Here is a 72,089-nt window from a genome sequence, read left to right as displayed (position 1 = left end):
TTGTTAGAGTAGCTACGCTATGCTAAGAGAATTCTTCCCGGAAAATACATCACTTTTCAAATGCATTTCTTTATCGATTGCCATTTGAAAATGGTACAGCGGGTGGACACACGCACACACCCACATTTGCTGCACGACAATCGAACACGGCACAGTTATCGTAGCCCGCCGGCATTGATCATACCAATGATCTACGATTTGCATTGTTGCTGTGGAGTTTGAAGAAGATGGTTGATTTTTGTCCTCCAGTGTCCGAGATAGTGTACAGTTATCGGTCCTTCATACCTGTGCCGGGTATGGGTTTGTTTTGTTATCGTTCACTACACATCCATCCAATCAAGTGGAATGTGTTTTTCATAGAATTGATGGTTTTGATTTCCGGTGTGGTTCCATGGAAAAAAAACATCAATGTACACTCTATTAAATCCTATTAGGAAAATACGAACATGACGTTTCTATTATCAGAATTGAGCATCGAATTGAGGTTAATTAAATTCTTTAGGCGATAAAAGGTCATGATATATCCAATTATAAAAGACTACAAAAGCAGTAGCAAAAGAAGAGGAAAACATAATGCAACTTCCGTCTCTTAATACTAAATATTGATCAATGTAAGCTGTATGTTTAATATAAAAAATCTATATTTTCCTATTTCCATGCCGAGTGTGATTGAAATGTTTTTGTCGGCACTTATTCGGTTATATTATTACTGAAAAAACGACCCTAAGAAAAGTAGAAATAATGTCAGCATTAAAAACTAAACAAAGATTATTTAATTCTCTAAACATATCCGCATTTTATTACAGCAGCCCATTATTTCTGGAACAGATGTAGTAGATTTTGTCATAACATTAGCCTAGAACGTCAAATGCTGGTGGATGACATCATACTTACGTTTCAAAATAAAAACGAAACGTGGTGCTATACATGTGAAATAACTGCAACTAATCACTGCTCCACCATGCCTAGCAACTTGCAATTGCATTTTTGTAATCGCTTTTGATCTTTGAATCACTCACATGTATTTTGTTTCAAGCTTCGCATAATTAGACTCAACCCCCTTTGTTGATCAACCAGCTGCTTATATTCCAGTGCCTACTAGTCAAACTGAGCTTTATCGCTGATATTCTCCGAAAATGTTTTTATATTGCATACACCCAGGCGTTAAACATCCCTCCATCAACCTAACAGGCGAATCAATGCACTTCACAATAGCATTTCAACCAGCATTTCTTCGTTTTTTATTAGCAAAATTCAATGTAACCACCCTTCAAAACCAATCAGCATTCATTACCCTACAAAAACGCCCATCTAAATTGCAATAATTGTAACGCAATTTATATTTTTGCCTCCCCGCACAATCACTGCGGTGCTTTTTTCCGAAACAGCATTCTGTGTTTTTTGCTGTATTATTTCTATTTTACAACCACTCTCATTAATTACGACCCACAACCGGGCACGGTGTAACCAGACTGCTGCTGCTGCTGCTCAGCCGGCAAACAGCAGGCGAAACCGGCGTGGGTAAAGCGCAAAGTAACTTTGAACACAGAAACTTTTGCTCATCGATTTCAGATCCAGATCCCACAAAACCGGACAGTTCTTGAGCAGTGGGTTCCTGTTTTTGCTAAATGACAAAACTATAGCCTCATTAATTACGTGCAAAAACAGCCGTGCCCGGCGGAGAGAAAACTATTCACCTAACTCAATGCCATTGCCATCTGCCGGCAGTAAGCTATTTTTTTCTTTTTCCGTTTTTCGTCCTCTTTCTCTCTTTTTCTCATTGACGTCGCCGGTGCTACGCAACACAAAACGTCTCCTAATGGGTCAGCCGGATGGAAACGATGGGAAAAGAAAAGAAAAGCTCAATCCATGTCCACGGACACGCATTTGGAACGGGGAAAACCCCTGGTCAGTGGGCTTTGCAATGGGTGACGATGCAAACTTTTCCCATTAGAAAAGGCTTCAAATGGTGGTGGCAGTTTGACTAGCTTCGTTTGTTTTAAATCTGCTCTCGGAACCACACGGGAGGCAGTGTGAAGCGACAGCTGAGCGGTGAAACTACCGGGGAAAGCTTGAAGATAGTTTATCACTTTCTCGGTTTCGTCTATCGCTAGCCATTTTACAAGATGTGACCGATTGAGGTGTGCGTCCGTAGCATTTGTTTGCGTGGGACCGAAGGTTGTGCTTTGTTCTGCTGCGCGCCACAGCCCTCGCTGCTACATTATGCTGTAAATTGCTGGGGGAATTCTTGCAATATTTTTTCATAATTTTTATTACTTTCCATTAGGTGCAATTAATTTGAGAACGGGAAAAATAAAAACCAACCCAGCTTAGCCACGTTCCCGTGTGCACGGGATGAAAGTAACTGCAAAGTTCTAATAAACGAAAGTTATTTTCGCCAACTGCCAGGCTACAAGCGAATGGTAAAGCGAACGAATGGAAAGGCAAAACACCAAAAAATAAACGCAACGAGAACACACTTCACTGCACATGGCCAAAGTCACATTCCCCGGTCCCTGATCATGACTAAATTTCACAGTCTGGAAAACTGCAATGGCGCACCGTCGCTCATGCTTTCCTTCATTTTCCGTTCCGTGCTGCAACAAACTGAAACCGATGGAAACAAGTTTAAAAATTTAATTCGAACTTGTTTCCTTTCTCGCGCACGATAGGCAAAACTACGGACCGGAGACATCCGTCCCGAGTGGTCCGACACACACAAAAAGAAAACCTCCACTGGGGAGCGAAAGTGGAAACGACAGGCGACACAGTAAAGAAAATAGAAAGTTAACTATCTTACCACCATTGGCACGGAGCGAAGGGTAGGAAAAAAAAGTTTTCCGTACCGTACACGCCCCTAGGACGACGGGGTTTTCTCTTATCTGGGTAACAACACCGGGAAACACCGGGGCAAAGATAATGCAGTTAACACCGTACCACCGTATCCACCACCACACCAACAAACCCGCCCAGATTGTTTGTTGTTCGCATGGGATGGAGAGAAACAAAAAACCGGCACCGGCTGCATTCATTTTGGCCGCTGCACACGGGTGCAACTTGTAACGCGGTTGCGGTGGATTTGCCAAAACTCGCAAAACAGAAATTAGGGAAACGGGAAGTTTTGTTAACGCTTCCGAGAAATGAGCTTTTTTTTTTGCGCGTCTTGTTGTATCCCGTTACTACATCGAAGGGCAGTACGGAAACAGATTTTATTTTTTTAATTTTGTATGTTTTTTTTTTTGCTTCAGGGAGTTACTTTAGAATTTTGAGATCATAAAGAACATTACAAGATGTGCAATGTGGAGAAAATTCAGGTAAAATACGAACAAAGTTTGCGAAAGCTGCGAACATGATGTTTCGAGACTATCGAAAACGGAGTCTACGGTGGCTTCCACCAGTTTTAGACGTCTTGAGGTTAAAACTCTTCTTCGGAGCTTCTATACTTACTGGCAGATCAAATTAGCCAAAGGATTAAACGAAGATCAAATTAAAAGAATTATTTTAATGTTTTGACAAGCTTCGTTCATCGCTCATTTTTTAATGAAATTATCTCCACACTATTTTTATGAAATTATTTTATTTTGTTATGATTTAAAAAAAATTAAGCTTATTTTGAATCGTTGAATCGAGATCGTTTGATATATTAGCAGAGCAGAAAAAAACATGTTCCCTAAAGAATATTTTATTAGGATGATACGTTTCGATTTCATCCCAGTGTTCATTATCAGGTTTTGTATCATTTTATAACTTATTTTTGTAACCAAGTTAATTAAAAACTAGGCCCTATTACGATCACTGACGGTACCGGTTGATGTAACTCCTACTAGATTAACACGACGCGACGCGTACTGTTGCTAAGCTACATTGTACGCGCACATGTAGCGTGTATAACTTATTACAATCATCCTTTCGCACACAAAGTGAATTACCAATTAATACTGTGCTTCTGAAAGCAACAATAAACACGCTGTATCTATGCACCATTGTTTAAGCCACTCAATGTACATGCAAACACCATGCCACTCACTCGAAAACTTGCCTAAAAGCTCTACCAAAGCTCATGTGGTTTTATCCAGCAACCGCAACTTACTGATCTCGTTGATTACTTTTAACTTTTTAAGACCCACAAACTTCGGAACCGTGGCAGTACGAACCGAGCGCAGGCAGATTATCCTTGCTCCCCTCACCAGCCAGCGAATGGTTGACGGTTGGCTGGATGCACACCGAACTTGATGATTGTGAAAGCACGGGCACGGGCACATATTGCGAATATGTTTTTCGACAACCCGTTTCTCACTTTCGAAGTCGCACAACCGCAACCGATGGAGATGCATAATAGTTGCCGCCTCCCCCGTTTTACTTCCTCCGCGACTGGCAAACTATCACATGCGATGCTGCACAGCACTGCTGCCACCTACCGCTGCAGTAAAAGATGGTTCAATTTTCGCGCAAACATATTCGCTCAAAGGATTCACGCTTTGCCACACTGCGCCGCTCGCACCGGTCGCAAAACAATCTGCAGCGACTGTGCAAGTGCAACACTATAATGTGCTAAAGTGGCGCGCCGGGGTGAAATTTGGGTTTTTCCAACCCAAAACCCCATGTGCTGCAGGCCGCGGTGCGTCCTGCCAGACAGGAAAACTACTAGATTGCAACTTTGCCATCAAAAACCGCAGTAGCAACGGAGCCACCAGCAGGAAACGCGCGCGGTCTACTAGATGCATTATCGTGCGCCGCCTGCCTGGTTTCGGTGGCGAAGCAATGCCGCGATTGCCGCGTGTGTCTTCCCGAGGGATGCAGAGAGTGGGAAGTTTCTCGTCAAAACTCGTCTTTGGAAAAGAAAAAGCACATAGTGCAAGTTCTTTCCCAGCCACTTGCACTATGTGTGTGTGTTTGTATGTGTGTGTATATGTATAAATATCAACTGGCACCGGATGCGACCCTAAAACTCGAGTCTAATGTGGTTGTGCACCAGCTGCAAACTAAGCTACAACGAGCGCTCGCAAAAGTTAAGATTATTGTTTTCAAAATATGAAACGCGCCTAACTTGCTCCTATGCTCCGATGCATCCCAACATTGTCGTTCGGATGATTCTTACTTATATTTTTCTCGTTTCTTCTCTACCTTTGGCTTCAATCACGATCACAATCGCGTTTTCTCGGTGGGTGGCAAAAGGTATGCAACAAGATTGCTATCACACGTGTTCACACGTGAGTTCATCTTTTTTCCATAGCAATCACAAACAGGCACTGGAGTGAGCATAAGCTTTTACCATAACGCGGTAGTGAAACTAATGATACTCCTACTGAATTCTTCCTGCATCTTCAAACAGTCTTCACCTTATGGGCGTATAAGTGTAATGAGTTAAACTGTTTAACTTGTTTAATAGTAGTTAAATCATTTTAAATCTTTTGTAATTAGTTCCATAATTAGACGACTTATAAAAAGTGTTTGGATCTTTCTCTTTAGCTTTAAAAATGCGTGTGCACTCGGTGAAGGTTAACTTAAACCTAGAATTACTCATTACTTTCAAGTATTTCTTACAATTCACTCTACAAAGCTTCGCGCATTGCCTACCCGTTAGGCGCAAATATAAAAAAATTGCAAATGGCAGGCTAACAATGGTTGCAACAATGGTGCAAGGTGTAGAGTGTAGTTACAAACAGTTTTCCATTCTACTGATCCGACTGATTTCAATAAAACTTCATTCCACGCTTCTAGCTGTAACAAATATAAGTTCCGATTCGTTAACTGTTTTCGATGGATAGTAAATAAATTGGACATTGTCGCTCGACACATGCCCCACAGCCGTGGTGTGGATAAAGACCGTTTAGCAGACGGAAACCCCCCATTTAACAAAAACCCAACTAAATATTCAACTTTATCCATACCGTTGGATTGCAGCAAAAAAACAATTCAACAAGTTCCGTTACCAAATCCACCGGTGCGATTTGCTGATACAGAAACAACTAAAGCCATTCGCGCGTATCGACAGCACCATCAAACTTTCAAATTCAATCGAACAGTTTTGTCGTCGGTGTTCGGGTTTTTCCCGAGCTTTCTTGTTTTTATTCCGCTGTCCCACTTAACCATTTCATTCTCATTTGCTACCACTGCTCTGCTATTCCGCTAGCGAAAAAGAAGCCTTTCAGAATCGCAGAGAATTCGTTCGGATTTCGTTCGATGCGTTCTGCATTTAGCAATCACCTTCGCTTTCTGCTTCACTTGATGTCTTTATCGCCGTACTTTGTAGTTGCTTGTTTCGCTGGAGCGTTATTTTGTGATGACTTCTTCGTCGTACCGTTTTGCCGCGTATGCGTGCGCTATCTATCAGTCGTAAATATATCCCCCGATGGTTCACTCTTTTCGTTTGCCTCGTTGCCGTTCCTGCTACAAAGCAAATGCAAAGGAACTTCAGCAAGTGTTCTTGCTTGCTCGAAATAAATGCGGTTAAGCTTCATCTGCAGCGACTCCGACACACATAACAGTCTAACGGCGCGCGCGGTTAGATGCGGGCGAGATTGAATCCGAGCAAAATTATGTTAAAACTTCTTATAGAAAAATTCAATTTAACTTTACGAAAATAACATGTTCCTCATCGTCATCGTCGTCGGAAACGGTGCCGGCGGCATCATCTGCGCCCGGGTGCCTGTGACTGCGGGTGTTATAGCAGCTTACCCAACCATTACCATTTCTCACCGCGTGCGAGAAAACGTGGCAAGACGCGTGGAACGGGCGAAGCGTGCTGAGTAAATAACCCAAGACATCAAGCTGTGGTCTTTCGAGCAGCATCAAGTTCGAGTGCTTTGGATCTGGGATATTTGGATGATTTGGACAGTTTTTTCTTCTTTTTGCATCCCTCCATTATCCATCTCGCACTTCACATCCTACAGGGAAGGTGCTGGGATACAAAGTAAGCTCACCGAAAACGCAAACGGTCATCACAATACAACGGCAAATCGTATGAAAATTCAACGTATTCCATGCATGCTCTGACACACACCTACGATGCCGGGGATTGGAATTGGCCCACCACTATAAGTGTACGTATATGGGAGTTAACTCAATCAGTGGCCTAACTCTTCGAAATCTAAAATAGTCGGCTCCGTTCCGCAGGAAGCAAGAAAACAAAAATGAAATAAAAACCACTGCATCAAACTTGTCACCGCTCGGGAAAATAAAAACAAGCGTAAACTCTTTTCCTTTCCTTCAAATTGTTTGGCGCATCAAATTTAGCCAAAAACTGTTGATTGTGTTCTGCCACAACCCGAACCCGATGGTACGTTTCAATTACACGGCGCTAGAGAGCTTGTGGGGTTTGATTTTATTCCTAACCGAACCGAACCGGTGTGCCGGAGCGGAGAGATCTTGTGTGGATGAAGTTGTATGCAAATCAGAACACACATCAGAACCGAAATCCGATAATCAATGATTTCTACCACTGTAATCTTGGGCAAGTTCGGTTGCCAAGAAAGTGTACCGCTGTGTGTGAAGGCGTTCGATAAGAGGGCGATCTAATCCTATCCGATGGAATTGCACAGTGGCGTTCTTTGTATGGTTTTTTTTCTGTATCCCCATCTTGTTGCCTTCCAGCAACTAGACGTACGCTTATTTCCAGCACAGTGTCCAAGAACTTATGAATAAAATGCATAAATTTTGTATGACGTTGGTTTCTGGAAGCAAAAATGTTTTTCAGCTCGATTCAACACAGATTGAGAGAGTTTATGCCCCTGCGTAAATCAAAATCATGTTTGGATGTGATTATTTTGATGAAATAAAGTATTCTTAGAAATAAATCCAGCAATATAAAGTTTACAATATGTAAGAGAAAAGAAATTTAATTAAAATGCAGCAAAACTTCATGCAAGTTCAATCAATTTCAAGTTTGGAATATAAACCTGAAACACAATGCAGATCATCAGGTATTTATGAGAGATGTCTAATAAGGCTTTGGAGGTGTTGTAGCAACGCGATGAAATTTAATTGTTAATCTTCTTCAATCAACCGCATCAATAACCGTTTCGATACATTAAACATAGCATAAACATAGAGAATGGCTTAATGAATCGCAACACTGGTCGGCTAATTGTTGGTTCAATTATCTCAATAGTATTCGCAACAATAGCACGAACAATAATGACACCCAGCAGCTTTGTTCGGTTTATTAGGGCATAGGCCACATATTAGCTATCAAATCACAGGGATGAATTGTCCGATTTATCCTACGGCAGCTTTCTTCTTGTAACAAAAGCAAGTCAATTGTGTCATGTTACCACAACATATCAATAAATACCTTGGTATTGTGTGGTACCAGGAAATGACTGTATTATAACATCTCAGTTTGTTTCCGTAATATTTGGAACAATTCCTCAAGTTGTTCTAAAATAATAATATGTTAATAAGTAATAAGTTATAATAATAAGTTGTAATAAAATAAAACAAAACATTTAAATTAAGTTACATTTAAAAAGTTTAACGGAATACTTGTATAAATATACAATAACAGAGCAATAACAGCTTGGAAACCTGTACTAAAAAATATCATAATCAAAGAAGTAGATCAAACTAAAAAAAAACCCATTAAACGATTAATGACACAACTGAAACGGTAAGAACTAAAAAAAATGATAAAACAAAATCTCTTCCTTCGATATAATCAAGCGCAGTAAATTACTCCAGCTGACCATGGCGAAAAGGAACACATGTGATCTTCCATTATGCCATGTTTATGGCTGTTATTACTATCCTATTTTTTACTACCAAACCAAAAGTTCAATCCCAAGAATTGGTACCATCAGCACTAACCATCCACTACCTTTTTTTCCAGCTCCCCAACCCCCGTCGTTCAAGCATTGATTCGCATCATAAGCTTCAGTAACGATTACCTCGAGCGTTCTTCTATCGTGTTGTTCGAAACAAAAAGCAAACGCAAAAAAAACCCGCCGTCCAACGTTTGCCATTATTCGAAATAATGGAAGCCAGTAAACATTCTGACACGCAGCAATGCACACTTCGCACACTGTACTACACGCTTGCACACCAGCACGCAAACACGAACACGAACACAAACCAGCGATTGGGGTGAAATGGTAACTGCAATCCCCATCAAGCATGATCCTTACGTTCTACAGCTACCGCGTTTGTTTTTTTCCTTTCTAAAGATGCACGCAAGAGCCAAAAGCGTCAGATAAACATCACCACTTGACGCAGGACCACGGCGTAACACGGCGCCAGGTTTTGTTCGAGCACTTTGCACTGCATTTCTCGCTTCTCGTGCTCGAGTTGTAACACGAGCTGAACGATCAAATGGATGGTGCTGCTCTGGTGTGTGTGTGTGTGTGGAGTGCTTAGAAGAAATGTACCGACCACACGACACAGCCCGCACAGGGGACCATAGGGGGGGTAGAAAGCGTCCCAAGAGTTCAATCATGTGTTTGAGAAAAGGCACCAGTAACTAAACAATATAAAAATCCAATGCATAAAGGAATGACGGCAAACGTCTCACTTGAAGAAAGTGCCACAGCAAGAAAGGTGCTACTGCTGCCGAGTGCTGGACGGATAAATGGTGCGAGTGTACGGATAAATACAGCGAAGGTTCACGTATGCGTTTGATTCATTCCCTGCCTCTATCGGGGAAGGTACAGCGCTCCCCGTGCAGGGTTGTGATATCTTGCAAGGATTTTGCTGTGTTTTCATGCCCTTTCCATCTACCGAGCCTGCCAACCCTACTGCCGCACGAAATGGATTTCTTTTCTCGAGTGTGTTTTTGTTTGTATGACCCAGCTTCAAGCATGGATCAACACCACGCGCACTCTATTATAGCCATCGGCACGGAAATAGATATTTATATACCAAAACACACACACACAGACCAAAAAAGATAAAACTCTCACTGCGGCAAAGAATTCGTTCCATTTTCAATCAAAACCAAGTTTTTTCCCACCCCGCATCCACACTCATATCGTGTCGATCGCTTCTTAACCGATAAGATTGCTTTTCCCCTACTTTCGATACAACCAACCAAACCAACTGATGAAACTCTGATTGTGTATGATTTCCTTCTTTTTTCTTTCGTGGAACATGGCCCGAAAAACACACGAAACATCGAATGATGAATGTTCCGAAGGGAAATGCTACCACCTGGGTGATTTGCGGTACGATTGAATGGTAAGTTTCCTTCTTTATTGCTTGCGTCAATCCAAACACCTCAGAATTTTTCATCGGAACTGTCTGATTGAAAAGGTGTTTGCCCTCCGTTTTTCCTTTTTTGTGGAATTCATGTATGCTTTACTTGTTTGGTTCTTTTTTTGTTTTAAATGTAATTTTTAATACTCCTCCCGTACGTTGCAAAAACATTACAGTGCGGTGCTCAATTGTTTCATTTGATTTTGGACATGCACAGCGCAAGTACCATGTGTATCACGTAAGGCGGAGCATTCCCGCATCTAAAAATTAATAAAAAACACAAGAGATTTATGTACTGAGTTTGTTAACCAGCACTAATTAAATCGCTTCCTCTTTTCTAACGTAAATCCCATGACATCATTATCGTGTTCGTTAGCGTGCTGTATGTTTCCAGCGGGAAACCCTTTAAACATGGGGAAATATAATTGCTCAACGAACGTATTTATAATTATGCCTTAATAATTTGTGGTGACTGAAGAAAAAAACAGATTCATCTCATAATCTCTTACCACAGAAGTAACAACCATACTTACAACCAAACAACTACCTCGTGACATTCATAACAAATTCAAATACAAAACCCAGCACTGTAAACGTCAAGATGTTTTGCCAAAAGGGAAAAACGACCATCAAAGCCAAAGCCGCCACCCGTTCCGTGCGCTGAATGTCACATCTGCATTCCAACTGCAATCACTGCTGCTTTTCCAGAGCTTGTTTTGCCGCTTGTACCAAAACTTCCATCACACACACAAACACACCCGTGCACCCCCTTCACCGGCGTTTGACGGTTTGACGGATGCAATAAACTTGCCTTCCGGATCAGCGATTGCTTTGATGTTGGGATAAAAATTGAATTTTCGATTGGCAACACACAAACACGCGCACAAAAAAAAATCAAAAACTACAACCACACTCGTACGAACCCCCGGCAATACAGGGAAGGGCACCGTCAGTGACATTATCGTGGCTTGCTGAACTGTTATCTTCCCACATAAACCCACGGCAGCCATTTTACCCCCTGCAGCCAATGGGAGCGCAAAGGGGTGAATGGACGCTAGCTGAAGCTGATTCCGCTGCGGGTAAACTCGGGCAAACTGGAGCAATAACTAAAGTTGCGAATAATGTGCATGCTGTACGGCATGCATGGTGGTACAAATATTGAAACATTTTGTTCCATACCCATTTGTTTCGCCCAGATGAACATACTACCGATGCAAATGATTGCGTCAAAACCCTATACCGAAACATGACATTTTGCATGAGAAGATATTTTTAAGCGTTGTTAAACTTTTCTCTGCAACATGTATTCCATTTTTATCTTGCGTGAAATAAACAGCCAAAAGAAATAAAGCATTAGGAAACGAAGGCGAACAACACAGCATGACTAGCCTACTGCGGCATGGATGCAGGGAAAGAACAGAACAAAGACTCGCTTGCTCTACCACACACCCGAGTTAGCAGCATCCGCACCGCACGGAAGCGGAAATTGAAATTGATTTGAATATTTTATTCAAATATTTATCAGCTAAACGCGAAACGATTTTCCGCACCCAGCTCTTCTCCGGGTGTGCGCGTGTGTGATTATCAAGTACGAATTTTCGGAGTGCTGATCGGTGTACGGAACGAAGACAGACAGCAAGCACCACAACGCAACTAACAAATAACATGGCAAAAAAGCTCGATATTCTCGACAGCACGATAGGTGGCGGTGCGTTACAATGAAGTGCGGCCAACATTTCCGCCACACGCTGGGTATTGCGTGTGGTAAAAAGTAAAAAATTCTACGTTTACTTTATTTTACAGTTTTTTCTTGAAACTTCCAACTGTGTATTATAAGATTTGAATAAACCTTACACGACAAATATGTATAAAAAGGAAAATCGTCGCTGCCTTTGCAACATTTTTTTTTGTCATGCGTTGCATTTTTTACCAAACACCAGGCGTCTCCATTCATTGCGTCCGCGATGTACCAGGCGTCTCCATTCGTTGCGTCCACGATGTACCAGGCGTCTCCATTCGTTACGTCCGCGATGTGCCAGGCGTCTCCATTCATTGCGTACACGAAGTACCAGGCGTCTCCATACATTGCGTGCATGATGTACCAGGCGTCTCCATTCGTTAAGAATTTGCATTGTTTAATCGTCTTGTTGTCATTGATACTTTAAAATTACCTGTGGATTGCAAACTCTTTTACATCGTTAAAGGAAAGTTTAAACAGAATTCTTCAAATAGTATAATTTACCCCAATATTTGCTCAACACGTCTCAATGTGCATAATATTCACACCAGTAACGACGTACAAGAATTTTGCACAATCCGCGCGATATCAAACCGTATCATCATTGCAGAAAAAAACCCAGTGAGAAGATCCAAAATGCTCGTCTTTATATAGCTTCACGAAAGAGACACCATCCGGGTGAGACATCCTCATCTAGCAAACCAACGAACGCCAGCATCCTCAACCGGTATAGTTTGCAGGATAGTCATATTGTGTCACGCCACGGTGTCGATTCGGCAACTTATCCAACATAACATGACACACTCGGTACCCGTTATTCTATTCCAAAACAAAAAATCTTCCTAAAAAGGCTGACGGTGTGGCAAAAATCAATCATGAGAAGCCCAGCTATCATGCAACGGCACCCGGATAATGCCCGGAAGATGATGGTGTCATGGTTCGGTGACGTGAGAAACTTTCAATATGATGGTATTGCTGCCTTTCCGCATAGAACCGTTCAAAATTCTCGCCCACACACACACACAAATCCTCCGAAAGTCAATCTACTAAAGACACGCAGTGCATGCAGCGTATACACCTTATCTAATCGAATTTCACCACCCAAAGTTCTACCATTTAGCTAGCAGATGACGTGCGGTGGATTGTAAAAAGGATTCCACAAATAGAAACAATATTGAGCTTATCGTTATAATTGCCACGTTCGGTTCGGCACGTTCTCGTGCTGAAACCCGTACCCCTTTACAGGGGGGCACGTAAAACATGATACACTTTGGGGAATCTTTTCAATTTTACATATTACATAACTCCCAACCGGACTCATCCCACCTCAAAATATCACCAAACTCCTCCCGAACACTGTTGCAAAACTTCTGACCACTCATTTAGGTGTGTTTCTGCTAGCGGAAACTCTCCGTTTACCAAAACGAAAAAAAAAAACAGGGAAAGGTTATTTTTGAAATCTTAAGATGTCCCGAAATGCTGATGCTACCCCAGCATCGATACAATGTATTCAAACAGGGATGGAAAAAATATCCCTTTTCAACCGAAACGAAGCACAAACGGCACAGACAACAAAACTCTAGAAGCCCCGATTAAGTGTAGCACGGAAAGGATGAAGTAGTGGCATGTGGCCCAAAAACTTCTCCAACAAATACGGGATCCCTAAGCGGCATCGATGAGAGCGTGTTTTCTGTCCCGCTCCAAAACCGCCCAAACACACAGCGTTGTCCGGCAGTAATTGTTTCGTCGAATTTGTTCCACTTCCTTTTGCATCCCTTTTTCAATTTCGTACCAAAGGTGGCAAACGGCAAAGCGACGAGAGAAACGCACAGCGGCACGCGGGGTTTTTTTGGGGCTAAAAGTTGCTGCCCGAAAAGTTTAGTATTTTTGGAGATTGCTCCGGAGATCCCCCTCCACCTTGCCACAAACTCAACAGGCCGTCAGCTCGGTGCCGGTTGGCGAGCGACCATATCTCGTCGTTTGTCTTTTCGTCCCGTTCCCGCTGGAACTCTATGACCACCAGCAGCAGCAATGGTGGCAGCAGTAGCTTTGATTACAGCATAAAAAGTTTGCCAAATTAAATAGATAAAATCCGCTCCGTTCCGCTTCGTTTACTCCTTAGAGAGTTGAAACTCCCCTTTCCATCTTGTTCTGTGTTTCCTGGGCTTGCTCCTGGGATGCTGACCGGTGGTAAGAAGCTTTTCTTCCGTGCCCTTTTTTTCTTTCTCGCTACAGCTGCCCCGATGTCCATCGTACCGGGAATAACTCTTCAGGTCGGGCACGACGAATCGGCCATGTGAGATGTTTCCATCCAATTAACTACTAACATGCGGCAGATTGTTTTAAAACTAGTTGCCAAACCGTTGCCAGCTTTGCTACGTGATAGAGCACGGATGGACACACGATAGGAAACTTTTTTTTTTGCAAGGGAATGGATGAGAAGTAGTCATTGATTTACAATAATGTCCATTTCATGGCACTTTCCACAACATAGTCTCACATAAAGTATAACAAACGTGATGGACATTTTAATCATACTAAAAGATATTATGCTAGATCCAAGATGGCATGGAACTTCACTGGGTAGTACGATGCATTTGATTAAAACAAATCGTTGACAATGGCACACTAGATGTAACGAGAAACAAGAATGCCAAAAATGCGATATTACATCATAAATAACTAAAGAAATGATTATTATTTTTTTTTAAATAGCTGAAACAGAACAAAGACACGAATACTGACATACAAAACTCAAAAAAAGCATAGCAGGGGTTATTAAGACTGATGCAAATAGTAAACATGAGGATGATGTATTCAAAAATAAATTATTATTGATAGATATGAATTAAAATATATTTTAAAACCATTCGCCTTTAAGATACTGACGCTTTAGATTCTATTATAACTGACGGCTGTGACTTATTTATTTATTTATCAAACTTGTCCGCCATTCATTAGTTTAACAAGTAAAGTGTACTTATGAATTAACGTCACATTGGACCTACACAACGATAACGTAATCGCTCCCTGAAGGCCGAGATTGGTTAATTAAAGTCAAAGATATTGTATACGCCGTTAAATTCTCTTGACACAGCTTCTATAGGATCATATGCACCGTGTATCGCGTGGTTTTAAAACCTAGCCTTACAGGATTTTATTTTATTAGGACGTGTCCTGGAAGCTCCTCTGGGAATACATATTGATAGCTAAGCCTAATATGTTAGGAGCTTTAATGGTTCCTCTACTGATTCGTATTCTAAAATCGATTTAACTATCACAAAGAACAAAGCTTTAATACATGTTTGGTCGTCAAAGCCTCTGGTGCTTTAACAAAGCATGCTTAATATTCTATAAGCTCGTGAAAGAATGATATTTTTGATATAGCTTATTTTCCAATATAAAGAACTCAGCCATACTTTAACAGCGACAATCAACTGCAGAACCAAATACACTGTCCAATAAGTCAAGATAAACGACAGCAATCATCGCCATTTCAAACACACCTTTACATCCCCGAAAGTCACTGACTAAACAACTTAAGCTTCAGCAGAAAAAAAAACTACAACGAAAATCCTCTGCATTGAAAAGCTCACTGTGGCAAAGACCCTGTGGACTGAAATCGATCACTGGCCCGCCTAAACGATCCACCGTACACACACGCGCACCAAACATTTATCGACTATCGATGTGAAAACTTATTAGCTCGTACAAAAAACCGCGAAAGTCACCGAGCGACCATTTCCAACCCCAAATCCTATGAGTGGATTTCAAATGCAATCACGATGTGCGCACGCTAGGGCAATGTGCGGAGACGTAGCCACCACCGTAATCACCAATGAAAATTTATGTCCGCTCCAGCAGCGAGCATAATTTCCAGCTCCCAAAGTCCGGCCTGACTTCGATTCGATAGGACCGCCCGCCGTACCGGCAGCACTGCGTGAAGGCGACGACACCCTTCCTCTATCTTTCTGTCTCTCGCTCTCTCTGTATTCGAGTGCCAGTTTAGAAGCACACACTCAATCTCGGTGGCCACTCTCGGCTTCAGGGCTGTAATTTCTATTCATGCACTAAATAAATCCTGACACTAGACGACACCCGCCTTTACTCGTGCCGCTACGCACTGGATTTGAGAGTGAAGGAAGGAACCGGTGGGGCGGGGGAGTGTCCTTTCGACATTTGGGTCAGTACGTTTTGGTCGAGCAGTTTACGAAGCACCAGCAACGCTCGTACCAGTGGTGTAAAGGGTTAGGGCCAGTTTTAGGGTACGGTTCGGATGAGTATTTTTTAACTTGCCTTTGTGGACAACGGCATAAGTGCTTTTGGGAAAGTGCGAAAGGATTCATCCAGATACATACAAATACACATTGGACGAATAGTGAAAGGCGAATGGTCGAGCCGAGGATTTGGAAAGCCACCCGGAAACCGGACACCAGACACATTCACACACACTCACACACACACAGATACACACGCGGGCTTCTATTTATGGTCGATAAATTTTCCCTCATTGTTGGGCAGTGTGCTTAAAATTTAATTAAAATTTAATTTAAACAATAAAACCAATCAACCTTTGCCCTGCTCGCTGCTACCATGCACCGTACCATCCCTTACGCCATCGTGATGACCGGGATGCAGATTCTAGCAGCACCAACCGTACCGGGCACGGTAACGGCTTCATTTCATTTATTCGATCGTCCACAGCTCGATCACCACCTCCGTAATTGTGACCATGTCCCGGTACGGTCTCGGCCCAGGCCCGCACCGCGTGTGCGTCCGATCGAAATAGAAGTACGTTAATGCCAACCAACGCACCGAAAGCCCAATGTAAATCAATACCTGTAGGCTCCGGGACGGTTTCGTACGCCAGCGTACATCGGAAGCCCTTGCGGAAGCGCGCGAAATGGCTGAAAATTTAAGTGAGTTCGTGTCATTACCACCTCCCCCCGGGGGCGTTCTGCCGTCTGACGGCTCACCCAACGGGAGACTCGAGTTTGATCATCACACCACACGCTCGGCCTGGAAGTGAGTGTTGACAATCGATTCCATCGATTGTCCATGTTTGGCAAACCGTTCGTTTCCGTGCCCAACACCTGAAGCCCGCCTGGGAGCTGGGCCGATGAGAGGCAGAAATTTGCAACGCGCTTGATATTTGATTGCACTTCAGCGCAGAACGGGACTAGTTTTGGGGCATTCGTGTCACTCTTGCCACGTTCGGGGGAAGGGAAATATGCAACCGTACCATTATTCGTCCAATTGAATTAGCAATCGCACGAAACTAACGCGCTTCGCTCACAGTTGCCTGGCGCAAATCAACGCACCAAACGGAAAGAGTCATTGAACTGGAAGCAAAAACTTATTGAGAGCCAGGACAGCGAATAAAGGGAAATTGGGTGGTAGTGATTGAATTCTAGGTACCATTAGTGTTTTTCGGTAAGGATTCTTTTGCAAAGATGCGCAAAAAAGCATTAAAATTGCATAGTTTTAGGCGTTCTGTCTGTACACTGTAGAATGTTCTAGCATAGTACTGGAACATCGTACGTAAAATCACAATGATATAAGCATTACTCATTGCACAAAAAAGCATTACTAAATAATTCGTACACAATTCAATAAGTCATATAAATATTTCCAAAAAATGTAATTAAAAAAAATTAATCAACATACAATTGCATACTTTTAGGCGATCACGGTTTTGAAGGAAAAGTGATTGGATTGTTTTTTTTTTTCTAAAATATTTTCCAATTTTTGTACAATCGAGGGCAAATAGTCGGCCTAGTTGGCCTTCGCATGGGCTATGTAAGTGATGCAATCTCCTGAAAGTATGCAATCCATTTATCAAATGCCACTTTTCATGTGAATACAAGGTTGTGAACAAGTGAACAACTTTGGCAATCATCCAAACAAATGCTACAAATAAAAAATAAGTAACCCTAAAACTACTAATTGCTTACAGACATGTGCGCCAATACTCTGAGGACCACCCGAAAAGAAATTAGGCGTTGTTGCACATTTATGCCCGACATGCACGCGTACACCGTTAAATAAACACGATTCATTTTCATTACGCCAACAAAACAAAAAAAGCAGCGGGAGCAACAAATTAGAAAACAATTTCCCCGCCGTAACGCAAATCAGTAAAAATGAACTACCCGAAATAAATCATAAATAACCATTTTCCATTACCATTCCGTGTGGGATTGATGCGAATCAAAACAAAGCCAACACAACAGCAACAACCCCAGAACTTTTCATTCCCAATGCCGTGCAATAAAATCATCACCCGGCTGTGCAAACAACCGGTACCAACCAATGTGCCGTAACGAGCTTTCCGTGACGGGGAAAAAAACAGGACCATGAAAACCGGTTGCTGCACCGCTCGCTTCACGCGGTTGTGTCTGGGTTGGTTGCCCGGTTTTAAATGTGTGCACGGGTGCTTTTATTCGTCCCCGGCACGGCACACGGCTAATGGTACCCGGGGTTGGGGGGAGAAAACAGCAACAATTGACGACGGCCTGTGTTGACGACACGGTGATGAGAAGGAGGGAAAATCATTAACACAACACACACTGGCATTGCGGGTCTCTGGGTGTGATGAGGTGATGAACGATTTTCGGGTGTCGTGTCGTTGTCTCTCGCACTCTGTCTCTGCCTCTTCCCGCTTTCGGTCAATGTGGATGCAGCAAACGAGACTCGACTGGACTGGGCCCCCGATCCGGGCGTGTGTATGAGAGTGGTGGCAGTGATGCGACTGCGGTATAAATGCATGATTGCATCCGCTGCTTAATCATCTATGAAACCACTAGCAAATCAATTGACAAAACAATAATCGAATGTTGTGTACACGGTTCCATATCCCTTTGACGGTTCCCTGTTCCCAAAAATGGGAACCACACAAAATGCATTCCCTCCGCACGCGCATTACCGGTCGGTACTCAGGTGGAGTGGGCTTGAAGCAGTGTGATTGTTTTTGGCATATTGCCTATACAGTGCTGTGTACCGCTGTTCCAGACCCTGCCGCGTAGTACCCCAAACGTACGACTTGTTTGATGAATGGATTTGGAAAATGCAGCAATCTGTTCCGTCCATCGCCGTTCCATCTGCTCCGTTCAACGCACTGCAACACAATTAGTTTCGGAACCGGGCTAAACAACGCCACGGACGCGTGATGAATACAATTCACGGCATAACACTCCACGTTCTCAAGTGTTTATGAGCTCACACCGAACCCGGCGGTTGCATTCTGTTGTTTAACGGCCATCCTGACGGCACGGCTGACCATCAGGAACAATATGCTGTGTGTGTGTGTGTGTGGGTGGGTTGAAGCGCACAGGAAGAGTTAATAACTTGCCCACCCGTACCTGGAGCGGCTGTAAATCCGACGTAACCTTCAGGACCAATAATTGAAACGGAGCACCGTCGGATACGTCAAGGTCTCGGTTTTCAAAGCGGCTTTCGAAACAAAAGGAATGGCTGCTCCTGACAACAGGAGGTCCCCTTTTCATGGAACGTAGCTCACCTGAAGTGGCTTTAGACGGTACATCGTAGCGACCCTATAGTGCCTGGTCAGCTTTTCAGATCACATTACAAATCACTTGACGTGATGTCACTTCCCAGCACAGCACGGTGATTGAAACAACAGAGCAGAGTTTGAAAAAATTAAATGGCTCCATTCAGTTGTCAAGACAACTACCTGTAATCGAACAAAATCGATATAAAATGGACGCCGAATTATCTACTGCAAGCGTACCACCGAGGCGAACAGTTTATTAAGTGAGTCCAATTATTCATAATGAGCTGGAAGTGAGTGATACGTTGCGAATGTGATTGGCTTGGAGCATGAACAGATACGTTTGAATCGTTTAATTACATTCATTATACCAATTGCATGTATATTAACTGCATGAAACAAGTGACAGCATGTGGTACATTAAACATATTATTGGGATTTTTCTCTTTAGCTTTACAAATGCGTATGCACTCAAGAAATGTTCGATTGTGAGAGGGATTTATTATTCCTAGTTTCACATGAGACGTTAAACCTAGAGTTCATTACTTTCTTTTACTTCTTCTTACAATTCACTCGACAAAGCTTCGCGCATTGCCTACCCGTTAGGCGTCAACACATATGACATTCCGCGGAGGGAAGTTAAATGAGACTGTAACCAATAAGAGACTTTTAAACCAGAAATTTTACAGTTCCTTTCTGGAACATTATTCATCAACTTGAAAGATTATTTAAACAGCAATTGAAAGGTTCTTTAAGGTGGTCAATATTCAATAAAAATTCAAAAGACTTAAAAGATTCATAAAATTCAGGCATTTAAAAGCCTTTATGAATCATGAGTTATTTTGACATTCATGCATCTTCAGAGACTTAAACATCTTCATAGAATCAAAACTCCTAGGAGCATCAGGCATATTAATTATGTTTCTCAACGGAGAATTCGAGTCAATCAGAGGATGGAAATACCTCTAATATTACTTTATGCCTCTACCTTACCTATATGGGCTAATATTACCTTCATCATGGTTAAAAACATCCACCTAGAAGAAATTAACTCTAGACTATAAACTCTTGTCATATTTGCAAAAAAACGACATTGATTACTCTCATTTTAAAGGTGAAAAAGAAACTATTCAAGAAACCTCATCAAGAATATTATTTAAGTTAACTCAACCTCAAAACCAAAGTTTATATAGAATATAGGTTGATGCATAACCCAGATCTAGTTTGCCATTTTGAGCTTGATTTTGACATTTAAATGAAAAAGTGTTTACAAAAACTAACTAACAAAATACGCACAATGTGTAGCAACTGTGGCGGATTAAACTAGTTGAAGGCTATCAGCGGCCAGACAGAGACCCCTTTTCTGTCCTACCTCACACGAGCAGAACTGAATACAAACACTTTTCACCCTCTAGCTTTCTTCGGAGTCTCCTTTGACGACGGGGCCTTAAGCAGTCTTACATCGAAATCCGTAGGATACGGCCAATGGTTGTTAGTGCGCTCTTCGGAAGATCCACCTCGACATAGCAACACTTTTGTATGGACAAAAAACGTCAACAATTTTCCATCTAACTGTCAAAAAAGTTCCCACGGCTACTTGTCATTTGTGGCTACTCTGTATGCACCGATCTGTATAATACACTGACTTTGCTCAAAACTTTAAAACTACAAGCAATGGAGACATCAAAATCGAATAATTCAATCATGCGTGTAATGCTGCATACGTCCGACGAACGGCACGTTTTGATAAAAAAGACAAATTTCGTGCAAATGCATTACCAGACCGTCCGTCTTAACGAGAACCAATCGACAACAGACCCTGACCGGTTCCAGTCCGAACGAGCCACGTGATTATGAGCCACGGCCAGTGCTCCAGGATATGATGAAGTGCAATACTGCTGGCTTCAGATGCGCATGCAGGCAAGATAACAAATGCTGACAGCATTTGCTGCTAGAAATTGTTCCAAACAAGCAGCAGCAGCAACAGCAGAGAAAAACGAAAGAAACACAATGGTCCATTCCAAGTTCTCGGTCCGAGTGCCATCTTCGAAACGTATCAGCCGTACCGAACCCCCGATGTTCCGTTGCTTTGTTCCCCCTTTTTCCACCAACACGCAAAGATTGGAGCACGATAAACGGCCATAGCCGAGCAGGCCTCCGAGCGGTCGTCTTCAACTGCGTCATCATCAACTGCGATGTCACAACCACCTTGTCTACCTCGTCAATTTCAGATCCACCACCGGCTGGTACGCACTCGCATTCCGGATCCTTCGCCCCTTGGGAGTGGATGCTTTCAATTCGAAACGGTTTCCTTTTCTGCGTGGTCTATAGAAAAATTGTTCTGAAAACTCCTTTCCCAAAGCGATCAAGAATTCCGAGCCGGACGGGGTGTTGAGAGTGTGTGTGTATGGGAGGGAGAAGATAGGACTATATGTGCTATATATGTGGACTATATGTGACCTCAAGAGCAGATGATAAATTACTTATTCTTCACACCCACTCGCCCCACTCCACTGAACGCTTCATCGCCTCCGACCGCTCTTATCTCGCTTCATATCGCTCACGCCACACGCCCAACGCATCTTCCTCACGCCGGACCGAAAAGAATCGACTATCTTCGCATATAAATCCCACATTAGCCCTCGCCCTACCATCCGAGGGGTGGTCTGTTAGTGCTGCTAGTTGCTCTCCCTCTTGAACAGAAGTCGACAACTCGGAAACATTCCAACGGTCCAATATTCTGCGAGCACTGCATCACACCGTAACCACCGCGGCACTGTTCCGTTGCTTCCCGTGGTGCGGTTCCTAAACACTAGAGACACACTCATTCGAGTTCCTGCGGTAGACACAATATTTTCTCTCCAAACAAAGTGCCGGCATCCTTTCCGTTTTTGGTCCTGTCCCATGCGATTCCTACACTTCCCACCACCAAACGGACAGCTCAGACAAGCAGTACCCTCAAAATACAATCAACTGCGCCGAGTATGGCATTGTACGGCCATGGAAAACCGGAAGCCCCATACAGAAGAAGAATGGACAAAAAAAGGTGAAAACGGAAAGAATTGCGCACGAAACGATCGAGAGTAGCCTTTACCGGGTTCGAAATGACCGAACCGAATCGGTACCACATTTACCAAAAGCAATGGAAGGAAAACCGCACGCTATAATAACAGAGGTTGCCTTAACCAGGCAAAGGAACCAACAGCAACAGCGCACACACAAAAAAGGCGCTTTCCCTTGAAGAGACGTATAAAAGGACTCACCGCCAACGAAACGAAAACGACACCGAAAAACCGATTGCGCACATACGCAAACATCCGGCCAAACGGAACGCAATGAGCGCAGGAGGTGGAAGTCGGTCGGGATGGTTCCGGATGTTCCGGTTTTTCACGCGTCTTTCTCTGCACGTGTCCCAATTGGTTAACCACCGAAACGCTCTCGTTTTCTCTATCTCACTCTCTCCCTCTCTCTCTCTCTCTGGCTTAGTTCATTTTCCTATGGGTCCTTTGTCGTTGCCAATTTCTCTTTGTAAAAGAGTTCATTTTATTCTTTTTCATTCAATGGTTTCGCCCTAAAAAAAGGGGTCCTTATCCGCTATCAACGATGGAAAGCAACAATAACAAAAGGGGGGGGGGGAAATTGTTAAGGAAAATTCTCCCATCCACTTTATGCCTGATCCACTTGTTCTCCCCTTCAAGCAAGGGTTTCAATGCGAAACTATGCGAAACGATACTAAATTGTTTTCCAAACGATGAAAAATTGTAAACAAAAAAGGAACATAGCAGGCTAGGGCGTGGAAAAGCGTTGGGAAGGTCCGCTTGGTTTTCGGTGGAACTCTGCTCAATTAACTTTATTGTGACGCTCTCCCTTTCTCTCTCTCTCTTTCTCATTTTGGGATGTTTTTGACATTCCGAGTTTATTTGTCGCCAGTCGAAGAGAAGGAAACTGGATCCACCAAGCAAGATCCTGATGGTAGTGCTGATAGAAGCAAATGAAGCGTTGTTTCGAGAGGCTTTTCACCGGAGGATCATTTGCGTTAGTGTCGTTTTGTGAAGTAAAATTTCTCTATAAGTAAGCAATAATGGGCCAGACATTTTTAACACGCTGGCTGTCGAGCTTTTCTTGCGCACAAGCTTTTCTCCATATGTTTTATTTTGTGATCACAAACATGTGACTATCAAAAATGATAGTCTTAGCTGTCAACGTGCTGGACTAAATCAAGAACAGCCACAATGGAGAGTCAATAATAAAATGTCACATTTTTAGTGGCAGTAGTTGAAAAGTTTTTTCATTACCTTACTTGATTTTTCATCCATTTTTGGATTTTTTATAAAGAAAAGTTATTTAATTCGGGATGTTATTTATTTGTTTTGATTTGTTTCCATAATGACGGCCAAAGGCCATATGGTGGACATAGTTTCCAGAAATTGAACGTCGCTGGGTATTTCCTACCAGTTATGAGCTCGGGATTTCTCGGTTGTAGTACGCGATATTCATCCTTATGAAAGAAACTCAATCTTTATCATATATAAAAACAAATATTCAATCAAGTAAATTTAAGTCTTTAAGTAAATTAAAGTTTAAATTTTCGAATCAGACGACTATTATCACACCCTAACTAAACTATCTTTCTTGACTAAGTACAAAAAATCGCTTCATTTTAATTATACATCCAGTATTGAATAAGACTCCATTAACAGCCAGTGAACTAAACTAGACTATATTATTCTATCACAATTCCATCATAAATCAATCTCCAAACTAGCTCTCAGGCGCTTTAATACACGCACGGTTCCCAGCACACACAGAGAGCTGCTGCCAAAACTACCAACTGTGACAGCCATACTTCTCCCGCAGCTCCGATAGTGCACGGACAAGATTAAGTGTTCCCGCATGACTTGGCAGTATAATTATGGGCGCACACTCGAGACGCGCTACTACCGCTCGGTAATAAGTGTGTGCCGTGCTGGGAATTTGTATGTGTGAGTGTGTATTTCTTTTTCTTTCTTTTTTGTATCACCAAGAGTGCTGCCTCATCCTGTTTGAAACACACTTTTTATTATTTTTTTTTTAACTCGACTCGGCTTGGTAAATCACTGTCACTGCAGCACTAAACTCCTATCGGGCGGGAAACCCTCTTGAGTAGTTTTAAGTTAGCGTACGCGTTTTTATCGCTTTTTTGTTGCTGTTAAAAGGGAGAAAACAAGAATCCGGAGTTTGTGCGGGGCAAGCGTTGTGTGGCTCTAAAGTTGTAGCTTAACAATATTTCAACCTCATCGTTTGAAGTATGAAGCGAGCAGACACACGTGCACGCAATGTTCACCAACGAACGGGCCGCCCTATCACGGTTGTGATTTATGCGAAAACAGACACACGATCCGGACGATGGGAGGGGGGGGGGGGGGGGGGGAAGATTCCCATAAAAAAAACCGAGGGTGCAAGTGTGCCACTGCGTGAAGTGGTGTGTAAGTGGTGCGAAAGAGGGATAGGAAAACCATACCATTCAAGAAGAAAGTATAGATCTACCCTATGATTGAGGTGAAATCTGTCCCCCCAATCAGGATCCCATCAAATTCTTACCCTGTGCCAAAGTGACGCATCATCTTCAGTGCCCGGAACACATCATCATCTTTAGTCGTGCGAACAGACGGGAACAGTGCCTATCCGGGGAGTTTTTCCGGGGGGGGGGGGGGGGGGGAATGAGTGGCACCGAACGGCAACGCACACTTAAGGAGCGTCGGCAAACGACTCGAAGGAGTGCTTTGGCGGCATCAGCAGCAGTAGTAGTAGTAGTAGTAGCAGTAGTAGTAAGCTGGAAGTAAACACGCGCCAGAACATGATCATGAATTAATTTACCCCCCCTGATTCTGCTGAAGCAGCCTTCCCCGAACGGAAACGGGGGGTTTTAGTACGCCCAGCGTATGGCCCAAAGTTCACCCCACACGGTGGGGATGAATGGGAAAAAGTTTTCCTATCATTTTGAATCCACAAAACGGAGACGGCCACCACTCGACGGCCGCTGTCACCGTGCCGGGCGGAATATGGTGGCCCGGCTTATTAAAGAACCCTTCAGAGCCATACGCCGGTACGGTGAAGGAGCGATATCACGCTTCTGTCCAGATACCCTGCATGCTTCAACCCTTATGATTCGATTGGGACGCATCGGTTAACACACCGCCCGATGTACGGAGCAGGGGTAGGGAATATTTTGTGTTTATTTGTCTAGCTCTACACACACACACACACACACACACTCCCAGCATGCCAGGGTTCTTCGATGTTCCCGAGTGCCGGTTGATGGGGCCAATTTGTGTTGGACCCTTTGTCGGACCAGCATAAACCGGGCGCTGCTGAGACGCATCCAAAAACGCACCCGGACCATTTTTGGACACGATCGTAATCATCATCATCATCATTTAAGGATTTAAGGGTTGTTCTCTATTTCCGGCTCGGGACGTTGCTACTGTGTGCGTGTGTGTGTCCTGAAAAACGGTTAGCCCGATTTGGTTTTTTTTTGCTTCTCTAACTCAAACAAGCAGCATATTTATCAATAATCTTTCCTGCGAACCAATTTTATGATAATCCGCACAGCAACGTTGCACCACCATTATGGGTTGCGTTTGACAGAACAGACACAGAGTGTGTTAGACGCTTCTATGGATTTACTCATCCGCAACGATAAAACGTCGCCCATCAAACGAGCGAGAGTTCCCGGTGCGTCGATGCGAAAACAAATAAGCTACCGGGTCTGGTTTCTAACACCGGTGTCCCAGCACCCAGGCACGACGGTGGGAACTGTGGTGAGGGAAAGCTAAACAACAGCATCTTTAAATTTGACGCGTGAACGCGTACAGCTGCGTTTTCCTTCCTTGGGTTGAAACACGCCCTGCAGGTGGGTTTTGGTGGAATGTTTGATTTTATAAAATTAATTAAAAGTACAGCCGTTTCCTTTTGCTCACCGTGTGGTACGAGGCCAGTGAGTGGGCCGATGGTGCTGGAGTTTACACACCTTCACATATTTGTGTACTAACATTTACTCCTTTACGTACTAAAATTTATCCACCAGCGTGCAACCCCTCCCCGTGAACAAGGCAGCAAGAGCAACACTAACTTTGATTGCTAAAAACGGTGGCAATAACGTGTTACATGTGCACAGATCAGTACAAAAATGTGGCCCACCCTGTGTGTTTGCGTGAAGCGGGTGGGAGGTGAAGCAGAAACGAACGCGGCAAACCGAGCCCGGGCGCTCGCATGCTGGATGGCATTTCCACGTTGTTTTCCACCCGAGCGAGGCCAGCGATTTTCAACTAGCTTCGTAATTTGATCAAACTTTCTGCTAAACAATTTCACTTCAGGATTGAATTACGTGCTGAAACTTATTTCTCATAATTAAAACTTCAAGTGAAACAGCCCCGCGCACACCACCGCTCGCCTTGGTGGTGTAGCTTTGGATGAGAGCTTTGGAAACAGCAGCACCGAACGGACGGGTTCGATTCTGAAGCGAGCACGTAATGAACTGAGAATTGCACGTTTCACTTCTTCAACCGGCTGCTCGGTTCCGTGCAACTGCTCATGTGGGAAACGTTTTCCTTCACCAGCCAAGCAAACCCGGGTTCGGTACGATATCTTGGGCCGTTCATTACCGTCGCCAAGGCGCGGATCAGTCGCAGCCGAAAAACCGCTGACTAAGTTATGAAAAACGACGAGCTGAAACATTTTTCATACGACTCCACCATCTACCCCACCCGAAGGCAGACAGACAACTAACCACGCAACACTGTGCTCCAACCAGCACGAGTAGCAATGGTGAAGATGAAGCTCTAACACAAGCCTGCGGGAGGGACGAAAACTTAAACTATTTGCTTTTCACGCTCACCGGTTTGTTGGGTGGAAGCTGTGCTGGGCCGGGTTGCTTGGTTTTGGTTCGGTTTGTTATTTCTATAATAAAACACCTGAGACCGCAGAAAATGATGATTTGATTCGGTGTTCGGTAAGGTGCAGATGGGTTTGAGCAGTGGTCTGTTGTGTTAGGTTAGTAGCTAAACATAAAGGAGTATAGGGAAGAGTTTTGCAAGCGCAGCAAAATATTGTGCTGACAAAATTTGATTATAACATACATACTTGAGAGAGAAACGTGATAAGAAGAATTAGCGAAAATTTCAATTTCAGTTGTTCCAGTGTGCTTTGGAAATAAAAATAGTTAAATCAGCCCAAATGTAGGCAATACATGCTACCGCCTGCTACGATAAATCTAACAAGCAAGTTATCAACTCTGTGAGTATTTTGCTATATTCCGGCAGTATCCACACTTTATGAGGTTGCCCCCTTTTCACTTATAAAAGTTCTGTTCGATCCTCGCTTGTTAATTGTACTACAAACATAACAAGATAATTTTGTTAAGAGCATTGCATAAATTCAGGCTCCAATTGGTCCAATTCCTAGAGACCAAGATCTGGCTTTATAGTTGGCATGTGTTAAGCTCTCCTCTTGGTGTAATGAAGCTAATGGAGGCAAGGATTAGCTCGTCGACTTGTTGTTCTTTAAAAACTACTTCCTGCAAGAGGAAAAAATTGTGACATCAAGCGTTAGAGAACTATAATCCAAAGGCAGACGCCCAGCCGTCAGCAGTTGAAGGTAGTAATACACTAAATTCCGAAAATAAGTTACAGTTCAGCCATCTGCCAGTCACAGTGTCTGTTCGTACTTTACACCAATTGACAGAATTTATCCAAATTGATAAACTTGTGCAGTTAATTAACACGAAATGAGTAGAGATTTATTAAAAACAACAAACCATAACTGGCATTTTATTACGCTCTTCTGCATTTGCGCAGAAATAAAGATCCACAAACTGCAAATCAACATTCGTCCAGGAAAAGCATAAAATTCACCACATTCTGTCGGTAAACTGCACACCCAAAAAAACCGCCACAGCAAGTTACGGTTCACCAACTGCTGCAACGATTCACACACTCTATAAAATGAAAACTTGGTTCTGAGTAACAAAAAAAAGAAAGCCACGAAAGTTGTACCATTCTGGACCACTGCGTCCTCCAAAGCCGGTAAAAAGCCGACATCCAACTCGAACGACTACCAATCACTTGAATTACCTGCCCGGGCTGGCTGGATCGGGTGTGGACTGTGGATGAAGTGAATAAGCGGTGCGGTTCCGATATTTTCCTTCCGATCATCGCAAACAAAAGGGGAACCATGTTTCCGTTTCTTTCCAGTACTCCCCCTTTTCATGACCAGCCTCCCCCCGGGCACCTTCGGGGAAATGTTGTGTTCCGGGTGAAATTGAATTTCTATGTTGACAGCTTCGTCGCCCCGATGCCCGTACACGTGGAAACCGATCAACGATCCACCGTTCCAAAGATGACCACCAGAGTGCCCGTGTGTGGATAAAGAGGTACCACCCATCAACTGATTTTATCAACCTCGAATCGAATAAGAAAAGCCAACCTCGCATCCTTCTTACAATCGTGCACCAACGGTGGTAGTGAAGTTAGTAATTCTTCCACAATACCTTGCCATGTCGGCATCGGTTCGTGGTCGGAGGAGAGCGAACACACACACAAAAAAAACCGCCACACACTCAAATGTAAACCGTCTTCGAAAGGGACCAAAAGTTAGTTCATTTCGCTAAACTCCATCGTTCGTGCCGGTAACGGTAGTACGACCCCGAGATCACCTTCCATTTGCTGGACGCAACACCGAAAAAAGACACCCGGAAACCTATGTTCCCCTAACCTAAGGCGACACGGTGGAACCGTAAGGGCTGCCATTTGCGCCCGAATGGAAAATCTACTTTTAAAACTGCTAACTGATAAAATGTAGATAAATCCTGACACCGGCCTTGGGAACCGGGTACGACGGTGCAGGATGCACCACCAAATAACGTCGTCTAAGCGTCCACCCCGGGGTAAACGCCGAGCGCAACGGGTGATATTATCGTGTCATCAGTCCATACTTAGTTCATCCATTGGGACACACACACACACCGAGATTGCAGCCCGGGACCATTTTCCAACCTTTTGCAAGTTCCATTTCTTACAAGACTTGTACGTTCCGCTGGTTGCGTTTCATTCCCCACAGGTTCCGCTCCTGTTCCACACAGCGACGGTATGTCCAGGGAGAGAGAACACTCTTCCGTGGGACAATCACTTTATAGCTCATCCGGAATGAACTTCACTAGTAGCTTTATGTCTGTGTTCGCATTTTGCCCCCATTTTGGCATTCTTCACTGTGTGTGTGTGTGTGTGTGTGTTTTGTTCCATCTTCTTCAACTTTTCTTGCCTCTCCACTCTCCCGGTGGAGCTAGTAGTCCCCCGGGCGGGTCATGTAATACCTTCCCATAACCTCAAACTACCTGTCCCCGGAAAAAAAAACCGAACTACGGTTCGACCGGTGAATGTAATTGAGAATTGTTCAAAGAAATCTCTATCTTTTTTTTTTTGTTGCCGAGAGTTCCCACGCGCGCTTCCCACACCGAGAATCTGGCCGGTGACCTGCAAGGCGAAGCGTACAGGAAAATGATGTTACAGACGCTGGACTGGAAAGTTCCCTGTCTGCGGTACCTTTAGCCTTGTGTTTCGTCTTCTCGGTACTGCAACTCTCCATCACTTCTTCGTCGGAGATGGAATTTCCAATACCGCAAGATATTGGCTCCATGGGAAACCATAAGCGACACGGACTCGGGGTGTCAGTTGGCAAATGGGTGAAGTTTTGTTGCATTCCGGATGGATAGATCTCGTCTTCGTTTTGATAAATGCACATCAGTTCTTCCGCATTTTCTTTAGGAGAAGAATTGTACAGCGATGGCCGGCAACTGTCCATTTCAGAAGCTAAACGAGTGCCTTACAATGTTGCACCAATCTCACCCCCTTTTGGCTTTATTCAATCGTTGCATTAATGCTTTGTTTGCCACTATATCCCTCTGTAAAATTAATGTTTATGCTAAGATTAAGATAAGGAGAAAGTTAAAGCGAACTACTCGGAAGGTGTATTGAAAATATCAACGAAGGAAAACGCCGCTCAGCTACAGCTGTTTTCAGCTAAGTTTCATTTATCACGAACCACCAAACATTATGGCGAACCACCCCACAATCACTCACCCTTCGCAGCACGAAAAGTTCGGTTTTCAATACAAAATTGATCGAGATAAAATGAGTCCTTTCACGGTGTGGTCAAGATTTCGTACACTAGCTACCACCTGTTTCGATCAGGCTTCAGGTACGTTGGCCATGTTTGGCCAACCACAGGGACGTTTCGCCAGAACCAGAAAACTCGCCCCCCGAGAAAGCGAAAAAGGTACATCACAACTGCACCACAACGATGGCTGGACGATGTTCCAAATGGCGTCAAACTTTTTTTCTCTCCCTTTCGCTGGTTAGTTACACGAACGGCAACTACACGGTTGTCGGTGGCACACTGTTACGAGTTCCCACTCGACTGTACTAGGTTGCTAACCGGCAGGATTGGATTCGTATCTCCTGTCAGAGTGTGCCACAGATTCGCAGAAGCAGACAAATCTCATTTCAACTTTGTGATCGTTTTTGATGCGGAGCGGTTGTCACCCGTACTGCTCTGCTCTGTGCTGCTGTCAGTTGCATTTTTACTGACATTTACACTATAAAGCGAGGGTTCAGAAAAATGAAGCGAATGATCGGGGCATGTCGGTTGACCAGACCGCACAATAAATTGTTGGCCTGTTGTCGCTGTTTCGCAACAAAAACGACCTCAGAAGGAGATGAAGATCACCGCAGCGTCTCTCCCTCCCAATTGGTTTTCCGATTTTTGTGGGTACTTCACGTTTCCTTCGTTCATCTCCATCTAGTTGCCGTAGGGTTGCTAAGTTTTGTTTATTCTAGGCTAAGCCCTTCATTCTTCACCGCCTTCCTGCCGGCGGCAGTTCGAGAAGAAAGACAAAAGACCCATTCAATGATTTTCGGACGCAGCTGCGTTTCCTCCACACAAATAGATTTGTGTGTTTCGAATAGGCGTAAATAGACGAAACCATCGGGGAATGGGTGAAGGAAATGGATACTTCACAATCACTTTATACTGGGCGGGTTTCGCCAATAGGCTACGAGTGACCTCAACGGTGCCACTGGGTGCCATTCAGCGAATTCGAGCGCTCCGATGCTGCACGTGTCCTCGGTATCGCTTTTGGTTTTGTTTTTTTTTTTTTGTTTCGTTTGAAGGAATCCGCTTCGTTGTAATCCGCACCCGGGCCGTTCAACCACCAATTGATGGAGCACCGTTTTGTGAGAAGGGTCCACATTATTGGGAAAGTTTAGTGCCAGCCAGCCGTATCCAGCGACGGACCTGAATTCCAAATTGCCTCAATAAATTATCTCAAAAGTTTGTGCTGTTTATTTAGTAAATCCATAAACTTTGAGCAGGCCAACAGCTTCCTGCTATGGTGCGGCCCAACTTCCAGGCCAGGAGAGGGTTATTAAGACCGAGAGCGTGAGTGCGCGCGCGCGCGCTCGCGTGAGGATCCTCCCTCCCCAAAAAACCCGATCCTTCCAAACCGATAAATAATGGTGATTTGGTTTTGGCTTATAAACAATCTTCTGTTTATGTTTAATGAATCGCAGCAAGCTTTTCCCCGCACGCTACGATGACATCCTGACGACCCGACCGGCCAACGACACGCTGTATGCGGTCGGTGAGAAGGTTGAGTGTGAAAGGCAAAGTGTGTCTTCAAAATTGTTTCCACCGAACGATGCACTGATGGATGTATGTGTGCGGGTGTGTATAAGGAATGCCGAAAGAAGGAAGGGAAGTTGTTCGAAAACTTGTTCTCCATCCCCGACACTAAACGATTACCGATCGGCACACGAGCTTCACATCGAAGTGTCTTGCTGCGGGTCCAAAAAGATGGATACGCTGAGGTTTCCAGGGGAGTCTTGGCTTACCAATTTCGACGACCGAGAAATGGAGCGAAAGTTAATAACAAAACTTTTCCCCAATCCCCAAAAACTCCACACGGGCGTGCGAGTGAGTGTGTGTTTAATGGATGGGAATTTTTCATGCACTAGAGCTACACCTTGGTAGTTTTATTGCACAACCATTCCGGACTTGACTGTGAGTGTGTGTGAACTAAATCCGATTTAAATGCTAGGTGGCAACACTCCCCGAAAACTTCAACCAAAAGCTATTTTAGCAGTAGACTGACCCGACATCTCGTTCAGATAACCCAGCGTAATCTTTTACCTTCTGCTTAACGTTATTAGAAGATTTACTCCTTTTTGGAAAACGTTCCCCGTGCATTCTAACTCGCAACCGGCATATAGAGTGTAGCTAATTTTTCATCAACTGAATTGCTGAAAAATTTATTTATTGCCCAACGTGCGTTTCACTTGCCCCGCGTACGCCGAGGCCCGCCGATGTCTTGTCGAGGTTGCTGCTCGCGCACTTTCTTTTTTCGTCTGCATTTTTTTGTTTTATTAACCATTTTCAAAATTCATCATCCTTCCGTCGTCACCGTGGCGCGCACACTGACGGCAATCGCCAAAATGTGCACAGCGCTGGGCACGAGGACGCCGCTCGCCGTACGGGAGGATTTCTGTTCATACTTTTTCATTAAAATTGAATTACGCTTTCGTGACTGTGCTGTTCCGTTTTCCAGCTACTGCTTGCCGGCTTCTGGTGGCTTGGCAGGGCTTGGGGGAGGGGGGGGTGGTGGGAACCTCCCGGAACTTGGCCACCCGTGGCGTACACTTGAGAAAACGGATCAGAGCATCAGGACACCAGCGGATAAGGAAGAGTGGCGTTGTATGGGCGATTCTGTTGAAATTCCTTAGTCTAGTTGAAATGGTACATGAACGTCGCTTTACTGCTGGGCTGCAGTTGTATAATTTATTACGTGTTTTGGCTTTCGAAAAACAATAATTACTGTTTACTAGATGATGTGATAAATCGTATGCGAGAAACCGTGAGAAGTAACATGCTGGAACTAAACGTATATTTGTATTTTTTATGATTTAAAAAGTACGTCTGAATATTTGAAAATTTATTATAATTTGCTCTAACTGGAAATGTGACAAAAGTATGTAAACATAAGAAAATAAATTGGAAAATAAAGTAAAATAACAGTTTTATTAGTTTTACAGCAACAGTGGCTCTTTTCAAATTAGTGAGTTCAAATTCAACATCTTCTACAGTAAGCCAAGCATTTTTACTTTCACGATTTATAAATAGAATGTTTGAAATTTAACTATGTTTGCTTACAGGGCACCTTATAATTCAAAATAGAAACAACCGCAAGGTATCCTGACTAAGTGTTTGACTAATGATGGTACTTGATCTCGTGAACAGAACTCGCACCGAACTCAAAAAGTGTTTGATCCTCTGTTGAAATTATCCCAACCATAATTAGTGTTACTTCGTCATGCGGAATACAACGACTTTTAAGAGGATTTGGCATGCAATTTTTAACTTTCTATGACATACCTGAATAGTCAGCCAGCCCACGGGTGTCTTTACTTTACTTTACTTTACTTTACTTTACTTTACTTTACTTTACTTTTCTTTACTTTACTTTACTTTACTTTACTTTACTTTACTTTACTTTACTTTACTTTACTTTACTTTACTTTACTTTACTTTACTTTACTTTACTTTACTTTACTTTACTTTACTTTACTTACTTAGTGCAGTATAGGTTTGGTTATCAATATGTTCCTTCATTACACAATGTGCAACACATTGGAAATCATCGACATCATTTATTAGCTTCACTAATGAAACAGCCGGCATATCATCGAACCATCACATGCGTGCTTTTTTAAACAAAATCTTATTTCTGTACAACCACTCGGCAGCAAACAAACCGAAACACCAATCTCAGCCCGCGTCAAATGTTAGGATTTTGCTGTAGAAACAATAAAAGAAACCAAACCTCCACCGATTGCGCATACAAAACAGCACTCACACACGCACACTCTTCATCCCAGATTAATAAACGATAAAAAATCATCTCAACAGCAACCGTCCACAGAAGTAAAAAAGTAAACCCGTGCAGCCTGCCCACCACCCGGAACGAGTTCCTTGCCAACGGTTCGCTCCGTCGTCGCGGCAAGCGAAACACCGTCCATAAATAATGTTTGGGGTTGTAAAATATGTAACCGATCCTGCATCCCGGATCGAGGCGCGCTAGCCGTGCGTTCCGAACCGTGTGTGTGTGTGGACAAGGTTCGCCTAAATCATCGCACGATTCCGCTGTGAGCGGCGTACAGGAACCGGAAGCAAAAATGCTAACACGCAGGCAAGGAATAACCGGTTTCTCCAGTGAGCGTGAAATATTTCGGGTGATGGTTGAACAACACAAAAAAAACGGCCAAATATACGAATCGAATGAATTTAAATTTCGCCCAGTTGAACCCGAAACTTGTGGCAATCCACCTGCCTCCGCCGAAATAACCCGTCCAAATGGAAGGTGGGGTGAAAATGGGCAAGGAATGGAAAATCGCTCGATTCTTGTGTGTGCGCGTGTATCTCCTCTTACTCACAGCGGCGCTGGTTGCTACGATTGCCGTTTTTTTTTTCCTTTCTCTCTGGTTGCCACGGTACCGTTTAGATTAGATTGAAAATTGAATTTAAATTTCCGTGCGTTTCGTCGAGCGGAACACATACACACACATATTTGGTAACCAGCACACTGGGAATCCGTGTCCGTGGTGCAGGAATGATTTTTATCAGCATAAAAATTCTGCGACGTACCGACCCGCCAACGCATCAGCGGTTAGCTTTGCTTGGTGGTGTATACCCACCTTGGCCACAATTCTTACACCAGCGTCACTCGCGTCCCTCGTTCGGGTGTTCGTTCAACGAGTTTAAAACGACGCACCGTCTTACCACACACACGTCCCATACTTCTTGCTGGGTTTTCCTCCACAAACGAAATCAACATTGCGATATTTGAATTCTTACCGCGAAAAGTGAATTCGGTCACGGCATGATGATAATGTTGATGATGATGATACGATAACGGTAATACGCGGCAATATATGTATATATGTATACACACTTTCTCGCACACACACACTCACGCATGAAATTGTGCTGGGGCAAATGTTGGCAAAGGTAATGAGAATTTTTACCCAATTTTTCCCCCATTAGCCTGTTCGCATTGGTGCGACTTTTATATCGCGCGTCTCGAAGTCCAACACACGTAGCGGTTATGGCGGTTGTAAGTGTGCTCGTTTGTGTGTGTGTGTGTGTGTGTGTGATTTTTTTTCTTGTTGCGTAAATAAAAAAAGGCAAAAATTGCAAAATGAATTACATATTCATGTACATTTTCATCCAAGCGGCGGATCATCAATCGCGTTGTGATTATTGCACCGCAGCGCCAAGCATGAGCTTAAATTACATACAGGCTGGGTCGGGCAACACAACCCATACACCATCCATAAAATTGCATTTCACATTTCAATCTTATGCCGGTGCGTGTGTTTTGTTTGCTTTTTTTTATTATTATGAAACTGAAGCGGATGGTGCAATGAGCTGTAGTGACTCCATTCAATGTGTTTTTATTAAGTCGAAAAACATGTTGCAAAAGAATATTGTTGTTTCAACGTGTTTAAGCGCTTTATACGCGATTCTTTGAAAAAAAGGCAAAACAAAGGTATTTCGAAATCGTTATTTTCATTGTGACTAATTACGATAATAGGGAGAAAACAAACAACAAGAAAAGAGAAAAAAATACAAAAAAATAATAAATGTTCTTATAGGTTCCGGTTCAGATTCGTGTCGGTGTTGACGTTGAGCAGTTATAGCAAATGATACAACATAAACATATACAATTATTTCATAAAGTCCATGTTAAAGATGAAAAACTGTAAAAATTGCCGTAAAACTGTAAAAACAACCAACTTCAGCTGACAAAGTTGCAAAAAATCTTGTAAATTTGAAGAACATCCTGAAAGTTTTCAGTAACACAATCCAATTCAACTTGAAAACAATCTAAACAATTGCGTTAGCGGGCCAATTAAGTTGAAACATGATTCACAACTCTGCGTGTATAAAACCAAACGCTTAATGTCATTCTCAATTATTCTAATTGAAATACAACGAAGGGCACACATTGTTCATCCCAACTTCTACGAATTCAAGCGTACAACTACCGTTGGATAAACTAGTTGTTTAACTGCATTTATACTCCAATCCTGCACAATTCTGCATATTTGCTAAGCAAAGGATAGGTAGCACAGGATCTGAATTTCATATTATGCACTTCAATGCACTATTTCTAGGAAAATTGTTGAACAATACACCATTATCCGTACATCATTGTTTCCATTTTTTTTTACAACCACAAAATCATAGTTTACATAAATGCGGTTGCATCAACAATATTATCTACGACTATAATACGTTTTCCACGAACACTGATCTGCACATCAACATTGCATTATTTTCAAGAACCAATCAAACTGTCACTGGAAAGATCCAATACGATGGCCACCCACCTTTGTGCTGTCAATTACAATACAATACCAAGAAATGACGCAAAGCCTCAAGTTACGCTGTGTTTTGTTGATGTTGTAAAATACATCCTTTTGTAATTGAACGGAAGAAAAGCCGCACTGTACAGCTTTCAAATTCAGCGAAGCGCTGTCACTATTTTTTGCTATTTCAAACCACTCCCGTTAGATGTTTCAATAATGTGTGCACATTGTTTCAAAAATAACAACTCGACATCGGTAAGCACCTAACCGAACGCTGTGCCTTTATCGGTACATTTTCAGTGCAAATGCGCACGGAAGACCATCAGGCTGAGCGATGCTTAAATCCGTGCGGGAAATGAACCGTAAATCGTTAGTCACGGTGTGCTTTCGATGAGGATGGTTTGAAGAAGACCGATATGCGCTGTTCAACCCTTCGGTTGCACATATCTGCTAGAATGCAATTCTTCATCCACTGCAGGGTAACGTAACGTAAGCCGTCTACTAATGATTAAAGCGATGTGCTAAGGTTTCTGCTACAAACGATGCAGTCGATGTTGTAAGTCATTGTAGAACTTTGTTCGATGGAAAAGACTTTTTCCAACCGAACCGTTCAATCACTCGGGTACAGCATAAGAATGTAAGGTTCCCTTTCGCCCTTTCACCAAGCATAAAATGTCTCCAAACTAAAGTGAATTGTGCTATCGATTACAGGGTTTGACTATTCATTTTTCCAGCACACGACTTCTTGTTTTCGTTCGATTTCTATTTTTATTAAGAACATGTAATTTCTTCATCCCGAATTATGACAGCTTGTTGGTCGCATGTTTATTACCCCCTTGTCAAAGATTGACTTGGATTATGAACTGTGTCAACGAAAGCATTGCAAATGGCTACTAATCTAAACCAATCTTTCAAATGGGCGTTATAAACATGCGGTCACAAAGCTGTCACAATTCGGGAAGATGGAATTAAATGCTGTAAGATTCCACTAGATACAAGCAACACAACAATTGCAAACATTTTAAATACTAATCGATGTTTTTCGTTGATATTTTTTGTATACCGAAAACTAAAGACGTTTTATTTTATATGTTTAATATGTTTAATGTTACGTAATATTACGAATAAAAAAACAGTTAAACGCAGCAACGCCACATAATTGAAACCAAATACAGCATGAAATGATTGGCCAGCAAAAGTTATAAGCAAATATTTGCCACAGGAATACGAAGCATGGAAGAAATAAAACACGAAACCATAAAAACTAACCACCTTGATTAAGTCATGCTTTAATTACGGCTAAGGTAATTAATCAAATTAACAAACCGGCATTGCAGGACTTCTGGGCACTCTTATGGTCAATAAAAAAACAATACATCTACCCGTAGAACCGCCACCCCCTCTCTCGTTTGGGGTAGCTTTAATAAAACATAATACCATTCAGCATCCGGAATTAAACACTTTTCCACCAGGTAAGTACGATTGCAACCGGTTTATGGTATTTTTATTCACTTCACCAAATTTGGTAGGTGCTGATTTAATTCCTCTCGTCCGTACGGTAGGCACCGGCTTTTATTGATGTGCTGCTTCAAAACGGGGAAATAATTAACCGGAAGTACGGTTCGTTTTTTTTTAACCTTAATCCTTTACAGCCCTTTGAGTACGAGGGTGGTTTCCCCCACGGTTGACTATTGATGCAATTGATAGCACAACAGTAAAGAGTTATGTTCGTTGCATTGAGATTATCAAATTAATCGCCAGAGTGTTTTTTTTTAAAGTTCCTATAAAATCGAAGCCTTTTGTGAAGAGATTGAAAAAAAAAAGTTGTATGAAATGCGAAATTCCTCTTGAATCACTAACATAATCAGATACGACACCATTTGACTAATGACGCTTCGCCTAGATAACTGCACAAGGGCACATAGATTTCGATGGGCCAGCCTCCAGTTTTTGGTAGCCGAACAGGCTAAAGAGATATTCGTTTCCCACTGGATCCACCCACAAAAGCCGCCCCGCGAACTGGAGAAGATTTCGATCGATTACACGCCCGAGGACCGACGCACCAACTCGCACACAAAGAGCAACGGTGAAGAATTTATTTCCAATAAAATAAATGCTAATGCCCGTTAAACCCCTTACACAGGCGGTGGTCCGAACTCGATAGGGAAGGGTATCTCGGTCCAGGGGGAAGTTTGCAAGCAGAATTTATCCCCCCGTCCCTCAAAACGGAGCACTCGGGGCCGGTGACTATCGAGCACGAAATTTTGATATAGTTGATGGCTTTCGAGAGAAAATCAATCCACTCGCCTGAAGTTCTTTTTTTTCCCCTCTCGGGTTCCCATTTCCTTCACACCGAACGGTGGACTGATGCCATGATGCTTTCCCGGAGCCCTGTTTGCACGATTCCAATAATCCATTGTACGTGAAAAAAGACTCTTGATGGTGCTTCTTCTCTCTCGTTGCGCTCTTTCCACAATGTTTTCTTTTTTTCAGCGCACCGAGCCTTGAAAATTCGTGGGAAAAACACTTTCCCACAGCACCAGCACCGCGCGCGCGTAACACTTGCGCTGGAAAATAAATCCCCCCCTCGCCCTGGCTGTCCATCAATTCGGAAAATGTATCAACAAATATTTTCTCTTATCAAAATCAATTACGCTTTCCACTTTCGCTTCGGTGCGTGCGTGCCCCGGCCTCCTTTCAATCAACCACTTCTCGGGGAAAGGATTTGCTACATTAACTTCCACTGCACGAGCTACTGGGCGCCTCCATCCGGTACGAATGCCGCTGGGTAATACGATAATACGATGGGGTGCGTTCTCTTTCTCGCATGAAATTTGTTGAACGTTGCTGTACGCTACCAACCGACGGGCACACGGTTTGATCCACACCTTGATCCATCCTTGAAACGGTAGCCATCCGATCCATATCGGCAACAAATCGCATCACGCCTGCTCTGATAACTCATCCAGCCATTTTTTTTTGCTGCCTAGGATTATTCGCCAAAAGGGGGGCCAAAAATGGGGGCATCCGAAACGGTAGGCTATACTCCCGGGATTTTTGGGATGATTTCCTTTCCCGAACCGATTACGATAACGGACGCTCGATAACTCTTTACACCCTAAGTCACCGTTCGCATGGACGACTTTCGTCCTTTTACTTTCATCCACCGGGCGTTGTTCATCCTTTTGTCCCAACGCTTCGCCATTCGCAACAACCACGCCAACCCATTGCTCGTAGACGTACGGCTTCCGGGCGTTCGTTGTCTGTTTCTAGTGGTGCTTTGAAAGATACGCGACTATCAGCACAATGGATTTACCTAATCGATTCATATTTCCACCTTTAGCTCGCTTCTCACCAGCACCAACTAGCTAGCACAGCAGTTTTGCTAAATGGCGTTAAAACGATTTTCCACTGTCTTCCAAAACAACCCGCCAACGGTGCAACAAAAAAGGATGACCACCTACGCCAGTAGTGCTTGCGTCACTTTACCGTTTTGTCCAAAATGGAAGCGTCTCAAATCCGAACCCTTTCAACCATCATCCACTGGAAAAGTGTGCGAAATGATCCCCACCCCAATTATTGGAATGGAAATCAAATGAATCAAACAGACGAATTCACTAACCTTCATCGAATGTAAAGCGGCAGTGGCTTGAACGAACGAATATCGCTCCCCGTTCCGGTACAATTAATCTTTCCCCTTGAAAGTTCCTTTAAAATGTGCCGGAAATGATGGCGGGCGGGAAATGAAACGATTTTCCAAATTTACAACGCGCGCGTTTGGCGAAAAGATTTTCTACCCCATTTACGCCTACGTTCGAGAACGGTTTTGCTGGCTTGCTTCGATTCAGCAACCGGTGTTTAAGCTAAGGGATGCTTTTCCTTTCCAGCCAACGATTTTCGAAATGATAAAAGCACGTGGCGCGTGATCCTTTAAGATGGTTGTAAATTTTAGCCTAAGCATTGATTTACTTTTATTTATCAGAAAATACACAATCATAATTTATGTGCGAAGAACACCTTACACACATGGTATTATTTGCCGAATGATTCTTTTAACTGTGCAGTAACTAAATCAGCTTCAAATGGCTTTTTGAAATGCTTTCAGCTTATCGAACTTTTATAAAATCGTTAAACACGTTGCAACTTCGCATTTAAAACTATCAATTGGTGAACCTCCATCATGTTGTTTGACCAGTAATCGCTCTATCGGTGACTATCTCCTACTATCTCGTGAAGATCTAAGTGAAGTAACCGATAATGGCCCATCACCCATCACGGCACAATAAATCGGTAACAATCAGCAGCAGGAGGAGTGTGCATTGCCCATTTTATGACACACGGCACATAAACCCTCATTCACTCGATAGCACATTTATCATCAAAATTCACGCCGAAAATGTAAGCTTTTCAAGATAAAGTACCACTATCGCTACACCTTATCTAAGTGCCTACATAATGGCACCCAATCAAAGCTGCTGTCAGGGAAGAATGCAACCACCGTGAATCTAATTTGCAATAAATAATTTCCCTCGATTGGATCAATTGAACATTCAAGCACTAGAAAGGCACTACCCCCTCCAGTACCGGGAACACTTTGTTGATCTCAGCTAACAATCGATTTGGCTTCGAGCTGACAACGATTCGGCTTCGGTGATGGTTGTTTTTTTTTTTTTGTTTACTTCGTCTAGCAAATAAACATCCGAGAAAAACGTTTTAATCAATACCAATCGTTCTGCCCACACAATTACACACAGCCTTTACGTATCTCGCCTGAAAGAACGATTTGTCGCCATTAGATACGTTAGAATTAAATGTGAGCGTCTACCTGGAAAAGTAGTCGAAGGCTGTTCCATCTATGGTTGGGTTTAAAATGGGCAATAATCGATTGTGTCAAATGTACACACCAACAGTAAAGAATGTACAAAACGATTGCCACTGCTCTCGTACCCTAATTGATCACATTTCCAGGCATGATGTTTGCCTCTGTGTGTCCGTATGCTCCGTATGCAGCAAGGAAAACACCACAAACACAGTACGTCACAATGTTTGTACGATGCATTTGATGAAGTTGATTCCGAGAATTTCACGCCAACCTCTCCATTTTATCTCTGCAAATGGAAGTAGAGGGGAAAAAAGCACGAATTAAGCGTACGATCGTTTACAACCCCCCGAATCGACCCCTCAGCTCGATCCAGTGTTGGGCACACGGTAATCATTTTATTTATTCCACGAAGCCCCGTAATCCAACACCCCGCGCACGATTGTAGATAATTATTTACGCTGCTAAGCTGGTCGATCACGATTACAAACACACCGCGACGGAAAGGGCCATCAATGTTGCCATCACGAATCAAATTGATTTTGAACCAGCCGGTGAGACTCCGGCTCACATTGCCACCCTCCAATTTAACAACGCCACTCTGATTGATTTCCATTTGCGTGGAAATCTTTTAGCATTTTAAACGGAAGCCCACTGCAAGAACGAACGTGCCAGAAAATGGGCTTCGAACAACCGCCAGGAGCTGCACGTTTCCTACCCCCAACATGGAAATAAATATCCACCCCCTTAGGCTTAGGGAAACGAAATTGGAAAATGGCACCATCGGTTTAGGTTTCTAGTTTCAGTTTTGTGGCAAGCGCCGAATGCCGAACACAATGCTTTACCATTCGCGGTCGCACTTGCCAAACACACACAGACACACACAATTGTTGTGTATTTACTTTGGGAATTTGCGATTTTTACTCAACCGCGTCCTGGTGGAAACGAGGCAAGAAGACTTTTGAAATCGCGCTACGGTGAAGTTTTCTAATTCCAAAGTTCCGCAAAGCGAGCGGAAATGACCATCGGCAGCAAACGGTACGGGATGAAGGCGCGGCTGATTGATGGGTCGACCGTAACACGCTGTTCGATGAGATGAAAGATTTGATGGATAGTTAAGATTTAAAGCATTTTGTGTAGAACCTTAACATACACACCGGGGTTCTCCCCCGGAAAATAATATAACATAAAACGTCGGGTTCTTGGGCGCCAACGAACGGACGGTCCTGGCAAAGCAAATGGCGATCAGACAAAACTCGTGAACGAGCGCGCGCAGGAAGAAGGGGAAGGGGAAGGCAAAGAAAAATGTATGTTTCGATTGCCATTTTTACGAACGGCAGTGGCAGTACACCTTTTGCAGTAAGCACCGATTTATACCCGGGCGTCCTGTCCTTCTCCCAGCCGTACCACCGCACACCGGAGCTGCAAATGTGAGAAGCAATCCATCTACTGATTGGCTTCATTGACAGATATCATTTATTTTGCCACCACCGTACCGTACCATACGGTTGGAGAGCGGAAACGGAACTTCCAATACCGTTGCGCTGCCGAGTGATAGAAGAACAAGAAACGTTCGGATGGGAACGATCATCCATTAGTGCCGGGGAAAGCCGGATAAGTGCAGACGGTGCTAGACGATGCCAGCGCACTGTTCGCGCCCGGCGGCAGAAGAGAATACGATTACTTTTGATGAGTTTACAGATATGTTTAGGGCTTCAAATCATTCTAGGGCTGTACATCAAAGTACCAAACGTGCACGATTTGTGACAATCAATCATTGTGGATGGATATTATGAACATTTTTTTAAGTTATATCTATCCATGTTGGGTTAATTAAGTAGAAATGTGTAACTAAAAGCATATCTATATACAAATTCTGCTATGGTGTGAGAGCGCATGTGAGAGCGATTGATTGGAGGCCTACTACGATTAGTTTTTTTACAAAGAAATTTGTATAATGCGACTATGCAGAACAAATTCTGACCGACCGCCCATAATTACTTTCCTCTTCTTGCTATTTCGTACGCCGGACGCCATATTAAGCATTTGCTTTTAATTTACTATAATGTATTCTTTTAAAAAGTCACACAATTTGTAGAACAAAATTAAGTGCAAAGTAGGAAGTCGACTCTGTGACTTTCAAGTATAAACGAAGTTATACCAAAATTCGACTTACGCGGATTTTTCCCGGGTTATATGTTAACGATCCTCTATAATAGTGTATCTCGGGGACAGCCTGTGCATGAAAAGAAACGGTTTTGACCACTTCCGCTGAAGTTTCAATTATCAACCCTGTTATATCAACCCAATTATAGCATAACTGCACAGTGGTTTCAATGCAGATATTGATCCCCAATAGACCCGTTGTCTAGGGTCCTGTAAGTATTGTATTCCTGTAGGATATATTTGTTGAATTCCATGCACTGAAACTGTCCTGCTGACAAAGCGTCTACACAATGGAATTCATTCCCTCAGACGACCTGGAAGTTGTTGGAAAAATCTCAATCTTTAAAATCGATCATTTCAAAATTTCAGTTGGAAATAACATTTAGCTTACACTTCAGAACTAGTTGGGCTACCTTGGACGAAGAATCAAACAGGATATTACATAATTGCGCCATCTTTTCACAGGATGAATATAACAAAACGTAAGGTTTAAGTTGTTGCGGGATATGTTTCAACCTGGAACAGCATTTTACGTTTATTCTACAACTTCTGACTCGATTGGAAGGTTAAAGTTAATAATCATTAGTAAACATGTTCTCAACTCTAAACCAATTAATCACCAATCAACAATCAGAATCAACTCTAGGCGATCCCGGGGGTATCAAGAACAAAACCAACTGGACACAATTTTCCGACACTCTCCAAATTTTAATCTGCAAAGTTCCGTAACGAGTTTGACGAGTAACAAATAACGATGAAAGTATTGATTGGACACAGAAAAACTTGACACCAAAAAGTGTCATAACGTCTGCTCAACGCACTACGCCCTATGCAACGAAAGATAAGCCACAAAACGATTGCATGATGGCAACGATTAAACAATGGTGTGCCGTTTCACTGAGCATACCCTCCAGAACACATATTTTGCCCTCTCCGTTGGCCAGCATACAACCATCGGAGGCGAACGTATTAACAACCATTGACTTTGCGAACAAACTGCTACAAAGCGTTTCTGGTACGCTGTGTGAGCTCTGTCTGTGCACCGCAGCAGAATAACGTATCGTTCCAAGAAGCAGGGAAAGCATCTGACCCAAACAACGATAAATATTACACACGAGTGTGCTACAGGATTTTTCCCACCGTCAAGAACACGGCAGGGAGAGAGAGACTCGGCAATACGGCGGCCGAGGTGTGTTGTTTCGATCAGTAATTATTGGTGACATTTGACCGAAAACCTATTCATTTCAATGTGTGTAAAGTGTGAAACTGAAATATGTGCTTTCGAAGGCAACATGGCAGCACACAACCCACATTTGTAACGCGGAGTCGAGGAGGTTCCCTGGAGGAGCTATAGAGAATACAGCTGAAGTACGGCACCTCACACCTCACAGACGACCGACGACGAAAGAAGCAAAAACTGATCGGGCGAGAGAAAATGTTAGTCCAATCGTTGACATCTCACCCATACGCTGAAACCCAACGACCTGGAACCGGAACAAACCCCGGATCGGGAGCGGGAAGATGGTGCGGAACACCACGTCATGGAGATACTCCACCCCGGCAGCTAGTGTTGGGCAGAAGCAGTACAATCTGAAGAAAATTTCGTGGCCTCGATAACGAGCAACCATCAGGACCGGCTCGGCTCGTGGGCAAGGCTCCGCCCCATGAAGACCGGCTCCTTGAGGACCGGAACGAACCGGCACAGAGCACTACGAATTGAGTTTTGTGGCATTTGGAGTAGCTGAAAATTTACGATAGTGGCTCCGGAACTTGATGGGTTAACTCAATTTTGTAACGTTCCGGCTCCGTCTCCCAGTTACCCTATCTATCTTTCTCTATTCCGCCTTCTCGAAGTGTCAGCGTGTTGCCAGCGCCATCCAGTGGAACGCAAAAGCAAACGAATCATCTCGAGAAAACGATGCACCCTTTGCATTTCGTCCGAAGCGATCGTGGCCGGGTGGAGATCTCGGTGCATCCGGACTTGCCCTGAAACAGCCTCGACCTTTCCCATGGTTGCGTTTGCTTCCCGACAAGGTTTTGCGGAACCGATGCGGAACCGGTGCACTGAACAGTATAAAATGTTTCCACCCGTCTGGTCCACAATGTTGCACACTCCCGCGAGGAATCCCGGCGTCTGGGGTTTAGAAAGAAGTGGACAAAAAAATGTACTGAATCAGAGGAAACAAGCAAGAAGTTGTGTGTTTCGTTACGGCCAGTAAAACGACCGACCATCAGCATATCTCTCTCCGGGGAGCACGGTCAATGGGGAAAACATACCGGTCAGCTTTGGCTCCCAGGGTGGAAAGCTATTACTCACCGACTTCTGGGACTGCTGTGCGTCGTGTCGTCGTCGTCGTCGATTTATTCGAAATAAATACCCTTTTCAAAGTACAAGGACAAGGTGCGATGGTGGAGCGGTTCTGGCGGATACAAGTTCCGAGCGTTGGAATCCTTTCAACTGTGCATCTTTTAAACACATGTAACACTCATGATAGCTGGGTTCTCAATGGTATTCTGTGTGTGTATGTATCCGTTCCGAACCGAATGGTCAGTGTTGCCTCCCTTTGCAACTCCAACGATTCCGATGTCGATAAGTAATAACGAAAGAATTCGATCTCTACAGGCAGCAGCTTTGAAGGCATCGTCAAACTAATCGTTTACAACAAAGCATAACTAAATTTTTGCTAATTTGAATACATTAATTAACAGCTTTTGTAGAAGGAGCGGGGCATACGTTGACCCTTTGTTCACTTGGGAGTAAAATGACATTACGCGAAAGTTTTTAGTACAAAATAGTAGAATATTACGAATTTGAAAGGGAAATTATAATTTTTGCTGCTGAATTGTAACAACATCTTTTATCGGGCAACCCGAGAACAGCCTTAACAGGTGGCAAGATAGTCCAATAATAATCCTATAACAAAATGATAAGAGGCCAAAAATAATCCAATTATTGTCTGATATCAATATTAGTCCAATATTAGTCCAATAAGAATCCAATAACAGCCAAAAATGTCCAAAATAGTCCGATAACAGTCCGAACAGTCCGACCGCAATAATACTCTATCATTGGACTGCTATTTTGCTCTGATCGGACTATTATTGGACTTTTATTGGACTGTTATCGGGCTCTAAGCGGACTACTATCGGACTTTTCTTGGACTATTATCGGGTTCTTATCGGACAATTATCAGGCTGTTCTCTCTCTTCTTGGCTTAACGCCGTACTAAGACATGCCTGCCATTTCTGATTTACCAGACTTATTTTATCAAATAGCCGGATAGACAGTCCTTGCTACGGATGATTGGTCCGGTCCGATCGTGTAAAGACCGGTTCCACTGCCATCATGCCATCGGGACTATTATTAGACTCTGATCGAACTGTTATTGGACTATTTTTGGTTCGTTTCGGACTATTATCGGACTGTTTTCACACTTTTATCGGACTGTTATCGGACTATTATTCTTATCGAATCATTATCGAGTTCTTATTGGACTATTATTGGACTATCGGGCAGCCCGATAAGGCTGTTATCGAGAAGCCTGTTAAAACTGTTATCGGGCTACCCGATAGGGATGTTATCGGGCTGCTCGGTTCCCATGTGAACACAGTGTGCACATATTATGGCACCCATATGCACAACCAATGAAATCTTCCGCAATGGCCAACTTTGGACACCAATTTCCAATACCAGCCGCAACAATGATGTCCGTTGCATCCGATTTTCCCGCCCCCAGAGTTTTGGGGCTGGGTTGGCTAGATAAATATTATTCTATATCCAGTTGCGTCATCATGTTTGACCGAAGCTAAAGCAAACATTCGAATGAAATCTTCACGCACAGCAACTGTAAGTTCAGGATGGAGCACAGGGGGAAAATCTTGGCCACACACCTAAATCCTAAAACCCTGGAAAAGGACACAGGTTTCACTATTTCGCAAGAGCAGTATATTGTGTGGACATAAGCTACCCAGCACGTACCGTATAGCTTCATGCTTCGAACTCTCTCTCTCTCTCGCGCACCCTCCGGTTGAGACGCTGGTACTCGTGACAAGTGGCCACATGTCTGGTTTTAAGGAGTTACTCGAGAAGCTGTTTTTGTCCAACCGATCACAAATATGGTGTTTGTCAAATACACACGATTCCAAGTGGATGTTTGTTGCTATCGATGTCGAAAACGTGTCCAGCCACTTCAATAATATGCTGCTGCACCGCACACCTGGGGCTAGTGCACAAGCGTGCACATCCAGCTCCGAACGGTGTACCGGAAGCACACATTGCCTAAATGTGTCCCACTTGAAGGTGCTTCACGGGTTGGAAAATTTTTATCCCAAAACTGTGCAACCTGTGCCCCTTCCCTCAAGCTATCCCACTTTAAGTGATAACACTCAGCCCAGTTCGGCCCAGCCACGACCACTAAAGCGGGCAAAGGTCACACAGTCTCAGAACGGGGTGGAAAGATAAGCTAGATGAAGCAGCAAAAACCACCCCAAAGCGTGACTTGATTAATAGGTTCACCTGCTCTGTAGCCTGGCGGTGCTGAATAGTGCTGTTTTAATGTGTGATAATTATTACACTAAGCTTTCTGGTAAACTGTCCGAAGCGACTAGCAAGAGCACACACACAAAAAACACCTATCCGACAAGTACCGAAACGAATTTGTTCCACGACAATGGCGACCTCTTTCACTCTCATTGGCAAAAGCGTCCAGCGTCCAGTTGGAGTTAGGGTGAAAAACGGATTATCCCGGTATCATAATTTATCTCACTGCCAAGAGGTACAACACACGGACGTCGTCGTTCACGAAGCATAGTAGAGAGTGGTGGTGGTTTTTTTTCGTCCTGCTGATCTCCTCCGAACCTTCAACATTCAAAGAAGCTCTACAACTCCTTTATAGCTTACCCGAGGATTCCTACACCTACTACTACTACTTGCCTTGCAGGGAAGGAAGCCGTTGGTTTTATTGGGATTGTTTGTTTTTCTTCGGAACAATTCACATTCCCACACTTCCCGATGGGTGTAATCGCCAGATAAAAAAGGGGTTCCGAAACATCCACATCCCACAAACGAAAATTAGGACACAGCTGTGTACGCCACAAAAATGGGCTAGAACAAATCCCTGAATCCCATATTAAGACACCCCACCCGGAAACGGGAACAGCAAAACCTTTTTCCGTTAAATTATGACAGTATACGTTCAAATAGATTGTCAACACTGGTCAAATTGAGAACCCGGAATGAGGGGGAAGGAGGTGCACCCCAATTGGATGGGGGGGGCGCAGAAGCAGAAGGTGAAACGGACATGCAGAACAGTCGAACAGTCGTGTTGACACACTGGGATAAAACGCTAAGAAATGTTCAGAGAACGTGTCCTTTCGGATGACAGTTTGTATTGCTTTTTTTCCTCTTCTGCTCTCTCTTTCTCTCTTTCGCCCAATAGCTCGTTAAAAAAAAGAAGGCGCCAACTGCGACCCGGAAACATCAAATGCAGGAAAGTGAACGAGATTGACTAATTAGCTGGTGTTAAGAAACCGACAGAAGTGAGCAGTGAGAATAAATTAATTATATCCTGCACCATCGGAAGAGCCCGGGTGCTGGACGAAGCCGAGCCGTTCGGTGAATTTTTGCCGTCATTTGTGGGCCCCGCTTGCTTTACCAACGCTCGGGAAACGCGACGGGCGCGAAATGTTTAACCAGCGGTCATGGAAACCCCGCACAAACCACCACGCCGGTGATTCAACCCCGGATTCCGGCACGAGCGGGACGAGATTAGTGATTTTCTTTCATCCCCCGTGCCTGGAGCATTCGTCGGTAGTTTCTTGCTTCTTTGCCAATACCGATCCATCTCTCTCCCCCTCTCCCTCTTTTCCTCCACAGAGATGGAAATAGGTTTTTCTACGAATTCGTCCAACCGCGCAAGATGCTGTTCACGGTGTGGAGCGACACAACAACCGCCAAAAGTGGGCAACAGCGCACGAAGGCGAGATATTTGTGCTTCCGGGCGTTTGGCACTTCAGCGTAAACCGCAGGTTAATGTAGCGGAGCAGATTAACTTGGATTGAGGTGCGATGAGTGTGAATGTTCCCTTAGTATGAGCACAAAACGAACAGAGTGGGAAGGGTGGGCTAAATCATTATCGCAAATACAATTGGAACTGTCGCGCTGGCGAAAGGATTAATTGGTAAATTAAATACATCTGCACGGAAGAATGACAAATCACGAGGGAGTACGAGTGTCCTTTTTGTTTCGCGTAATGATGATGGTCGCACTGGAACAACTTTCGATTGTCTGGATGGTTCCCATTAGTTTTGTCCTGCGGGATTCGATCTCTTCTGGATGCACCTTCGAAAAGAACAGACTTTTTGATCACAAGTTGATTATTTCTAGCAGAATAGAATTTCCTTGAAGAATTATAAAAATCCAAGAATTATAAGTCCAATTTCCAAAATCGTATAATATTGTTCTCCAACATAGTCTAGGAATTGAGCAATTGAAGAGTAGCTGATATCAAGACCTCTGGATTAATGGAAGAATCACACGCTTCCTAATTTAACGAATGTCATTTTTTCCGGGATTCTCTTGAATATTCTCGACATCACTCAAAACATCTCTTCCCATATGGATATGGATCCCAATATAGAGAGCCTTCGAAAGATAAGTATTCCCTCTTTGTATCTGAGCACCAGGCAATTCAATTTTAAGAACCTTTTGGTCTTAATTAATCTTCTAGAACTATCTAACACTGGCTGATGGTGTGTTCGAGCACCTTCCAAGGAGATTACATCAAGGCTCTTCTTCTTATGCAGTTGATGATTAGTACATGATCTTCCCTTTCGGCATTGCGATGATCAGGGAGATCGATACGAAATCTCATCTAGAAGTTGTCAGCTTCATCAAGAATATATTCTTCTAAACTGACTGGCTTTGACAAAAAATCTTTCAACGAAGTAGTTATGCTAATAATTTAAAGACCAGAACAATCACGAAACCCCCGAAACCAAATACCAACGTTTGTCAATGTAGAATTCATAAACAAAATTAATCACTACAAATATCTGTATCTGATTGTCATCTTAAATTAATTCGGTTTGAAAACCATTCAACTCGGAATGAAACCCATTCATTTCCCATTCATTTTCGTAAAATGCTTTGTTATGTACCTGGACTGTCTTCTCGTCCAACGCCACACGCTCAACGATCGCCTCATTCGTTGGCATGTGTTGTTACCAATTTTTCGTTTTACGGAAATCATGTACCTATTTTGTGCGAGAAGATGCCCACAACATTGAAGCTGGTTTTTCATTATTCGGTTCCCCCTCCATCCCCCGTTTGATGGCTATATCGTTCAAACAAGAGCTACTTTCATACATTGTACACAGCCTCATCAGACTCACACTCAACCGCGCTATCGTGCTTCACCATCGTGCGCATTATTTTCGGTTCTAGTGTTACAAATTAAGAGGAAACTTTACATCTCACATTACCAGTTTGTGTGCCCGTGTCGAGAGTACTGCCAGAACGTGGGGGAGGGGGAACTCCATTTTTACTTCCCGGCGTTCGGAACCCAAGTCCCAAGCGGGAGAGTTCGGTTTACACACCGTGCTGTGCTTAGCTTGTTCGAGTACTGTCGATAGCACTGATGGGACCGGTATCATAAGAGCAGTTGTTGCTGTAGTAACCGAAGAGTAGTGCTGGTGCCTAGCACTAGCCTCCATTCAAACTCCGATGAAACTCTTATCATCCACCGGATTCGTATTGCTGCATGCAACAACAACAACAACAAAAAAAGCGGGAATCAACGAACTCACCAACTGACGTGCTGTGATTTTTTTTATCTCTCCCGCCCCTTTAGCACGGTCGCTCCCGCTCGCTGTAGTAGTAGTAATAGTAGACACCCCGTGTAAGCAAAACTTTCATTGCTAAAGGAAGCAAAATCAAGCGCACTGTGTGCTGCAGCCGTAAAAAGCGTACATCACGCGTCTCCTTTTGCAGGGTTTCTCCTCCATTCCAGATGTTGGCGGGGGGAAGGACAGAGCGGCAAAAAGGGTACGGAAAATACGGAGCAACATGGCGCGATAAACGACCAAACAAGGGAAGGAGAGAAACAAAAAAAAACATACATGCACATTTCAAACTTTGTCTTATTTACGGTTATTTGTTCCGATATGAGCATGCAAAAGCATTCCCAGCAGCTGCAACAACCCAAAAGCTTTGAAGCAACAACTCCCCACCATACTGGGTCGAAGGAAGAGAGAATCGAAGGGTAGGGCGAGGGGTGCACCCAAAACCCGGAAGAAACCACCAGCTGTATTTTAATACCACACATACACTTTTAAACATTTTTTTCATCCTTTACTTTTCATCTGTGTGTGTGTGTGTGTGTTTGTATGTGGAGTTTTTATTTTTGTACGATTTTTCACGCTTCTTTTCCCCTTTTGCAGCATCCAAGCATGAATTGTTCAGATCGATATTTTGCTTTTAATTTTACCGGTTTTTGTTTTTATCAACCCCCCGGTCTCTTCCTTCTCTCCGATTTACTCACCCAACCGTCAGCTTCTAAAAGCTCCTCGTGTTTGTTGAATATTTTTGCACATTTCTTCCCCTTCCCCTTTTTCTGCACCGTTTATGTTCATATGCTGCTGCTTTGGGCTGGGGTTTTTTTTTCTTTTTCGTGTTTTTTTTTTACTCTGTGTTCACTGAATTTGCACGGTGGCTACTTTGCGGAGCAGTTGCGGGAGAAAGCACCCGGGTGTCGAAGCGCTTGCCGATACTGCCATACAAGAAAAGGCTGGAAGCCTACAATACAACACGCCGGATTCCATGTTTCTACCTTTTCAAAGCTGAAAGGGGTGCTGATCACGATGGGTGTGGGTAGGTGTTTCAGATTTCACAGGAGGTGGGCAGGGGGGAGGCTAGCAGAAGGGGACAGAAACAAAGAGAATTAATTATTTTTCAAATTTGTTGTTTAACAACATAGGGGGTAGGAGATTTTTCAGACCCACAAACACACACATACCCACACATACCCACACATACACAACGCATACAAAATGGAGGAAGAAGTCATTATTATGTTATATTGTCAACGGGTGCAGTTTGCGTGAAACGAGACAAATATGGTGTTTTGTCGCTTTTTTTTCTCTCGTATAGTTGTAGCAATTTTTTTTTCAAAAACTACACACATAAAGGCGTATAAATACTATTTTTCTTTAAATAACATAATTACCTTTCGGTTGCGAAAGCAGCCCTGATGGAGATTTTCTGACCAAAATTACACATCGGAAAATACATTCGCTCGGTTTAGAAACAAAATAGCAATTGAATTATTTTTTTTGTATTAAATGCAATAAAAAAAATTAGTTAAAGGTTAAAGTTACCATTATAATTGAAATAATTTGGATTAAAGTTTCATTTGTTTAGCCTGTTTTTATTCCACTGTAAAGTTGATATATCTTGGATTAAAAATTTTCCTTACAGAACATTAGCCGGACATTACAGGACATCCGGTATTCAATTGTTGGCCTTAACACACTGTTAAGGCTTAACACGTTCAGCGCTGTGTCAAAAATCGCAATAGTTACCGTGGGACCGCTGTCAAAGCTTACTTGGTTTTTTAGTTTAGAACATCATTTTTGGGTGATACGAACAGGCAGTAACCATTAATATCACCCAAATTGTGGTGATGCGGCGCTGAACGTGTTAAACAATGGTATCTGCAGCATTACAGGGTTTCGAATCATGCAAGGGAACATTTACAACCGTTTGCAATTCATTTGGGGATATTTTCAATCGATGAAGAGAAACTTGCAATCATAAAGGGGAAATGTGCAAACATACAGGGGAATTTTACTAAAAAAACGCTCCGTAGAGCAATCTGTTAATAGTTATCGTTTGTTTTTGGCTGTATTTTCTTCGGTTTGCTTGAATTTCGTCAACAAAATCACAACAAGAATTTTAACGGACAGATTTCCACAGTCATGTTTATCACTCTAGAAATTCAACCTTTATTCGATTTCAAAAATGATTATTTATTTAATTATTTTATTTATTTATTTGATTATTTTATTATTATTTATTTATTTAATTATTCGATTGATTCGGGTGATTTTCTTTAATGTTCCAAGGTAAGCAGACTCTGCACTCCATAAAAATCCAATATAAAAGTAATTAACAATTATTTAACTAAACTAATTTGTATAATAAAATATTGTCGAAATTTAAGCAAACCGAAACCTTGTAAGCGAATATATTCTAGAGCAGTGCTTTCAAATATGTGGTATTTAAAAAAAAACAATATAAATTGTTGTTCTACAGAGGATTTCCTCAGAACATGTAGATGTTACTTTTGTTGAGAAAACCCTAAAGAACCCTCCGGAAATTCCCACCAATACGAATTCTAATGTAACTATAATACATGTAACTATAATAAAATGGTTAATGTGACAAAGAAAAGGTAGACACCGACTACTAAGAGTAGCGCGATCCGTCTCTAGTGGAACGAGGTAAAAAGCTTTTGCAATACCGCCAAAGGAAGTAAAGAAACGGACACATCCATTACAACCGTTCCATCCGCAAATGAAATGGATTTACAAATTATCCCACGTTTGCATACCATTATAATTAAGACATCAAAACGTAAATAGTGCTCTCCGGACCAAATCCCCCCTCATTTCCCCTCTCCTGTCCTGCCGTATGTGAATATTGAAAATTATCTCCATGAATCAATTTAGTGCTCCGTAGCATGAAACTGCTCTTCTCGCGAAACATTAATTCATTTTAGTGTCAGTTTGTTGAGGTCTTCCCGGAGTAGATCCTATCCTTATACGCTGCCACTTTCCCATTTTCCCACGGCGGACAAATTACCGTGCGTCCAATGTTGCGTTTGTTTGATTTGTTGGCGCAGCATCGCAAGAACCCGTGGGCCTGGCGCAGCCGAGCAGGCACTGTCGCTTTTCATAAATAACATTAAGTTTATCTCAATTAACGTTGTCACACTAGCCGATATCACCGGACCAATAATGGACGATGGGGCAGTGGTGGTGTCTTTCCAAAATGGGGATAAGCTTAATTGACTGGCTTTTGCCACGGTTATTGGCAAACAGAGGCAAAAAGTTCCCCCATCCCGGTCGGGTAACGCGACGGGTGGCGCACGAAGCTGGGAACTGGGGGTGCAAAGTGGGTTCCACCTGCCGAGCAGAAGTGCAACATAAAAATCAGCGAAAAAAAAAACAGCGCATTAAATGGTAAATATGAGGCCAGGAAACACAGGCACACCACACCATTGCATTTGGATTTGCAGCCTCGCAGCGATTGGCCTACTATCGCTTAAACTTTCCTCCATCCGGTAACCATGCCCTCTAATCAATGGTCGACTTTCTTGTTGCAACGAAACGTTGTGTCATTCCTATTTGCTATGGAAACAAGAAACTTTTTTCCCTCTGCTGTCAGGGTTTGTCATAGTGGGGTTTACTTTTAGTTTTCCACCGCGAACGGGTTTCCGGTGATTCCTGTTTTTTTCTTCTTCCTGTCACAAAATCCTCTGCCAACCAATCCCGGCAATAGTTTCCCAGTGGAGAAAAACGAGTAACAACTAAAACCGGACAAATCATCCGTTTTGTTACACATCCTTCGCAGACTCACGATTCAGTCGATTTGGCTTGACAGAGAAATAATTAAGCATCAATATTACAATACCTCTTTTCACTATTTTCACTATTTTTCCTCGTTTTCCCGCGTTCCTACCTGGAGCGCATATAAGTTACGCGTGAAAATTCAGCGCTTATTTGCAACAAAAACCGATTAAATCCGGCATACTTCATCACGCAAGATGTAGAATGACGGTTCCCATTACTGGCGGATAAAAATTGATTATCTCGATAGTCGTCGCGGGGATGGCTGTTGATGGGAATGGACGCCAATGGATCCGTTAAAATCCTTTACATACTTTATGCCGTTTTTGGCTGTGTGCCGCTTTGTTTTCTCACATCCGGAAGGATACTGGGCGCCCGGTGTGGACGATAGATAGCAACCGGGAAGAAAAATAACTGCAATAAGCTGGATGATGGGCTACACACACGTACATGGAGTCCCCGCATCTCATTAAAAGCGGTCAATCGTTTTTTTTTACGAAATACTTCACATTTTTTGGATGAAATCAGATCGGTGAAAGGTAAAGCGAAAGCTTTTCCTAGTATGGAGCATTAAATGAATACGAATTCGATGTTATATGAGAAGAATCGCCTTATCTTGGATCGATGTATACACCCGCCATGCATTTATCACTGTGGTTTGTTGTAAAAAGGGTTCTTTTTTATAAAAAAAAATAGCTAGCTCCATTTTTTTTCACTTCCTTCGACATGAGGATTTCCTAAAAAGAAACCAAACAAATAATTTATTAATCTCGATGAAAATTCGTAAAGGACACGGCCTGCGCCATCGTACTCGTCCGTCTCGTCATGCCAAAAACGGCCGTACGTACCACGCTGTACCACACAAATAGAAAGCTTTCACCAGTTGGCCATATCAAAAGGATTCATAATTCTAGTCCACTCAACTGCTCAACACACGAGGCGGTCCTTTTCTTCACCAACACGCAACACACGAAAAACACAACGCTGAGATGGGGGGGAAATGGGGAAATAATGCGCATACATAAGTCACGAATTTCTGTTTTGCTTTCATGTGCACACACTACCTATGCAAAAACTGCAACCAATCCTTTAAGGATACTCTCACGAACTTACTTTGCCGTTTCTGTGATTATTTTTTGCATGCATGATGATGATGGCGGCGGCGGTGAAGACGGTGACCCCCAATACCAGGGTGGTGGTGGTGGTGCCAATCCGATTTTCTCTTTCGAGCTATTTATGAGCGTCGTCTCGATCCGGACGAATTTGAATAATGAACACACCCGGTGGAACTCTTGCTTTGCGTTACCGCGTTCAACGCAAGGCAATAGCAGGATGGGAGGGAAAAAAAAGGAAACACATATTATGCTGAATATTCGAACCTCCCATTTTTAGGTGGGAAGGTAGGGCTCAAGTTAAGGCGATGAGCTACGAAACTCTTTCCTTGGCTCGAAAAAAGCTCGATTATACTTTTTTTCTTCAGTTCGGGAGCAAAGTATGCATGGGGTGGATGGAACGAGTGAAGTAAAAGATTGATCGGTTTCAATCTCGACCATTGAATTATTTAACAAAAAAAAGGCGAATAAAGTAAACCAACACAAAAGTCCTCGTACTAAGAACTTCTTGTGTTAAAGCGAATATGAAAGTTCAATTAGCCAAACTCAGGAAAAGATGTTAACTACTTATAAAAACGAGAGGGGGAATGATAATGAATATAATAACTGAACTCATTTTCTAAGAAACTTAGAAGTAGTACCAACACTCCATTCAAATAATGGAAAATCCATTTTCAAAGTCTAACAGCATGGAAATTGATGCATTTTCCATTTTCCATAGCTTTCATATTGGAGCTTTTACGTCTGTATTACGCACGACTTTCGTCCTGCAGTAAAGAGCTTTTATGCAGCAGAAGCTTCCTTTGCTTAGAGCAACGAACCCTGCTACTAGGAAACCATCCATTCATTACGAAACGATTTTAAGGCTAAAGATTCACGGGTTATGATGTATTTATGAAGTTGTAGTTATTTAGTTGGTTATGAAGAAGCTAGGTAAACTTCATCGCAAGAGGAAAACCTTAAAAAAAGCGATGGATTAAAAAATCGAAACTTGAGCGACGGCGTCTTGCCCTTGAAGGAATGCAACGATTGACAATAGGGATGTTGAATGCTTGACGTGACCCACCAATAAAAAAACGGAAGGAATATCATTAAAAACAGATAAATTAAGACATGTAGGATACGAATCTGTCAAAGTTTGGCGCTTTCTTCAATAAGTTGGACTGTAACACCCTTTCTGTCAATTAAATACTGCTAAATACAGATGTATTATTAGCTGCAGATCGTCGTATCGTATAGCAGTTATGGGCTATACCTTTTAACACAGGATCTGCTTCGATTATTTCGAAGGCAAAAGAAATGGGATCGAAAGAGTAACAAAAAAGCTCATCTGAGCACTAGCATGTATCTTCTTAGAAAAATCTTTTACAAAATATTTCAAAGTAATATGGCATAGCAAGTTATGTTGAATATAACCAAACCCATACTACAGGAAATGGAGACCGTAACCGTTTTAAGACCGATGAGGCGGGATCCGTTGCAAATGACATGGGGCTCGTACAATGTGTACGACAGTAACATCGACTTCTTCTCAATTTTCGTGTTACGTAATTAATGGATCCTCTGAAAGCTTCCGAAAAAACTTCCAAGCAAAAAAATAAAGCACACAATTTTCTGTGCTTTAAAACTAAAAACTGTATTTAAAAACTATAAACTGTGTTTAAAAATAAATAAATAAATGTAAATAATAAAGAAAAAACAGAATGATTTTACCTAAAGTAGGTGAAATATAATCAATGTGAAATAATTAAATTAGAATCCTCTTTTGCAGGGTGTTGTTCGATAGCAGTTTTATTTCCCTTTTTTATATTTTTTGTTGTTCTTTGTTCTTATGGGATGTTTTTTTTTGTTGCTTTTAGTTTTGTTTTTCGTTTTGCCCATACTTTCTCCATTGTTGTTATTTTGTCGAGTTGTTTTTTTTGTTGTTGTTGTTTGTCTCAGTTGTTGGTTTGCTTTTCTCTTTTTGTGAGTTAAAATCGTTTCTAAACCTATTCCTACGTTAACGTTACAAATTTCAGGTACCGTTCTCACATTTATCGTCGTTTGCCTTCTCTCGTCCAAGAAATTCAAGAGAACTGCGCGGTTCATTCTATGGTTGATCGTTTTACATGTGCATGGTTTTTACTATTGGATAATGATCTCGCATTAATTTTATATTGAAGTTCACCCACCCTCCCACTGCGCATTCAGATGGTTGATTATTTAGCCACGTATCGGTTTTAAAATTATTTCCACAAAAACATGATTGATTTCATTTGCATTTTACATGCCACTGTCTTTAGTGCCCCGCAAGTTCTTCTTCACGTTGTGTTTGTTTTGCTCTTTATCCCTGCTCTTGGTTTCTTATCACTCACTCATTAGATATTGGTTGATTGTTACATGATGTGGTGCGTGTGTTACAGATTTTTCTGATGCTATTTTGTTTCCTGATAGTTAAAACGATTTTTACTTCGATCCTACCGCCAACTCACGCGCGTGATATAACTTGTATGTCTCTCTTGGCCACTTTCTTGTTGCCTTCACTTCAGGGTTTTGGCTAATTTCGATCACACACAGACATATTACACGCACACCCTCTTTTCTCGCCCTATTCGCAATTGAAGGTTCCTTCCTGTTTTTGTACAATATGATTGGATGGTATTGTAAAAACTCGCGCTTCCATTTGCTGCTTAACACCAATAGGAGTAGATTTAGAGAAAGAAAGTCGCTCACTGCGAGGACACGACACAACACGACTGGTTTGGGGGGAAGCGGGGTTTGGTTGGTTGCGAGTGTCCTACACTCCCGTTTTTGTACATTATTTCCCCCCACTATTAGTAGTAGCCCCCCACACGCACTCACACTAGAGATGGAATTATGAGATGTATCTATTCGATGTTATTGTTCTCTTTCAGTTCATTTCTGCTTTAATGTGGGAATGAAATGTTAATTCTGCTACTACTATTCGCTCTTTTCCACCCTTATTTCCTCTCATACAGAGACAAATCGCTCATAGACGACAGCCTTTGGCCTGAATGTTCTTGTTGGCCAACCTTGAGAGGTCTGAAAGGCGCCGCCGTTATGCCTCGCTCAACTCGAGCTTCTCGTTCTCAACTTAACGTTAAACAGTAGGAACTGAGTTTCCCTTTCACGAATGAGCTTGTAGTTTAGATAATACATAGAGATCCAAGTGGAAAGATCAATGCAGCTGAAGTTAGTTTCCTGCATGTTTCAAATTTGTTCCATGATTCCCAAAACCCCATGTCTCGAAAATGTACTACTTGATCCGGCAGCCAAATATGAGATTTTCCTTCATCTGAGTCAATAGCATTACGCCGTGTTAACAAAAATCCGTAACGGAAATTTTAAAAGCAATAGATATGAGATTGTATATGCGTACTCTCATGAGCAGATTGATAAAGCTCGTGCTTCAATCATCATGGCCGTTTCTTTTTTGAGAAATATCAAGAAGGATACAAGAAGTCTGCGACGAATCGAGCTTATAATGAGCCGAAAGACAAAAACATATATTTTCCACTTGGATTTATCATTCCGTACAGTCGATTGATTGGAATTTCACAGCATCTCGAAGAGAATGCAAAAATGCAACTTCCCCTCATCCTCCCAACCCCTGCCCTCCAACCCCTCCCCCACACATTTAAACTGCTTAAAATCAAAGCTACTTAAAAACTGCTATCTTCTGTAGGCCATTCCGATCTTCATTGCTTTCCCCTTTGCTGTTCTATTTAAAAAAAAAAATCTGTATGGACGATGTAGAGTTTTTGAGTCTTCGTAAAATTTTACAATGTTTTAAAAAGAAACGGAAGTATGATCAATTTTTAAAGGGACACAAAATAAAGATCATGCACTAAAGATAGGATGTAGCTTATAGGTCACTCCTTAATCACAGCTAGTACGGGTAGAGTACGAAACAAATATACGAAGAACAACTCCGGGGAAAGTTTGACCTACTTCAAAGGAAAAAATAGCTTTGACTTTTGGGGAATCTTCGATTTGTTTATTTTTCTAAGTCGGCGTGATTGTTACTCGTTTGTCGTATGTCGGGGTAGTAATATGGTACGGAACTCACATTTATCACTGGTTTACTAATTTTAGTCGCCTTGTGTTTTTCTTCGGTAACTTTTCTTACAGTTTCATCCGTGCGGTACATTAATTACCGAAAGACACTTTTGTAATTACCCATATAGAGTAGAATGGTATAAACATACTATTACCGATCATAGTTGTGTTTGTTCATTAATGCACGGGCCAAACTACAAATCCGTCCCGGGATCAACTGGGCCACGTTAGGGACTGACGATCCGGAAATGGGTAAACCAAATGCCAGATAAGACAGACACGACAATTTAGGCAAATACCGGATCCATCGGCAGACGACGGTTGCAGAGAGCCCCAAAAGAAGAAAAAACCCTATAACGTACGCAAAATGTTGAATGTATGTTGCATTATTTAAACGGAATAACATCGCGGGGAGGAAACAAATTAGCTGCTATTATCAAACATTTTAAACCCTTTTTACTAACTAGAACGCAATGCAGCGATCATGAGCCTGCTCTGAACCTATTGGAAGATTTTTGACGGACATCGATTAGTGAAAATCGTGTGTTTCGTTTATCATACGCATTATTTTTAACGTTTGTTTTAACTTATTTTTGATTTTTTTTACCGATGTTCTCTCCCCGCACAAGCGGGATGAATTAACAGTTGCTTAATCCCAAAAACTGTACGGTCCCCTACAGCACACAAAACTTGATCTGGACTTCCTCTCCATTCGCTTTGATTCCAGGACGCATGTGTCTTCATTTCTTAATTGTCTTCGTGTAAAATGCAGGTACGTTGAAGTAATTGTTGCTGTTGTTGTTTGATCTTCTTCGTGTTCTCTCATTCCAATCGTGCGTGTCCCTACGTCAATGTAAATGTGTTTACCATACTTAATTACTACCAGTGCTAATACCTAACACATCACCACACGCCACCCCATGTGGATAGGATACCACAAAAAGCAACAGGAAATCCTATCGGTTGTAAAGGAATCTTTTCTTAAAGATCCTTCGATTTTAAAAAAATGCTATACATTTTGAAGCTAACCGTGTGCCGATTAAAGCCTCACATGTGGTAAAGCAATTGGTTGTTACCTTTGTTTATACAACTTCAAATATCTCGACTAGGCCACGCAAGCATGTAATGATGTTTCCCGTTTTTAGGTAGAAGATAAATCTCTCCAACCGAAGATTCCGTTGTATGCGAGTTCACTTTCCGCTCGATTTTATTATGATGACTCCGTGGAAGTGCTTTAGAGTTGGTTGATGGAAATTAAGCTTCGTCTCACGAACAATCACATACTTTAAACATTTTTCAGGAGATTTATCTTCCCGACCAACGTGTTACAAAAAAAAATGGCACTGTCTAATACGGCGGGTTTTGTGGAAATGCTTCGAAATCCATTAATCACCTTCGATCTCGTTTCTTTTGTTTCATTGTTCTACCTTTTAAAAGTAAATACACACACATACATTCGCCCCATTCATACATTTTCATTCGTTAAAACACTATGTTCCCACACTGCACTGATGGTCACAACATTCATTCAAATCCTATGATTTCACCACATCATCATTCATAATCACCCATCCATAATACGCGTCCACTCTCCCATTCATTCTTGACCAACACATTCATCCCGATTCACGATTATTCCAAATTAATTTTCTACTATGTATCCCTCCTCTCCATCTAGTCGAATTTGCGAAAAATGTAGTAAGAAATGAAACGCTCATCAAAACTGCAGGAGAACCATTGTTCGTTCATACAACAGTTGATTTTTCCACCATTTTTTTATGCGGGCTGGAATTGAAGTACCTCACAAGCCGAGCATGTTCTTCAAATTGGTTATTCGCATTCGACTACCTATTTCCTTCTTTCGATATCCCTGATTTTAGCTTCACTTTCGGGTACCCCGGTTTGCCACGCTTTAATTCCGATGTCTTAGCTGGCAAGAAAAACCGCAGAGGAATTTGATTGATTTGCTGCCATCCTTAAAAAAAGCACGCTTTCGGAAAGGAAGGCCATATATCTGCGAGGATGCTTCGGGTACATGTTTCCAACATCATACGTGCAGCTTTATGTAATCGTCAGTCTCTATTCTCGCAATCCTGCCTAAATCTGCACCCCTGCCATATGCCTTTTCAAAAGCATATCGAACAGATGTATAAGAACGACTATAAACCACGTGAACTGTGTCCGATTTTGTCCCTTAGGCAAATTTGTTAGACGTCCTTTTGCGTGTGCGAGATCTACACGTGGCGAACGTATTTAATCAGAGTGAAATGATGGTCAAATGGTTTAATAGCCGTTCAAATTATGACCAGCTAAATCCAGAGTCAGGACAGTTCAAGAAGCGTGCTTGCGTGTTATTTTTCTTTTACCACGTGTTCACTTGTTTTAGCATTTTAATTCTGGCAATACACATTCTTCCTTCCAATACGCCGTAGGCTTAAAGATGCATTATGTGTCCCATTGCATCAATGAAATCCTATCCAGTTTAAATCCCAGGCGAGAAATAAAGTAACAGTATCCTTGAAACATTTCCCAGAGGGGAAAATATTTGTGTAATCTGATGTTCGAAGTTCTAGCAAAAAAAACCCTCCAACCTATACGTGTGTGAAAACACAATAATGATGATGTTTTAGATCAATTTTTGTATCATTATGTTCCCAAACCCATCTACCCCATTATCTTACACCTCAAATTGTTAATTTTCCATCCGTTAATCCATTCAACCATGGTTGTATTTTTCCCTCAATTGCTTCAGTCTGACTCATTCCTTTCGCACGTCTCCTCCTTCTCTCTGTTGTTGTGGGATCGCTCTATGCTTCTTAGCTTTGCAGACTGTTGTGTTTTTTTACTTCCGTTTTTTTACAGTTATACTCCCTATATTAGCCTACATAATATGTACAATAATGTTTCCGGCTGTCCCCGTTTAATCTGTTCTCGCCGTACAGCGCTCTTTTTTAAATCTGCCTCAACTCATGCTTGCTTGTTCCAGTGCGTTATCAAAACTTGTGTCTCTTTTCATAATATGTTTCGTGTAGTTTCGTTTGAATCTTTTGTATCAACTTCTACCAAAGTTAAGATTTAATGCTTTATCTGTACTAGAAAACAAACAATGTTGAATCTGTTGTGTGGATCTTCATTGTGCTTCGGCGAAAAGCCATGTACACCTGATAGTCGTATCTCCTATATATCCTTTTTCGAATCTCACATTCGCGCCTGTCTTCTGAATTTCATCCCACAATCATACCTTCCCCGCAGTACAGATTCTGCTGGCGCGTGCTACGCAGTAGTACGCTTGCAGATAAGCTTTCCCACAGGTTTTTTTTTTATTACCCACACATACAATACACGCACACACACAACACATTCACACATTTCCGGATAAGGAAGGAAATGAACTCAACTTCATGTTCAAAATAGACCGTGATTTTGCCGGTGAGTAGAACCGTACGAACGATACGAAAATCAAGGGCAATTATCATAATACAAACGAAAAAGCATCAAAACAAGATGGAAGAAAGCTTATTTCCACAAACTATACTACCACTTTCTTTGCCCTCCGTACGGATCCTGCTGTTTTTCCTTCGGAATAATCTTTTCACACAAAATTCTTGTTCACTATTCCGCTCTTCCTGTTTGTGTTTTGTATCCGTTTTTCAACTGAGCCTTTTCCCTCCATCAATGCATTCAAACGTAATTTTGTGACAACTGCACATTAACGTAAGCCTACATCTTCTTTCGTTCTCGTTTCATCACATACTAAAATTCAAAAACTTCCTTCTGTTCTTATTTACCACAATCCCTGTATGATGCACCCTAGTTCTTCAATGTGCACCACTTTGTAGCTATGCATCTGTTCTGTTCCCTTTCTAGCTTGTTTAAACACTTCTCTCTCCACCAGTCATCTTTTCCTTGTTTTGCTGATAATGTACGATAATGATTAATGATCTCGCGGTGCGCCGAACGCGGGAGAAGTCCAAGACAGTGTATACCCACTCGGAGAAGAGAGAATGATGTTGGAAAAGGGTATAAATGTTTGTGGCGTGCGCGCTAATCAGGAATTTTGCTAAACAACCTTCGCCGAAGAATATTTGCTACAATATTTGCTGTGGTTTTCTCGGATCAAACACGCACTATTTTTACGCCCAAAACATCGATAGAAAATGTCGATTCGTGTAAAAATCAATATCGCAGTCATTTAAGTATGATGATATCGCTACAGCGCACACGAGTACCACACACAAAGCTGGAAATTAAGCGATCGATTGTCTAATGTCAAACGCAATCGGATTTAACATAAGCGAGCCGGTTGATTAACTTGAACCCCCTTAAAATATAAGCGCCCTTCATTATCAGCTTCGAGAGTGTTCTTGCGCATCGTATGGACGAATAAAGCCTGATTATCACACACATAGGCTCGAGAACGCGGTACGGTGGTGCAGAAAGTATACAATTGAACGAATGTAGTCCACTTATAGTAGAGTGCACGACGTACTGCACACAGAGCCCGATGTAATCTACCCGAAGAATTTTTCACATTCAGAACAAGAATGAATCGTTCAAGCCTTTTTCTTATAAAAAGATCATATCTTTTTCCACACGCGCACACAAGGACCCATGAACAAGAGGTATCAACAAAACAGAAAACTTTCTCGCGCATCGATCAAATTGTTGAACAGTGACAAATAACTAACGAGTTGTTTGTATCTGCTCGGTATAATGTTCTGAATAGAATGGTGACTTTTTCCAGCGTTTTACATCATTTGAAGGTGTGAAGGTACAACAGTAAGCCGGTCTTCAGCGTCAGCGTTGCGTCATGGAAATTACGACGTTACAATTTAAGATACAACATTGTGTACATCTTACGCACTCGGCGGTTGAAGATGTTACCCGTGCAATCATCACTAAGGTCTTTAATTAGTGTGTGTATGAGTGCGTTGTTGCTTAGCAAAAATTTTCCTCGGCATTACTTTTTGGCGGTTGATTTTCAATAAATTTTCTACATTTCATTTCTCTTCTCCGTCTCCCTGGTCTCTATTTTCTCCCATAATCTAGGCCCCGGGCACACACCATAGTAGTTCTGCCTCCTGTGTTCTACTCTACACCACAAATCAACTATTATACATTTTCCATTCTCATTACTTGATTTTTTGACAACAGCTTCCCACTATTCACACTCTATATCACACACTCCTCCCTCCAAGGCCCGCGACCAAACGCTTGCCTTACTTATTTACTAACGTTTTGCTCCTCTTGCGCGCTGTTCGGATCATCCGGTCGCGGTACGTACAATGCCGGATCGATCACTTTCGGGATGGGCTTAATTTCCGTGCCCAGCTCCTTCTCAATGCGATGAAGATCGAAACGATCCTCATAGGTGATTAGATTGATGGCGATACCTACGGGATCATACACAAACAATTAAAATCATTTAAACATAATGCGAGCGCTGTCGACACGGCCAGGCCGTTCCACGGAAAAAAAAATCATAATACAAGCGCTGAATTACTAGCATATTAAAAAATAACACCATCACACGAAACCCCCGAAAGACATTTCAATCGTAGAAGACAATGCTATCACATAAATCTAATTGCCGCAATAAGTGGCAAAACAAATGCTAAGACAAATACATTGGATAGATACTTACCCAAATGTCCGAAACGTCCGGATCTACCGATTCTGTGCAGGTAGGTTTCTGCCATCTTAGGGAAATCAAAATTAATTACAACGTTCACAGCCTGTACGTCGATACCACGAGTAAAGAGATCGGAGCACACCAGATTCCGACACAAACCCGATCGGAAGTCGTGGAACACACGGTTCCTGTGGGCCTGCTGCATACGGGCATGGATGTAGTAGCAGCAGTACCCGAGCTCGGTAATTTTTTTCGCCAACAGTTCGACACGCTGCGTCGAATTGCAGAAGATGATCGACTGGTTGATCTGCAGCTTCGAGAAGAGTGTGTTGAGACAGTGCACCTTCTGGCGCTCCTGCACAAACGCGTAGTACTGCGTGACACCCTTCAGCGTCAGCTCCTCCATCAGATTGATTTCGTACGGATCGCGCAGATGCTTCTCCATAAAGTTCTTCACGCTCAGTGGGAATGTCGCGGAGAACAGCAGTATCTGGCGCTCCTTTGGCAATCTCATTATGACATGATCCAGCATGCCTTTAAAGTCCTGCGACAGCAGCTTATCTGCCTCGTCTAATACTAGCATCCGGCACTGGGACATATTGGCCACCTCCTTGTCCATGAGATCGAGAATACGACCGGGCGTGGCAATGATCACTTGAACTGTGGTGTTTGCATAATGAAAAATACAAGAGTTGATATATTAGCTTCACGAGGCAAGTCTAGATCAGGAAACAGAGGGCAAAAAAATATATAGCTTGCTAACAGACTGCTACTCGTTGTTAGATGGCACGCAGTGTTAAGGGAGGGAGTATCAGATTATGTGGCAAAATGTTGGCATCATGCACACGCACAAAAGCATATGTCAATGGCTGAGGGAAATTATCATCATTAATTACACACATGCGGCGCTCATGTATTGAGTAACACGATTGAACTATCGGAGTATGTAGTTTGCGTATTTACACGGCACGCAAGAACTAACAACAACTAACAAGAACTCACCTTTCTGATAAATTCTCATGATATCATCCTTCAAGTTCGTTCCACCGGTCGTCACCATGACGCGAATGTGCATGTGCTTCGCCAGCTCGATGCAGATTTGTGACGTCTGCAGGGCCAGCTCGCGCGTCGGCACTATGATCAGTGCCTGAATGTAGTCCTTGGTCGGGTCGACCTGCTCTAGTACAGGGATGCTGTACGCGCCCGTCTTGCCAGTACCGTTCTTCGCTCGCGCCAATATGTCCTTACCGACCAGGGCGATCGGGATGGCCGCCTCCTGGATTGGAGATGGTTTCTCCCAACCCTTCTCGAAGATGCCCATCAACAATGGCCGTTTCAGGCAGAACTCCTCAAACTCGTTTCCTCGGGTATCAGTAACATCCTAATGGAAAGAAAATCGAAGAACATCAACAAAATTATTATTAGTGTCTGGTAAATCAGATTTAGATTCATGTACCTTTGAAATGAATGCATAAAATGGAATTTAAATTTTAAAGATACATGAATATTTACGGTAACATGGTTTTGGAAACTTTAATAGATCCTTCCTACGATTTAAATATTGTTTGCGTTTAAATTTCTGGAAGAAAACCTTTAATAATTTCCATTTCCGTACAGACGATGTATGAATTTATTGAGAGGTTCGACTCCTTCCCCTTTCTCCAACTCCAAGAAATCACGATTCATATGAATGACGCTTACTAATAAACATTCATTCTTGCAAACAGAAAGAAAATATAAAAATAGTCTACTCACACTAGTCTTAACTCTAGTATCTTTGGGCGGTATTTTAAGTTTGGCCTTCCATCCCATGTCACCAACTTTGTTGTTCTCGCTGTAAAGAGAAAGCATTGTTTCACGAATTATTATCCTCATTTTCAATGTATGCAAATATGTTCTTACCCTTTCTGGCTGAGATGATTATTCGAACTCAACGTTTCAGTCATCATGACGCTGATAGATTGATTTTAGCTCTTCCCACTCACTAGCTTAGCTTTTGAACAATAGAAATTCTGCTTTTTGTGCACCACACTCACTCACAGATAAACTTGCTTTGTTATTTCCTCTATACAAATAGACTAATATTTACGCGGGAATTGGTTTCTTGGTTGATTTTAGTTTAAAAAGGATAAACCAAAACGAATGGCTTTTCTTTCGCCGTAGTAGCAATTTTTTACACAGTAAGGTATATCCCACCTTAACCACCTACTGGCTAGAGGGTTTGTGCCGGGGTGGTGGAGATGATTCTTTTAGTAAGATGAGTATTGGAGTCTCTTTTGTCTTCTCGTTTTGCTTGCTACCAGACCGCTTCCCGTCGTACGATGAGTTGGCTTTACACTTAAATTTACTTTTCCACCTAAACTCACTTATGCGCTATAACACTACAAATCTAGTATTCACAATTTCTTCGCTTTTAATCTTAATCACTGTGTGTTTGCCCCTGTCGTTAGCTAAGCAGTGATTGGTTCATCTGCTTGCTTGGTTTTGTACCGCGTTCGTTTCTTCACGATGTTGCCCCGCGCCACCGATGCAATGTTGAGTACACGCCAAAAAGCTCCACAGTAATCGCGCGTTACGATTAAGTGCAATGACTTTCTCTCTTAGTGTATCTCTTGTTGTATGGAACTATTACTCGGTCGGTATTATATCTTTTCTCTCAAAGTCGCGCGACGATTTTTCACCTTCGTTTGAAACCAATCCCTTTTTTGTTCACTATTAGCACGGTTTCGCTACACATCTAGCGTCTTCTTAGTAACGTAATAAATTAAAAAGTCTTTTATTCTCACCGTTATTCACTACCAGCTGTACGTTTTTCCTTTTGTTTTGTTTTTCGTTCTTCCTGTTCTGTCTCAGTTTCACGATTGCGGATTCAGCGTTCTTTAATTGTTTGTTTTCTAACCACCGCGCACGTACTAACAATTTACCACACCACCACTTCCTCTACACTTTACGATTGTTTTGTGAAGAACGAGGATTTCTGATTGTGTTTTCGTGTGTGTTCTGTGTTGTGTACAAAATTGCACTGTATAAAAGATAGTTGTTCTGGAAACTCTTCTGCACGTAGAAGAATTGTTCCGGATAGCGGAAAACTTTTCACCGAACTGGAAGAAATTGCACAAACAGCTCAAAAAGGAGAGTATCCTTTCGTTTGCATTTGCACACGTTTTAGGCGGAAGCTTATGCTGTAGCACGAGGGGATGAAATACCACCAGAAGGGCCCCCGGGGGGTTGGACGACAAACGTGTGTGGCTGGCGAAATGGAATTTAGCTTTCTTTTCCTCTATGTATGTGTATCCTCCCGAAATGTTTTCGCACACGTACAGACACACACACACGCTCACGGTCGCTTTAAGCGGTCGGGGGGAGTGGTTTTCTATTTCTTCCTTTCGACTATCGCTCGTGGTTCTCGCTCGGTTTGATCCGGATATGCTTCCTTATCCTTCAGAGGGACACGTTAGTTTTCTGTGTCAGAATTCACACTTCAATCGTATTTACCGTTTCAGGATAATTTTCGCTAGAAATGGAAGATAAAGCACATGATCAGCACCATCATTAAGTTCCTAATTTTGTACCGATACAAGAGAGAAAAAGAACTAAAAATTACATAGCAACCACTTCGTTTTTAATTTGGTAACATAGCTACTAAAACTTAACATCAATGCCTCCTTTGCCAACAAAGTGTGACAAATATCTCTCAACCAATTTTTAGTCTTTCACTTCAGCTCCGAATTTCGATAACGAGAGAGCCTCACCAAAAAACATACATCAGTTCATCTACTATCAATGAATCCCACACCATCTGTGTACGCACCGTACGCGGTGCGTAAAAAATGAAAAGTGATGGCATAATTTATTCCACCATTTTTTCGTCGCCCTTTTATTAATGGCAGGTTTGAATTCGCCAAAACGGACGCGAATTAGATAGTGTCGGCCGTGTTTATGTGTGTGTATGCGCATATGGTTCGGCCATTGCAATGATGGTTGTGTGTCACATTACACACAGCGCGAGAAAGCTTTGCTTCCTTATACAACCCCCTGCACGAAAGGGTGGAAATACCTCTTTTCTGACCCACTATTTACCCTTAAATCCGCGATTCGAGTGTTTTTTTTTCTTCTTGTGTATCTCATCCACTTCTAACAGTGTGTGAGAATGCGTGCTACGTACAAGGGAACACAAAGTCCCAACGCCACACACACGCGCACGGTGGAGGGCGAGCAAGCAAACACAACCTCACATTTGAACAAAGATTGAAAGAATGTTCGCTCTCGGTGTGATTATGTTTATAAAACCTATTTACAATGAAAGCTAGAAATAAACGTATTTTCCAAATAACTTGCATCCCGTGTAATTTAGCAACAAAAGCTCATCTTCGCGAATATGCTTGCCCACTTCTGTGCCGTACCCGAAAGTGAGGTTATGTGTTTGCACATCTTCTTGAACACTGTGTTACCAAGCCAACATGGATGCTGGATCTTTTTTGTTGCCCGTACTATGTTCATGGCCTGTTTGTGCCCTACTAGAACAATCAACTTATAAAATACCCTTAAAAACGTACACCTCTCAGAAAGAAGCTACCTGTCGTAAAAACGTACCATCACCACGTCACAGAAAGCCTTCCTCTGCCTTATTCCCTTTGCTCAACTCAATGTCTTCGCTTTTCACGCCCTTACCAATCGGTTTGGGGGCACATTTCCGTGATAAATAAATTCCTCACAAGCTTGACACAGTTCCTAGCGAGTGATTTAACGAATTTACTCTAAAATAACACAATCAACAAGAGGCATTTAACTCGCAAAGCAACACCCAAGCCATCATCCGTTCGTGTTCCGTCCACCATTATGAACTTGCCACCAGGTAGCGGAACTTTCTCTTGGGTAACCACGCACAATGTGAACTCGTAGCGCTTTAAAATCACGAGTCTTTAGCTAATTTATCAATAAAATCTACACACGTCGAAGGGCAGACAAACAGCCTATCGAAATGACCTTCGCCGGTGACAAAAAGCCCTAAAAACCTCAACGGCGTTACGTCGCACTTTGTCCAAAAACTCCTGCTGCCACACAAAACGTACAATGACGGCGGCTGCCATTTACAAAGCGAAGCGCCGATGAAGTCGTCCATTTTTTGTTGAACGGAAAAAACGTGTTTTACTGTAATTTAAGTCTTTCAATGTGCTGCAAAATAGATTCCTAAACTTCCGGTATGTTATTAATTACCTTTTTAATGATTCCGCTTCTTTCGCTCGGTTATAATTTTCGCTGGGAAATATTTTTTTCACTTGGAACTTTTTCTCTCCGTTGCTTCTTTCTCGATTCACCAACAATTCTATACTGCGCTACAGTCGGGTACTTTGCTGCTCGACGCTTACAAACTGCACGAATGTAATGTGCTCGACTAAATTGTGTTTGCCTGAAGGGGCGTATACACGTGTGCACCAACTTTAATTTTTGCTAACCATTTTACAATCGTTAAGTAAGGCGTTTTCTCTTTGTTTCGTGCTTCGCAGATTGAAACTTTTTGCAGATTGAACTTCGGGGGGGTTTAACTTTTTGTTACGTAACATACAATAAGATTATACTTAGATTCCCGCTTCATACTGTATGTATGAAAAATTAACTTATATTACGGATTTTTATACAAATTCTATGTTATTTATCTACTTGTTGATTGTTTAAAGGTCAAGTCAACTCATCGATACTGATTTCCACTAAGATGGTGATTTTAAATTCCGGTTTGTAGCAGTGTCCCATATACCCATTGTCATATAACAAGCATCGTCGACT

At 42.5% G+C, this 72,089-nt stretch overlaps 1 protein-coding gene across 2 annotated transcripts; it reads right to left on the bottom strand.

Moving 5' to 3' along the window:
• Positions 1 to 60,343: 60,343 nt before the first annotated feature.
• LOC128305191 (ATP-dependent RNA helicase me31b) lies at positions 60,344 to 71,627 on the bottom strand. Of its 2 annotated transcripts, XM_053042526.1 has the most exons (7): positions 71,523 to 71,554; positions 71,342 to 71,388; positions 68,208 to 69,819; positions 68,061 to 68,139; positions 67,308 to 67,686; positions 66,318 to 66,965; positions 60,344 to 66,066 (listed from the first exon to the last, which is right to left on the bottom strand). In XM_053042526.1, exons 3-7 carry the CDS (start codon positions 68,252 to 68,254, stop codon positions 65,897 to 65,899), a joined length of 1,323 nt encoding a protein of 440 aa, XP_052898486.1. In that variant the 5' UTR covers positions 68,255 to 69,819; positions 71,342 to 71,388; positions 71,523 to 71,554; the 3' UTR covers positions 60,344 to 65,896. The 2 variants fall into 2 exon arrangements, with proteins under 2 accessions (XP_052898486.1, XP_052898485.1); XM_053042525.1 differs by lacking the exon at positions 71,342 to 71,388 and having other exon boundaries at positions 71,523 to 71,627.
• Positions 71,628 to 72,089: the final 462 nt, after the last annotated feature.

This window comes from Anopheles moucheti, chromosome 3 (genome assembly GCF_943734755.1).
Source record: "Anopheles moucheti chromosome 3, idAnoMoucSN_F20_07, whole genome shotgun sequence".
In the NCBI taxonomy this organism is placed as follows: domain Eukaryota; kingdom Metazoa; phylum Arthropoda; class Insecta; order Diptera; family Culicidae; genus Anopheles; species Anopheles moucheti.
Note: the sequence above shows the minus strand (reverse complement) of the source record. Positions and strands in the feature narration are given on the sequence as shown.

Excerpts from the sequence above, each read along its gene's own strand:
- LOC128305191 (XM_053042525.1), bottom strand. The coding sequence starts at position 68,254 with ATGATGACTGAAACGTTGAGTTCGAATAATCATCTCAGCCAGAAAGG. Across the intron at positions 66,966-67,307 it reads CATGAGAATTTATCAGAAAG|TTCAAGTGATCATTGCCACG; the intron begins GTGAGTTCTTGT and ends CAAACACCACAG. Across the intron at positions 66,067-66,317 it reads CGGACGTTTCGGACATTTGG|GTATCGCCATCAATCTAATC; the intron begins GTAAGTATCTAT and ends ATGATCCCGTAG.